At 41.7% G+C, this 63472-nt stretch overlaps 1 protein-coding gene across 3 annotated transcripts; it reads right to left on the minus strand.

The window, feature by feature from the left end:
* Nucleotides 1-7609: 7609 nt before the first annotated feature.
* PLEKHB2 (pleckstrin homology domain containing B2) lies at nt 7610-52587 on the minus strand. 3 transcript variants are annotated; one of them, XM_047084367.1, is made up of 8 exons: nt 52505-52587; nt 40744-40788; nt 35118-35270; nt 33737-33839; nt 27680-27719; nt 26105-26194; nt 15425-15530; nt 7610-9520 (listed from the first exon to the last, which is right to left on the minus strand). In XM_047084367.1, the coding sequence occupies exons 2-8, from the start codon at nt 40778-40780 to the stop codon at nt 9384-9386; spliced, it is 666 nt and encodes a 221-aa protein (XP_046940323.1). In that variant the 5' UTR covers nt 40781-40788; nt 52505-52587; the 3' UTR covers nt 7610-9383. The 3 variants fall into 3 exon arrangements, with proteins under 3 accessions (XP_046940323.1, XP_046940322.1, XP_046940324.1); XM_047084366.1 differs by having other exon boundaries at nt 15425-15533; XM_047084368.1 differs by lacking the exons at nt 40744-40788; nt 52505-52587 and adding an exon at nt 40173-40236 and having other exon boundaries at nt 15425-15533.
* Between the last annotated feature and the right edge of the window lie 10885 nt (nt 52588-63472).

Genomic DNA, 63472 nt, shown 5'->3' on the forward strand with positions numbered 1-63472 from the left:
ACCATGAGGAGACTGGGGTTGGGGGAGGTAAGTCCAGGGGAAGTTTCCAATGAGATTTTCATATGCTAAAGAAGACTCCCAGGATCCCGGAGGCCTGGCTATTGTCAAGCTAGGGTTGTTTTTCCTTCTAGCAGAGCATTATCATTAAGACATAGGGAATTACTCCTGCATGGGTGGCTCAGTAGGTTGAGCTTCCGACTTTGGTTCACGTCATGATCTCCCAGTTCCTGGGTTTGAGTCCCATGTCAGGCTCTGTGCTGACGGCTCGAGCCTGGAACCTGCTTCACATTCTGTGTCTCCCTCTCTCTCTGCTTCTCCCCTTTTCACACTCAGTCTCTCAAAAATAAATAAAGATTAAAACAAAACAAAACAAAACAAAAAGACATAGGGAGTTACTCTGCCTACCTCCAGTATTTGTCAATGGGCTGCAGTTTATAAGGAAATTTAATTCTATCTGCCTTTTCCTTCTGCCTTTGTTCACCACCTCACTATGGAGGGATGATGGAGACTTAGGTCCTGCAGGACTAAGATCTCTATCAGTTAATCCTTTGTTTTCCCCTTTCCTCTGTTCTTGGGCAGCCAGAGTGCCTGAGGAATATCCCCACATATCCCACCAGGGGGTGGGGGGCTGTTTGTGGCCTGTCAGCTTGCCTTATGCTCCCTCATCAAAGAGGACACATCAAGAGGTGTAGCAGACCAGGCACCTGGATGGCTCAGTCAGTTGAGCGTCCAACTCTGGATTTCAGTTCAGGTCATAATCTCACCAGTCTGTGGGTTCGAGCCCTGCATGGGGCTCTGAGCTGACAACAAGGAGCCTGCTTGGGTTTCTCCCTCCTTCTCTCTCTGACCCTCCCCTGCTGCTCTCTTGCGTACAGCACCCTCTCCAGCCCAGCCCCTCTCCACTCCAACCCCCATGCCCACCTGCCCTGTGGCTCCCTCACATCCTGGCAGGTCTGTCCTGAGAGTCCCTGTGCCCCAGATTACCAGCTGCAGGCCTTACAGGACCATCCCTCTGCCTAGACCTCTGTCCTGCCCTCCGGATGCTCCCATAGGACATTCAGGAGAAATCCCACACCTCACACAGCACACTCCCAACGTCTCTGCCCCCGTCCTACCCAGAGGCCCCAGGATGAGGCCCAGGATCCTGGTCAGGGATCACTCCTCCATCCTCCAGCCAACCCTCAGCAAGTCCTACAAGGGTCACTTGACAACAAATCTCCAATTATTCCAAGGTTTGGCCTCCACCACACAGCTGCCAGCTCCCCCAGCGCTTCTCCAAGTTCTCTGTCCCCAGAGCCACCCTGCTAAAGCCACTCATGGCTCCACCATAGTCTGGAAACCCAGTATAACCCCTGCCCTCCAATGCAGCCCCTCCCAGCACTGTGCAGCACCCACTAAGTTGGGGTGGTTGCTCCACAAGGCAACAACCTGGTCTCTCTAGTCTCATGCCCCAGTGCCTAGCACTGAGCAGAGCCCAGTGTGTGTTGAGTGCATGGGTGGTGTACTCTGGCCTAAAATAGAGGGGAAGACTTGAGTGGGTCTGTGGACATAGCAGGGACTGTGGGCATAGCCTCGGGGCGGGGTGGGGGGCATTCAGGAGGCACACTGCCCTTTCATGTGGAGGCAGCAGCAACCACAAGGCTGGACAGGACCTGAGACAGGGCCTACAGTGGCAGGACAGACAGGGCCTAACTGTGTAGACTAGACCTGTATGGAGGGTCCTCAGGGCCTGGGAGGCCCAGGCCAGGGCTCACAGATGGACTCAAAGCTTGGAGTTTGCAGAAGCTTTGTGGATGGAGGGCCAGCATGAGAGAGGCACCTTGGGAGGAGTGAGAGTTGGGCATGAACCTCACATCCTTCATGACAGCCTACATGGTGCTGGGGGCTGTCCTTGTCCCCATTACACAGACACTACCAGATTCCCCTCCTCAGGGCCTATGTGGCTCACCCTGGGGAGTTAGGAAAGGACAGGGAAACACTCTCCACCCGGACAGTCTTGGAGTGACTGACATTCAGCAAGCCCCTTCTCCTCTAGGGACGGCACCTAAGGCCTCCTCAGCCCCGAAACACTAGAGACAGAAGATGGGAACATGGACTCCTCAGTCCAGGGGAGTGAGCAGGGAGCGGGAATGTGGGTACAGGGGCTCTGTTTCTGCAGTCAGACCCACACCACGATCCAAGCATGTCTTCTTTGGGGCTAAGTGTGGGAGCCCTGGGAGACAGGGCAGGCCTGGGAGGGGTTGACAGCAGAGACATTTCTGAGGCTGCTCTGACACCCAGTGGTGATTCTCAGAACCAGCTGCTGCAAGGAGGAAGTGTAGCTGCTCCCCAGCAGAGAAGTGGGACAGGGGGCAGAGAAAGGCGGAGAAGGGGTGGGGTGGGAGAGATTGAGGGAAGGACGGAAAGAGAGGAGAGAGTGGGTGGGAGAGGGTGGGAGGAGGAAGTCTATTTTAGGCCAATGGTTCTCAAGACTTGAACTTGCAGTGGAATCAACTTGAGGGCTGAGTTGCTGATTCAGGTCTGGGCTGAGCCAGAGTTTGCATTTCTTTTTTTTCTTTTCTTTTCTTTTTTTTTAAAGTTTATTTATTTTGAGAGAGAGCATGAGTAAGGATGGGGCAGAGAGAGGGAGAGACCAAATCCCAAACAGGCCCCGTGTTGGCAGCTCAGAGCCCGACATGGGGCTCAAACTCCCAAACGGTAAGATCATGACCTGAGTCAAAATCCAGAGTCAGATGCTTAACTGACTGAGCCACTCAGGTGCCCGTAGAGTCTGCATTTCCAGTAGATTTCTGGGGGAGGGGGGCTGCTGGTGGTCTGAGACCACACTCACACTCCTTTCCTCGTTTAGGAAAGGAATGGAGGGGAAGAGAAGGAACATCTGGGCTCCTGCTATGTGTCTGGGGGCTGGTTCTGTCATTATTAGACTTGGGGAAGCCCCCAAAGTCCTTCCTGCGGTCCTTCCTTCACATCTGCCTTGTACCTGCCACCCCCATGGTGGCATGAGAGGCAGCTCCTGGGAACCGGGATGAACAGCCTGTGGGTATGGGGACCATACCCACACCTTCCCGCAAGGATCCAAGGCCTCAGCCTCCCACTGTGCTTGGCACACATTCTCTGTGCCCATGACATGCTCACCTGGCCTCCTGAAAATCACCAGAAGAACCAGGTAGGGCCCTGCCTGGTTGGCTGCTCAGGAGAGCCCAAGGCTCACTGCCCACTAGGGGAATGGCCCTGCTTAATTAAGGAATGTCATCTGGATGACTAGGGCTCAGGGCCGGGGGGCAGGGGATGCCTCTGACCTGACTTACCACTGGCCAGGCAGAGGAACAGCCAGAGAGCCATGCAAAGTGTACCAAACACCTGCCTCCCACTGTGTCACTCTCCTCCTTGCTGTTTTCACCTGGAAGGGGCAGAAAATCTCCCTAGGCACAGCAAGGACGGAAGGGAGGTGCCCCTGGCAGAGAAGAGAGGAAGGCATAAGTGTTCTGGGGAGGCAGGGCTTGGGGACCCTGGGACTGGGGCATTGAGGCTGGAAGGAGTACCCTGGGGTTTGGTGAAAATGAAGACTCCAGTCTACCCTGAACCCCTCTGGCCTTTCCGGACTTGAGCCCCAGGGATATGCACTTGTTATCAGTACCTGGGCTCTACAGTTTGGACGAGAACACACATGTTCCTGAGCCAATTCATGCCACACACCATACCCCAGGTGAGGCAGAGAGGTCTGTTCCTCCCAGTGATTGAGGAGACAAGGTAAGTCACACAGAAGCAAGCAAAAATGTAAAACTCTCTCAGCGAAGGGAGGAGGAACAATCAGGGGCAATGATGTAATCTGCCACAAAGCCCACTATTTGGTGTGATAAATGAGTTTAAGGTATTAAAGAACAAATGAGTGAAATGACCACATTCCTTGCTGCGAAGGGGGACTCTCCTCCCCTAGGCCCCAAGCTGCCTGTCAACTGGGGAGTAGGGAAAGAAATAATTGAACAAGAACAAAATCTGTGAGCAATGATGTTTGTTGTATGAACCAACAATTTACATGTAATTTGCAACCACCTACTGTACCAATCAGTAAATACTATGCAACTGAGGGTTAATATAAACTGATTTCCAGGGGCGCCTGGGTGGCGCAGTCGGTTAAGCGTCCGACTTCAGCCAGGTCACAATCTCGCGGTCCGTGAGTTCGAGCCCCGCGTCAGGCTCTGGGCTGATGGCTCAGAGCCTGGAGCCTGTTTCCGATTCTGTGTCTCCCTCTCTCTCTGCCCCTCCCCCATTCATGCTCTGTCTCTCTCTGTCCCAAAAATAAATAAAAAACGTTGAAAAAAATATATATTAAACTGATTTCCATTGAGTGTCAAGGATAGCTGGCCATTGTTATCTGCCATTCACTGGATGTTCATTGGCAACTGTCATCAGGACAGATTGCTCCTGAACTCAGACTACACTGTGTAGCCAGGGCCATGTGACTAGCTCTTACCACTGGAATGTCTAAAGTTTGAGCACCACTGCCAAGCTGAAAAATGGGTAGATCTTCACCACCTTTCTGTTCCAGCAGGATGCCAAAGCATCCACGAAGGACTCCAAGACAACCAGTGTGGTCCCTAAATGATAGCCTGGGGAAATCAACCACAGGACTAGGACTTGAACAGTAAAGCATTCAGCACTCAGCTCCTGAGATCTCAAGTGGCTTAGCACAGCAGTCAGCCTCTGCATACAGTGACACAGACTCCCACTTCCAGGTCTTATGCTCCAGAGAAGCTTATCATCCATGAGTTCCACAGAGCCAACAGGAACACAACCCCTTCAAGAGCCCCACACTGGGATGAGAAACTTTTGAACAATATCCTTCATTATAGCATTGTTAGCAATAGCAAAAGTCAAATGGGTACTGGATGGAATTATAGGATAAATCAAATGAATGAGGAAGTTCTTTAAGTACTACATGGAAACACCTCAGATATGTTAAGTCAGGGAAAAAAAAAAAAAAAGAGGTAAAGAATAGCATACATACATCAGCAGTTTTCAAGGTATGATCCAAGGACTCCTTAGGGTACCCAAGACCCTTTCAGGGGGTCTGCTCAGTCCTCCCTTTCCAACTACATGTCTATGTGCAGCCAAATTTCCTTCTATGCCTCAACTAACAAATCAAATCAGACCGAACACAGAAACATACAGGAGAATCCAGCTCGTTTCTATTAAACCAGATGCTAAAGAAATATCTTCAAATGTGAAAATGCTTTTCCTCAGATTTTGGTTTGGAAAATAATTTTTGTAAATTCTATGTTATAGGTTTTAAGTTTCTAATTGTCTCAATTTTATTTCATAATATGGAAAATATTGATAAATATAACTCATGTTTAAAAGCTCTTTGGAGGCCTTAAAAATTTAATAGTGTAAAAGGATCCTGCGACTGAAGTGTCTGGGTACCACTGGTGTATATATCAACCTCTGTGTAAAAAGGGGAGAAAAATAAGAATATTTTTTGTACTAGACTATATATGCATGAAGGATAACATGAAAGATAAACCTTCATGAGAAGAGAGAACCTCTCTTCTCAAGAGAGGGTAGGAAATGGGCAGATGGATAACCCATTACTAAATCTTTGTTTTTAAAAAAAATTCTGGTGCTGTGTATAACTTATTCAAAAAAAAATTTTTATGCAGCTGGAGGCAGCAGGGGTCAGCATGACAGATGACGATAAAGTCAAGCTGGAGAGGGAAAGGGCTGTGGTCTGTGTGTGGAGTGTCTACCCTTCTCCACACCCAGAAAGTGTCTCCTGGCAAAATACTGGAGGATTGCTCTCTAAAGAAATGAAACCAAGAGACTCAAAGTTTCTGGTATAAATAAAACTCACCTTAAACTGTAACACGCAACCACACATCACCATTTAATGAAAGTTTGCAATAGGTGAGATAAACAGAAAAACTAGCCCAGAGGAAACTGTGGTAATTCAGGATCTAGAGATTTAATTTGGGGATGGGGAAAGGGAAAAAAAGAATACAGTCATGCAACCAAAGACATGTAGTTGGAAGAAGTTACTGAATCTGCACTGCCAAGTGGATCTGGTTCAAGATGATCAGTTTTCTAATAGTCATCTTACAAGTATTACTACACATGCCATCCATATGTTCCTGTGGAAATTACACCTTTATAGGACATGGCATAAGGAAAAAGAATATGCTTTCATATCAGATATAAACCCATTTCACTTACTACCTGTGTGCTCCTGAGAAAAATATTTAACTTTTGAGCCTGTTTCATCCAGTGTAACCTGGACAATAGTGCCTTATAGAGTTACTTTAAGAATCTAATGAGTCATTCTTTTCTGATGTGATAATACATTCCCCAGCACTCAGGGATTTCTCAGTAAGTGCCATTCTTCTTTTTTTTTAATTTCTTTTTAATGTTTATTTATTTCTGAGAGACAGAAAGGCAGAGCACGTGTGGGGGAGGGGCAGAGAGCAAGGGAGACACAGAATCCAAAGTAGGTTCCAGGCTCCAAGCTGTCAGCACAGAGCCCTATGCGGGGCTCCAAATCATGAACCGTGAGATCATGACCTGAGCCAAAGTCAGACACTTAACCAACTGAGCCACCTGGGCACCCCACTCAGTAACTGCCATTCTTATTGCCCATGATGTAGCAGAAAAAACTGACAGTGTGTTACTATAATTTTTTTAAAAAATGGATTGGTGGTTGCCAGAAGTGGGGGTGGATAGTGGGAGAAATAGGTAAGCTGGGTTTTATTTAGTTTAACTAAATTTAATTTAAAAAAACAAGTCACAATGCAACCTGCTTTAAGGTTAACCATTTAATGTATTAACATTTTCACTTATAAACATACAATTTGCATATACAGGGAAAATAGGTTCTGTGGACACAAGAGAATATGAGAGGGAAGCAATCAGAAAACAGATCAATTCTAGGGGGGGAAGAAATGGAACTGCATTCCATGCCTGTGTCTACATAAACTTGGGAAGGAGAAAGAAAAATGAAACAGGATCATAATTGATGCAGAAAATAAACTTAGGCCATTCGTCTCAACCATGGTTGAGACCAGTGTCTTGGGTCCAGGTCTGGCCTGTTTCAGGATGATCATCTGAAACACAGCCACTGGTCTTTCTTTTCTCCTTACTATCTAAGACTCTGAAGTTCACTCCAGTAACCAAAAAACAATCAGCTTGGCATGTGTGCAATGTCAGTGGGCAACTTCTTCCACACATGAAAGTGAGAAAAGCTCACTCACACCTGAACAAGTTCCTTCCACCTCATCTAACTTTTTTTGATTTAGGATTACCTAAATTGAGGCAATCACAAAGCTGGCATCTACAGAAATTGGACCAAGGAAATGAAGTATCTCAGCCCATCTTTATACCTACTATGCATTTCCTAACAGCATCAAGTCACTGGCAACACTGAATTTCCAGGTTCAACTGTGGCTGCCCAATGGGGCTGGCCAACAGAGTGCACACACATGTGCCCAAGCTTCAGTTTACACCTGCCCCTTCCGTCAGAGGGGGGACTCTGCTTCCCAGGCATTTCAGCAACATAACTCAGTACCCTGTGGTTCCAGGAATTCCAAGTTCAAAATCAATACCCCAATACCACATTAAAAACTGTTTAATATTTTATTAGTAAAGCATACAGCTCTTAATAATGACTATCATCTAAACAAAGCCATTCTTACTACAAAGGATGTAAAATCATAAAAGCAACATTTTTAATCATCAAAACCAACCTTGTCACAAATCACAGTTGGCAATTTTCCACTGTCTCAAATATCCAAAGGGGTGACAGTCAAGTGCACCTCCTTTCAACTAGAAACAGACTCTACAGTGTAAGTTCAGCAGAACTGCCCAGGAAAACAGACCTGACATCAAGGTCGTTTGGCAGATGGCTTCATATGGAGATCTATTTAAGTCTGCTCAGAGATGGAGTCAGTTGACCTATGAAATAAGTTATGTATGTAACTGGCCACAGAAAATAAAAACAGAATTTGTGCTACTAGGGAGTGTATTTTGGAGTGCCAGCGTAGGGACTGTTACTGTGCTAAACTGCCTTGGTGGAAGTACATTTTTTAAAGCTTGCGGGACAGAAGACTGGACTAATTTTGGGCTTTACAAATTCATATAAAGAAATAACAGAAGTGCAGGATTATGGGTTTTCCAGAGCTTCACACATAGCTGGGGCTCAAAATTACATGGTTTAAGCTTCTGTGTCAGGAATAAAAATAAAGCCCATGTCCTGGTCAAGCTGAGTAATACCTTGACAGAAGGTCATTCATGTCCTTAGGCAATCATTTCCCATCTGTAACCTGAGTCTCCCCAACAGCCATGGTCCCAAGAGCCCCCACTATACATCACCAGGGCTCCATGAACCCCAGTGCTTGGGGGACAATCACAGTGCCCCAGTCCTGCACAAAGCAGGACACCTGCTCTTCAGAAGGACAGAAGAGAGGAAAAGAGCACCCTCTGCACAGTGTGATCCCCAGAGGCCTGACACAGTCACACTGTAAGTATGGCTCTCATTCCATTTCCTCACCACTCTTAATACCACTTTCTCAACAAGTAGCAAAATAAGCTATAAGTAGGCTGATGTGGCAATAAAAATATCCAAAGCAGACACTAAAAACATAGGGTCTTCTCTGAATAAAGCACATCTACCTCCACATACTTCAAACTGTTTTGGCTTCTTCAAGTTTTAAAGGATAAAACTTTGAGGCTCAAGCCAATTCCAAATATGGGATATTTTCCAAGGATAATACCAAAAAAAACAAAGAATAAAATGAAGAAGCATCATTTTAAGAGGAGGTGGGGAGGAAGGTGGGGAGGGGGGCTGACCCTACCCCATCATCCTGAGCAGTCAGCCTTGCTGGCCCCAGAGGTCCTGGGGATACCACCCCACTGCCTCAGGGAAGTTCCTGGTTGCTTACCAGTCCACAACTCCTGAAGTTACATGCAGCCAGCTCTGATCCAAGGCTTCAAAGTTCAATGTTAAACAGAAAGAAGATGCAGTTCTCCTTGCCACATTGCTCACTCATACATCACCATATATAAACAGAACACTAAATTATCCCTTAAGCACTATACCTAACTCTGAAAAGAAAATGCCATTCTAAATAGGTATGTCCAAAATAAGGTATTCCAAGAGTTCTAGAATGAAACTCCTGGAATGAGCCAGTGCCCCAGAGATTCCATGTTTTAGCTAAACACAAATCAGAAACCTTCTCTATAGTACATGTATGGATTAGTTAGAACTATGATGTCATCACTTTCAAAAGAACAATTAAACTATTATTAAAAACATTTATCACCAACAGAAATGCCCTGCAAATTATATTATTGCACACAGGGTATCAGAAGCTATGCACATCCAGATCTGAAGGACTCTAGAAGACCCAGAACAGAGACCCTAAGGCCATGCCGGTGGCTGCTCCGGCCAGCATGCCCAGTGCCAGATCACTGTCGCTGTCTCGATACCGCTCCCGAATGATGATCTGGTTGGCAGGCTGTTGTCCATAAAGTCCTAAAAAAGAAGTGAAAAAGCAGATGCTGTTAGGAGCAGTTTGTGAAGTCCAACATTCCCTCATAAAGACAGTGTGCCCTGAAGTGGCAGAGGTCACATCTCCCTGCATGTGCATCCCTCTCCAACAGTGCTGTCTTCCTCTCAACAGGTGTGTGGAGTTGCTGAGTGGGTGCTCCCCGGCTCTCCCCCAGAACAGGCCATGGTGACTGTTTCTAAGACTGCAGTAAGAGGAAACCAAGGTGCTCAACTTTCCAAGGTCCAAACCCCCAAACGCTGCAAATAGCAGGGTCCTAGTGCAGCTGTAAGCTCCAGTCCCCAATGTCCACTTCTCCCCCAAACACTGCAAACAGCAGGATCCTACTGCAGCTGTAAGCTCCTGTCTCCAGTGTCCACTTCTGCCCTCCCCCAAGCACTGCAAACAGCAGGGTCCTAGTGCAGCTGTAAGCTCCAGTCCCCATTGTCCACTTCTGCCTTCCCCCAAACGCTGCAAACAGCCAGGGTCCTAGTGCAGCTGTAAGCTCCAGTCCCCAATGTCTACTTCTGCCCTCCCCCAAACACTGCAAACAGCAGGATCCTAATGCAGCTGTAAGCTCTGGTCTCCAATGTCCACTTCTCCCCTCCAGTCACACTTATTAGGATGACAGGTAGATACAGGAGAGCATGGGAGATACACAGAGCCTGCATCGTGAGAGGCAAGAATCTGCACCTAAAGCTGAAAATGAAAAATCCATTTAAAAGCTAATTAGCTTCTTGATATTCATGTAAACCATTTTTAAATTAAACCTTAAATCTGCTAATAAAACTTGCTCATTTTTAATCATAGGTCTTTATGGGGGAAAATACGTTAAGGGGAAAACTTCTAAAAAGCAAACTTTAAACAACTTTAATATTTAATTTGCATGACTAAACTTTACAACTGGAAATGTACTATTTGTTCTGTTCTATACTTCACAGCTATACTATCTAACATGCTAATTATCTTTAAAATTACTCATATATAAATAATGTTAACTTCCCTCCCTGATCTGCTGTTCCCTTAACAGTTCAACCCTACGGGAGCAAGAAACTAATACAACAGTAATGTGTATATGTAGATGAAAACCAACAGCAAAATAAAGGCTAACATTTAGAAGTCCTTAGTACTCTAAGCAATTACAGTACTACAAGCATTTACATGTACTGACTCACTTAATACTAACAACCCTATGAGTTGAGTTTATTATTATACCCATTTTACAGATGGGCAAAAGTGAGGCACACAGGGGTTAATGGCAATAAGGGCATGCAAACCCAGGCACTCAGGCTACAAGTGTGCACTCATAAACCACTAATACCTCAAATATGATGGAGGAGAATAGAAGAGAAAAGAAAAAACACCAAAGCTGCACAGTAGAATGACACCATTATAAACAAAGGGCTGATCAAGTACAGGTAACAGCACTGGAAGCAAACAATGTTTTATGCAATGTTTACCTTTCAAAATTGGTGAACTAGTAGTATTTACTTTCACTGCCTTGAAATTTAAAAGTTTTCAATTAGGCAAATGGAACTATGAAATGTAGGATAGTAGGAACTTGCAAGCTGACTTAATTAGAAGATCCCTTGGACAATCTAAATCTACATTCCCTCAGTAGATCACATCAAGGGCCTCCTGCACTACATGACCAGGAGACACCTCTCCTGCAGCTCCTGCTTGCCTCTGCTCCTACCAGGAAGAGAAATCCTTACCCAAGTCAGCTGGGGACATTTCTAAGTTGTACGTACTGTAATTACCTAACTTAACTAAGCTTTACATAAATGGTCAAAATGTGAATGTGAAATAGGCAGCTATTGCTTCCAGGATAACTAAGTTCGATACTTTAGGGTGGACTGAATAAAGGCAGGTAACTCACAAATTACTATCAGAGCAAGGAAATGAGTAAACTAAAAAACTAAAAAAAGAATCTTAAAACCTAGACTTGTTTGTACTTACCAAGGGAAACCGCGATGCGGTGATAGGTCATGAGACAGTGTTTACAAGACAAGAAAACTCCAACCAAAGGAGCCAATGCAAAGCAAAATCCTAGAGCCCATGTCAAAAGACAGCTGAACACTGTCCACTAACACAGGTAAATTAAAACAGAACACTCATAGTGTGTACACAGCACCCTTTGTACTTTTTTAATTGGCTGACTGACCACTGGCTCCAATCATATTAAATAGAAGGCCTTGGGGCACCTAGGTGGCTCAGTCAGTTAAGCGTCCGACTTCAACTCATGTCATGATCTCACAGTTCGTGGGTTCGAGCCCCGCGTCCGGCTCTGTGCCAACAGCTCAGAACCTGTAGCCTGCTTCGGATTCTGTGTCTCCCTCTCTCTCTGCCCCTCCCCTGCTTGTGCTCTGTCTCTTTTCTCTCTCAAAAATAAATAAACATTAAAAAAAAATTTTTTTTTTAAAAAAGAGAGAAGGCCTTTAACCTGCTATATGCATGACTATGGTGTCTAAAGACCACATAATGTCATGAAGCTGGCCAAGCACTGGGGTATCCAGAAAGGGACTGAGAAGCTCCAATCTGGTCATCAGGACAAGGCTACTGGGGGATGACCACAAACTCAACTCACCCTCTCCACAGCAAGTATACCTGCTAGATGGGTCACAATGCTAATGCTGAATGCCCACCTACTTCTTGACTCTGCCCTCTGCAGCAAGTATCTTGAGGGTGCTCATGAGAGGGCTCTCTTTTTCTATGAAGAAAGGCAAGAGCAAGTAAAGAATCCAATTTACAGAAATTCCCTTTACTAGCACTTCTGCAAAACATCTGCTCTTCTATACAGTAAGAAACAGCTGAGATTACCCCAGTCAGAGGTCTGGGGGCTGAGTAAGAAAGAAGTTCGCTCTCATGGCATGGTAGGCTAGGGCTTAAAACCCACCAACTGCAAGACAAACAGGCAAAGAGATCAAGTTTGTAAACAATTACACCATGTTTATCTCTGCCAGTCAGCAGAAAAATGTAAACTAAAGCAACCTAAGGATCCACTTTAGACCCAAGGAGGGTATCAAAACTTTTAGAGCTAATAACAATAGGCAATCTTTCAGGACAACTGAGAAACCAGTGCTTCAGGAACTTCCTAGAAGTGGTAGAAACTGGCAAATTTTACCAACACTGAAGAATATCTTCATTTTTGCCAATGTGATCAGCAGAAATGGTATCTCATTTCAATTTGCATTTCTTTATTAGTGACGTTGAATTTTTTGTTATTAGTAATTTGCCTTTCTTCTCATGTAAATGGTCTCTGGCCTCAGTTGGACCAGTCTTAAATTATTCCCTTTTCAAACTCAGTCTATCATTGATTCCTCCCCACCAGGCTACATCTCCAATTCTATCATTGAAGTAGTAGAAAAAAATAAAAGTTCCTTTAAAGAAAAAAAAAAAAGAAAGAAGAAAGAAAAAAAACCATAATGCTAAGTGAAATAAACCAGTCACAAAAATACACATACTACAGGATTCCACTTATATGAGATGTCTAAAGTATCCAAATTCACAGAAAAATAAAGTATAATAGTGGTTATCAGGGGCTGGGAGGAAGGAAAAGCGAAGTTGTTGTTTAACGAGTACAGTTTCAATATGGGAAGATGAAAAATTCTGGAAATCTGATGCACAACAATGTGAATGTACTTAACACTACTGAACTGTACAATTAAAATGGTTTTTAAAAAAGTAAATTTTATGGTACTTGTTTTTTTTTTACCATAATTAAAAATAATAACAATAGATTTTCTTCAAAAAAAAAAGAAACTGGCAAACTGTTCTGAGAATCAACTGGGCAAATGGTATCAAGATTTGGGGCGCCTGGGTGGCTCAGTCAGTTAAGCGTCTGACTTCAGCTCAGGTCATGATCTCGCAGTTCGTGAGTTCGAGCCCCGCGTCGAGCTCTGTGCTGACAGCTCAGAGCCTGGAGACTGCTTCAGATTCTGTGACTCCCTCTCTCTGCCCTTCCCCTGCTCATGCTCTGTCTCTCTCTGTGTCTCAAAAATGAATAAACATTTAAAAAAAAATTAAATAAATGGTATTAAGATTTACTGTAATACTGTCAGATGAAAGGATACAGTGTGGATTTCCCTCAAAACAATCCAGAGATGACAGGAGATGGAGGTGAAACAAAATTAGGCATGATATGCTAGCTGAAGGTGGTAATGGACAAATGACAGTTCATTACACTATTGTCCATACTTCTGCATGTTTGAGAAGCTTTCTAAATTTCAATGGTATCAAAAGAAAAATAAATGTCTATGCCCTTTAACACATTAACTTAATACACAGAAATGAAAAATGTATTCTAAGATTTAACAGGAATGAAAAAGAAAATCATTAGACATGTTCAAAGCAACATTTATGACTGCAAACAGGAAAAAGTAAACAGTTAATACTAGAAGATCACCCAATATGATAATATGCAGTCATTAAAAATACTTATGGAAATTATGTAGCACTCAGAATACACAGAATTTTAAAATGAGAAAAGAAATGCAAAAGGTGATATAAGATTTCAATGACAAAAATTTATTTTGTATGGGGAAACTAATTCAAACAAAAATAGTTGTGCTAAGATCACAGGGCCAACAAATACTTCATTTTTTAGCATCATCATTTTATTAGTTTTCAATTTGACATGAAAAAAAGTCAAAAAGTCACAGTCCATGCTAGTTGAGTGAACTACATCAGATTGCAGGAACAGATAAACAGAGAACCTCTCATATTGAATGCTCACCTATGAGACACCAAAGTAACCACCACTAATTAGCAGGATACTTTGAGTCAGGGGGCGGCAGCCCTGGGCCTCTCTGTGAGATTAACATCCAGTGACCACTTACATCTCTGGCAACAGATTCTTCTTCCACTGCCGTGGTAAGACACTGCACTAGGTTTGTTCACAGCGCCCTCAGATTCAGATTCCCAACCGCTCTATGGGCTCAGGACTCTTGTAAGCTATTTGCCAGCTTCATTCACTTATACATTGATCCGATATGCCATGCCCACTGCAACCACCTCTGCCTGACTTCCCTTCTCTGGGCTTCTGGGTGTGGCCTTGTTCTTCAGTCCATCAACCACATGATGGGGGCTCTTGGGCCCCCTCATCCTGACTGTAGGCTCTGGCCTCACAGCCAGCACTCTCCTGCACCTCCACCTTAGACCTCCCACTGCCCAAACTGCACCCAGGACTTGATGCTACCTACACAGGCCAGTTACTCACAACTACAATTTTCCTCAGGTAAGGTAAAAAATGAAAGTGCATCAAAAGCCTGGAATAAATGTAAGAACCTTCCAGGCCTTTATTTCACTTGCAAAATGGAGTATCGCCTCAGTAGTGATAATATTTGAAGGATGTTACCAGAAGAGAAAAAACAGGAGAAAGTTATCGTTTAAAATGGGATATAAGTGAATACCAGTAGGTACAAATTCTCTCCTTGGGAATAAATCTGGATACAACAGTGAAGTTTTAACAAGCCTACTCTGGGGCACCTGGGTGGCTCAGTCGGTTAACTGTCCGACTTCGGCTCAGGTCATGATCTTGTGATTTGTGAGTTCGAGGCCTGCGTCAGGCTCTGTGCTGACAGCTTGGAGCCTGGAGCCTGCTTGGGATTCTGTGTCTCCTTCTCTCTCTGCCCCTCCCCCAAAAATAAATAAATGTAAAAAATTTTTTTTAAATAAAAAAAAAAACAAAACACAAGCCTACTCCAACTTTATAAGACAATGTAAAAATACATAACTTTTTTTTTTTTTTAAAGCATAGTAGAATCATTTGTGGTCTATAACCAGAAGCACTGCTCACTTATCCTTAAACTAAGAAATATAATTCCTTCAGGCCTCACAGATCCACCCAGTAAATGAAGAGAAATAAGGAATGGAAGGTGGGCGTGGGGTACCTGCATACGGGTACTGGTAGGGTACAGCATAAGCCTGTCCACTTGCAGCATAGACAACTTGAGTTCCTGGAGGGTACGCACCACTGTAGGGACCATAGCCATATGCCTGCTGAAAAGAAATAGGCCCATCAGAAATACAATTTTGAAGTTCAGCATCCACTCATAATAAAAATCACCAACAAAGCAGGTGGAGAGGGAATGTACCTCCACATAATAAAGGCCATATGCAACAAGCCCACAGGACATCATAAACAACAGTGTAAAGTTAAAAGCTTTCCTCTAAGATCAGAAACAAGACAATACGGTGCCTGCCCACTCTTACTACTTTTATTCAACATCATAATGAAATTTTATTGTGTTTCACTTCACTGCACTTTGCAGATACTGTGTTTTTACACATGGGAAGTTTGTGGCAACCCTACACGGACCACGTCTATTGGCACAATTTTTCCAACAGCATTTGTTCACTTCATGTCTGTGTCACATTTTGCTAATTCTCACAATATTTCAAACTTTTTCATTATTAATATCTTTCTTTTTTTGAGAGAGCGAGCAAGCAAGCGAGCACACAAGCAGGGGAGCAGGGCAGTGGGAGGGAGTGGGTGGGAGAGGGAGGGGGGAGAGAGGGAGAGGGGGAGAGAGGGAGAGAGGGAGAGAGGGGGAGAGGGGGAGAGGGGGAGAGGGGGAGAGGGGGAGAGGGGGAGGGGGGAGAGGGGGAGGGGGGAGGGGGAGGGACAGGGGAAGGTAGGAGAGGGGGAGAGGGGGAGGGGGGACAGGGGGAGGGAGGAGAGGGGGAGAGGGGGAGGGGGAAAAGAGGAGAGAGGGAGGGGGGGAGAGGGGGAGAGGGGGAAAAGAGGAGAGAGGGAGAGATGGGGACAGGGGGAAAAGAGGAGAGAGGGGGAGAGGGGGAGAGGAGGAGAGGAGGAAAGGGGGAGAGGGGGCAGACAATCTTAAGCAGGCTCCACACTCAGCAGAGCCCACCACAAGGCTCAATCCCATGACCCTGGGATCATGACCTGAACCGAAATCAAGAGTCAGACACTCAAATGACTAAGCCACCCAAGAGCCCCATTCATTATTATATTTGTTACAGCAATCTGTGATCAGTGATCTTTGATATTACTATTGTAATTGTTTTGGGGTGTCACAAACCACACCATATAAATGGGCAAACTTAATAGATAAATCGTGTGTTCTGCTTGCTCCACCAACCACTAGTTCCTATCTCTCTCCCTCTCAGGTCCCCTATTCCCTAAAACACAACAACATTAAAATGAGGCTAATTGAGAAGAACCCTACAACGGTCTCTAAGTGCTCAGGTGAGAGGAAGAGTCGCAAATCTCTCGCTTTAAATCAAAAGCTAGAAAGGATTCAGCTCAGTGAGGAAGGCATGTTGAACACTGAGACAGGCCAAAAGCTGGGCCTCTTGCACCAAACAGCGAGGTTGTGAGTGCAAAGGAAAAGTTCTTGAAGGAAATGAAAAGCACTACTCCAGTGAACATACAAATGGTGAGAAAACAGAACAGTCTTATAGTTGATACAGAGAACGTATGAGTGGTCTGGGTAGAAGATCAGCCAAACCCTAATCCAGAGGAAGGCCCTGACTCTCTTCAATTCTGTGAATGCTGAGAGAGGGAAAGAAGCTGCAGAAGAAAGTATGAAGCTAAGAGAGATTGGTTCATGAGGTTTAAGAAAAGAAACCAGCTTTATAACATAAAAGGGCAAGGTAAAGCAGCAAGAGCTGATATAGAAGCTGCAACAAGTTACCCAGAAGATGGCAGCTAAGATCATTTATGAAGGTGGCTACACCTAACAAGAGATTTTCAGTGCAGATGAAATAGCCTTCTATTGGAAGAAGATATTATCAAGGATTTTCATAGCTACAGATGAGAAGTCAATGCCTGGCTTCAAAGGACAAGTGGACTCCCTTGTTAGGGGTTAATGCAGCTGGCGACTTTAAGTTGAGGCCAATGCTCATTTACCAGAGTTTCTGCTCTGACCATACTTTTTTTTTTTTTTTACCTCCTGATGTTTAGGATTCTCAGTTGTCCAAAAACAGAATAGAAATGTCAGAGAAGGGGCGCCTGGGTGGCGCAGTCGGTTAAGCGTCCGACTTCAGCCAGGTCACGATCTCGCGGTCCGTGAGTTCGAGCCCCACGTCGGGCTCTGGGCTGATGGCTCGGAGCCTGGAGCCTGTTTCCGATTCTGTGTCTCCCTCTCTCTCTGCCCCTCCCCCGTTCATGCTCTGTCTTTCTCTGTCCCAAAAAAATAAATAAAAACCGTTGAAAAAAAAAATTAAAAAAAAAAAAAAAAAAAAAAAGAAATGTCAGAGAAAAAGAAATCAGTAAACGTACTATAAAGTGGAATAGAGAGGAAAATATATTGAAGAAAAGAAGGTGCGCGTGGGTGGCTCAGTCAGTTAAGTGTCCACCTTCAGCTCAGGTCATGATTTCATGGTCCATGGGTTCGAGCCCCGCGTCAGGCTCTGTGTTGACAGCTCAGGGCCTGCAGCCTGCTTCAGATTCTGTCTCCAGCCCTCTCTGCCCCTCCCCTGCTTATGCTCTGTCTCTAAAATAAATAAACATTAAAAATTTTTTTTTTTAGGGGCGCCTGGGTGGCACAGTCGGTTGAGCGTCCGACTTCAGCCAGGTCACGATCTCGCGGTCCGTGAGTTCGAGCCCCGCGTCGGGCTCTGGGCTGATGGCTCGGAGCCTGGAGCCTGTTTCCGATTCTGTGTCTCTCTCTCTCTCTCTCTGCCCCTCCCCCATTCATGCTCTGTCTCTCTCTGTCCCAAAAATAAATAAACGTTGAAAAAAAAAAATTTTTTTTAAAAAAAAGAAAAAAAAATTTTTTTTTTTAATAGAAAGAAAATGAACAGAATCTGAGACATGTGGGACATCTAACATCCATATCATTAGTTTCAAAAGGAAAAGGGGTGGGGCTGAAAAAAACATTCCAGAAATAATGGCCTAAATTTTCCCAAATTTAGCAAGAAACAAAAAGACAATGAACGCCAAATAGGATAACGCCCCCAAAATCCATACCAACATACTATAGTCAAACTTCTGAAAACTAAGGACAATGAAAATAGCAAGAAACAAACAATGCATTACCTACATGGGGGGAAATGTAAATGATAGCAGATTTCTCCTCAGAAACCATGTAGACCAAAGGAAATAGCACACACTTGACAAATGCTGGAAGAAATGTCAACTCAGAATTCTACACTAGTGAAAATATCCCTCAGAAATAAAGAAAAAAATCCAGACATTCTCAGATGAAGAACTGAGAATCTGTTGCCAACAGAGCTACTATCCTAAGAGAATGGCAAAAAAAGAATTTCACTGAACAAAATGTAAACAATAAAAGAAAGGACCCTAAAACATCAGGAGGTAAAAAAAAAAAAAAATAGGTACAGAGTAGAAATACATGTAAATAAACTTTCCTTCACAGCTTGACTTTTCTAACAAGTCTGACAGCTGAAGCAAAATTTCTAACACCATCTGATGTGGTTCTCATATATAAAAGAAACGTGAACACTTGACTTTGAAAAATACGTAAATATGAATAATGTAGAGCAACCACTAAAAAAGCAATACAAAGAGACACACTCAAGAAACATTATAGATAAATCAAAATGCAACTTAATTTTTTTTGATGTTTATTTATATTTGAGAGAAACAGAGAGACAGAGCACGAACAGGGGCAAAGAGAGGGAGACAGAATCTGAAGCAGGCTCCAGGCTCTCAGCACAGAGCCCGACGAGGAGCTTGAACTCACGAGCATGAGAGCATGACCTGAGCCGTAGTCAGATGCTTAACTAAGTGAGCCACCCAGGCGCCCCTCAAAAGGCAATTTTAAAACATGTTCAAATAATTCACAAAAAGCTTAAGTAAAAGAACACAGAGAAATTTAAAAAACACAGAACCAAAGGGAAACAAAAAACAAAATGGCATACTTAAACCTAATACATCAAAAATTACATTAAATGTAAATGGTCTAAATATACTAATTACAAAATAGATATTTGTCAGATGTCAGGGAAAACTCACATACATGTTATCTATGAGAAACTCACTTCAAATGAAATATGTAGGTTGAAAAAAAAAAAAAAAGATGGGAAGAGATACCACACAGTGAAAAGCAAGAAGAAGTGACTATATTAATATCAGATAGAGCAAACATCAGACTAAAGAAAACTGCCAGAAACAGAAAGGGACATTACATTATGATAATACAGTTAACCCACCAAGAAAATGTAAACGTCTATGGACCAATGACAGAGGTGCACACGTAAATTAAACAACTTATATGAAAAGGACCAATTACTCAAAAAGTACAAATTACTACAATCCACTCAATATGAAATAGAAAATGAACAGTACTATAACTCTCAAGAAAATACAATTTGGAGGCGGCTGTGTGGCTCTCAGTCGAACATTCGACTTCGACTCAGGTCATGATCTCAGGGTCCATGAGTTCGAGCCCCACATGGGGCTCTGTGCTGGCAGCTCAGAGCACGGAGCCTGCTTCCAATTCTGTGTCTCCCTCTCCCTCTGAACCTCCCCCACTTGCACGCTCTCAAAAATAAACATTTAAAAAAAATAAAATTTGTAATTAAAAATACCCCACCCTCAAAATCTTCAGGCCCAGACTGTTTCACTGGAGATTTCTACCAAATATTTAAAAAAAGAATTAACATGGGACGCCTGGGTAGCTCAGTCAGTTAAGCATCCAACTTCAACTCAGGTCACGATCTCAGGGTTGGTGAGTTTGAGCCCCGCATCAGGCTCTGTGCTAACAGCTCAGAGCCTGGAGCCTGCTTCAGATTGTGTGTTTCCCTCTCTCTCTGCCCCTCCCCTGCTGGCACTCTGTCTCTGTCTCTCTCAAAAATAAACAAACATTTAAAAAATTTTTTAAAAATAAATTAAAAAAGAATTAACACAAATTCTATATAATCTCTTCTAGAAAATAGAAGAGCAGGGAACACTTCCCAAAATTCATTCTGTAAAGCCAGTATGACCTAATACCAAGTAAGAGTACAAAAAAACTACAGACCAATATCCTTCATGAATACAGATGCAAAAATCTGTAAGAATATTAACAAACAGGGGCGCCTGGGTGGCGCAGTCGGTTAAGCGTCCGACTTCAGCCAGGTCACGATCTCGCGGTCCGGGAGTTCGAGCCCCGCGTCGGGCTCTGGGCTGATGGCTCGGAGCCTGGAGCCTGTTTCCGATTCTGTGTCTCCCTCTCTCTCTGCCCCTCCCCCGTTCATGCTCTGTCTCTCTCTCTGTCCCAAAAATAAATAAACGTTGAAAAAAAAAAAAATTAAAAAAAAAGAATATTAACAAACAGATTTCAGCAATAAAAGAAAAGAATTATACACCCAACTAAGAAGAGAGGTTTATTACAGGGATGCAACTCTGGTTCAACATTTGAAAATCAATCAGTATAATCCATCATATTGGCAGAGGTTTAAAAAAAAAATCACATGACCATGCCAATTGATGCAGAAAAGATATTTGACAAAATTCAACACCTATTCATGATAAAACTCAGAAAACTAGAAAAGGAACTTTCTCAACTTCTTATTGAACATCTTCAAAAACTACAGCTCACATCACATGTAATGTAGAAAAACCGAATGCATTCCCCTTAAAATCAGGAACAAGACAAGGATGACTGCTCTTACCACTGCTATTCAACATAACATTAGAAGTTCTAACCAGGGCAAGGAAATAGAAGGCACACAGACTGGAAAGAAAACTCTCCCTATTTACAGATGACATGATTGCGTCTATTGTAGAATATCCCAGAGAATGTACGAAAAACTACTTCTAGAACCAATAGGTGAGCTTAGTAAGTTCACAAGCTATAAGATCAATAAACAAAAATCAATGAACTTGGGGAAATTAAAATTTAAAACATAATACCATAGACAACGATCAAAAAAAAATACGTAAGTGTAAATCTAACAAAACATGCCCAAGATTTTTATACTGAAACTACAAAATGCTGATGAAAAAAATCAGAGGATCTAAATAGAGACAGTCCATGTTCACTGACTGAAAAACTCAACATAATATGTCAATTCTCCCCCCAAAAACCTGATACATAGGTTTAAAACAATTTCTTTCAAAATCTATCAAGAAGATTTTGTTGTAGACTTAGACACATCATATGGAAAGGAAATGGAACCAGAATAGTTCAGGGAATTCTGAAAAGGATATAGTGGGGGATCAGTCTACCCAATTTTAAGACTTATATAGCTACAGTAATCAAGTCAGTGTGGTGCAAGAGGAAGAAAAACACATAATCAATAGAACAATCAGAGAACCCAGAAATAGACACACACAAATACAGCCAAGTGAATTTTCACAGAGATGCAAAAGCAATTCCAGAAAGGACTTTTCATCAAATTGTAGTGGAATAAGTGAACATTCATATTAAAAAAAAACGAACCCCAACCCTAACGCCTTACATGTAAATCCTGGCACTATGAAACTTCCAAAAAATAGCACAGGAGAAAACCTTAGGAAACCTGGTCTTGGGGGAAGTATGAAACGACAACAAAAGCACAAACCATAAAAACTGATCAACTAGACTGCATGAAAACTAAAACCCCATGAAAGGCACTGTTAAGAGGATAATAACACAATGCTCCAGACCACATATCTGACAAAGTGTTCCTATCTCAAACTCAAAGAACTCTCAAAACTCAATGTTAAAAGAAATAATAATACAATTAGAAAACAAGCAAAAGACATGAAGTGACATTTTACTGAACAGGATATACAATGGCAAAAAAAAAGCACATAAAAAGATGTCCAACATCGCTAGCTATTAGGGAAATGCAAATTAAGATTAGAATGAAATATCACTACATACCTGTAAGAACAGCTAAAATTAAAAAATGGTGACAGCATTTAATGCTGGGAAAGATGCAGAGAAACTGGATTATTCACATAAGTGAAACAGTAGAGTCATTCTGGAAAGTAGTTTCTTAGCTTTTTAAAAAATTAACCATGTACTTACCATATAATAGACCCAGCAATTCCATTTTGGGGCATTTTCCCCAAAGAAATAAAACTTTATGCCTATATAAAAAGCTGTACATGAGGAGAATTCACAGTACATTTAGTGGTAATAGCCAAAACTTTGAAACAACCCCAAGTAAACATCCATCAATACTTAATGGGGTATACATGCCAAGAATTTGGCTGGGTCTCAAGGGAACTGTACTAAGTGAAAAACATCAAACTCAAAAAGATCAGGGGTGCCTGGACGGCTCAGTCAGTTAAGCATCCGACTTCGGCTCAGGTCATGATCTCACGGTCTGTGGGTTCAAGCCCCGTGTCGGGCTCTGTGCTGACAGATCGGAGCCTGGAGCCATCTTGGGATTCTGTGTCTCTCTGTCTCTCTGACCCATCCACCCCACCCCACCCCACCCCCCCCACCCCCGTTCATGCTCTATCTCTGTCTCAAAAATTAAATAAACATTAAAAAAAATTTTTAAAAAAGATCACATGCTGTATGATTCTATTTATATAACATTGTGGAAATAACAAAATTATACAGACAGAGAACAAATCAACAAATCAGTGGTTGATGGGAGTTAGGGGAATGAGGGTATAACTATGTAAGGGTGTAGCGGGAAGATTTTATCAACAGTTTTATATCTTGACTGAAGGGCTGGTTACACAAATCTACACATATGATAAAATGACACGAAACCAGACATAAACATTTTGCCAATTTCAAATTCCTGGTTTTGATTTCATGTAACATGTAACAACTGAGGAGCTGAATGAGGAGTACATGAGATCTTTCCATATTATTTTTGGAACTTCCTGTAAATCTATAATTATTAAAAGTTAAAAAAGCAAAACAAAACAGAAGTCCCTCCCACAACAGAGACTTCTATATGTAGCACTGAACACTTAACACATCTAACTAGGAGATACTCCTAAGGTATTTGATATGTGATTTTTTTTCTTAAGTTTTGTTTTTTCAAAGTAAAAAAAAGTAGGGCTCCTGGGTAGCTCAGTTAAGCATCTGACTCTTGATTTCGGCTCAGGTCACCATCTCACAGTTCATGAGATTGAGCCCCACGTTGGGCTCTGTAATGACAATGTGGAGTCTGCTTGGGATTCTCTCTCTCTCCCTCTCTCTGCCTCTCCCCTGCTCACTCTCTCTCTCAAAATAAACAGAATCTTTTAAGTAAAAATAAAAATAAAGCATCTTTTCTGGTTATAAAGAAAATTCAAGTAATTCATTAAGTATAAAAATCATCAATATCATATTATCAAAGCAACTATGATTAACATGAATCATTTTTAGGGGGCGTCTGGGTGGCTCAGTCAGTTCAGCATCTGACTTTGGCTCAGGTCATGATCTCACAGTTCATGAGTTCAAGCCCCATGTCGGGCTCTGTGCTGACAGCTCAGAGCCTGGAGCCTGCTTCAGATTCTGTGTCTCCCTCTCTCTCTGCCCCTCCCCTGCTCACACTCTGTCTCTCTCTCCCTCTCTCTCTCTCAAAAATAAACAAACATTAAAAAAAAAAATTAGGGGCGCCTGGGTGGCTCAGTCGGTTGAGCGTTTGACTTCGGCTCAGGTCATGATCTCACGGTTTGTGAGTTCGAGTCCCGCGTCGGGCTCTGTGCAGACAGCTCAGGGTCTGGAGCCTGCTTCAGATTCTGTGTCTCCTCCTCTCTCTGCCCCTCCCCTGCTCATGCTCTGTCTCTCAATAATAAATAAATGTTATGCAGAAGGTTGAAACTAGACCACTTTCTCACACCATTTACAAAAATAAACTCAAAATGGATAAAGGACCTAAATGTGAGACAGGAAACCATCAGAACCTTAGAGGAGAAAGCAGGAAAAGACCTCTCTGACCTCAGCCGTAGCAATCTCTTACTCGACACATCCCCAAAGGCAAGGGAATTAAAAGCAAAAGTGAATTACTGGGACCTTATGAAGATAAAAAGCTTCTGCACAGCAAAGGAAACAACCAACAAAACTAAAAGGCAACCAAAGGAATGGGAAAAGATATTTGCAAATGACATTTCGGACAAAGGGCTAGTATCTAAAATCTATAAAGAGCTCACCAAACTCCACACCCGAAAAACAAATAACCCAGTGAAGAAATGGGCAGAAAACATGAATAGACACTTCTCTAAAGAAGACATCCAGATGGCCAACAGGCACATGAAAAGATGTTCAGCGTCGCTCCTTATCAGGGAAATACAAATCAAAACCACACTCAGGTATCACCTCACACCAGTCAGAGTGGCCAAAATGAACAAATCAGGAGACTATAGATGCTGGAGAGGATGTGGAGAAACGGGAACCCTCTTGCACTGTTGGTGGGAATGCAAATTGGTGCAGCCGCTCTGGAAAGCAGTGTGGAGGTTCCTCAGAAAATTAAAAATAGACCTACCCTATGACCCAGCAATAGCACTGCTAGGAATTTACCCAAGGGATACAGGAGTACTGATGCATAGGGGCACTTGTACCCCAATGTTCATAGCAGCACTCTCAACAATAGCCAAATTATGGAAAGAGCCTAAATGTCCATCAACTGATGAATGGATAAAGAAATTGTGGTTTATATACACAATGGAATACTACATGGCAATGAGAAAAAATGAAATATGGCCTTTTGTAGCAACGTGGATGGAACTGGAGAGTGTGATGCTAAGTGAAATAAGCCATACAGAGAAAGACAGATACCATATGGTTTCACTCTTATGTGGATCCTGAGAAACTTAACAGGAACCCATGGGGGAGGGGAAGGAAAAAAAAAAAAAAAAAAAAGGACGTTAGAGTGGGAGAGAACCAAAGCATAAGAGACTGTTAAAAACTGAGAACAAACTGAGGGTTGATGGGGGGTGGGAGGGAGGGGCGGGTGGGTGATGGGTATTGAGGAGGGCACCTTTTGGGATGAGCACTGGGTGTTGTATGGAAACCAATTTGTCAATAAACTTCATATATAAAAAAATAAAAAAATAAAAAAATAAAAACAGAAAAGCCATCTAGATTAAGAAACCATAAAAAAAAATTTTTTTCTTGGCTTTTCTACACGTTAAAAAAAATAATAATAATAATAATAAATAAATGTTAACTTTTTTTTTTTTTTTTTAATTAAAGGGGCGCCTGGGTGGCTCAGCCGGTTAAGTGTCCAACTTTGGCTCAGGTCATGATCTCATGGTTTGTGGGTTCAAGCCCCACGTCAGGCTCTGCACTGACAGCTCAGAGTCTGGAGCCTGCATCAGATTCTGTGTCTCCCTCTCTCTCTGCTCCTCCCCCACTCACACTCTGTCTCTCTCCCTTTCTCAAAAACAAATAAACATTAAAAAAACCATTTTTTTTAATAAAAAATAAAAAAAAAAAACATGAATCATTATCAGGCCTATCTTAAAAACAAAATGTAAACATGGAGATTATAAAGCAATAGCTTTATTTTATGAAAGCAAACAATGACAATAATCTGTTTTTTAAAAAGTTCAAAGAAAACGGTTGAGTGCATTTTTAATTTCTCTGATACTGGTTCAAGGGTTTTTTTTGTTTTGTTTCTTAAAAAGGAGAGTAGCATAGTTGGGAGGGGTGGGGAGGAGAGTAGCACAGAGACCCCAACCTCCCTAAAACTTGGATTCCAAAACACCAATATTTGCTCCCTACCTCAGGGGTTGGTGCAGCATAGGCTGTGTAAGGAGGAGGGGAAGAAGCCACAGCTGTCTCATCATACAGGACTTCTGAGCCAACATAAGCCTATGAGAGGAGAGAGAATGAAAAACAGCTTTCTGTCACAAAGCAACCATATACAGGCTCTCATGATTCTGTACGTATACATATCCTTTCTATTCAGCAAAATTTTAAAAATTAGAACAGCAAATACAACAGGTCTCTGAAAAGCAGTGAACAAGAGTATCTCCCCACAACCCCCTCTAATCCTGCACTCTCCTGTCCTCTGAATTCGGGAGGAGGCTGTCCTCCTCAGCCATCTGCAGAAGGCAGAAATGGAGCTCTCACTGCCTAAGGAGGCCAGAGTCTACCATTATCCAGGCCTTTTCAAAGATGTGGCACCACTCTCAACAACCCTTCTGTTAAATATAAATCCTACAATCTGAAAACACAGCAGTCAGGGATTGTCCTACACACACAGCCTGCTTCTTGCACTAAAAAAAAATTCCTTCATTAAATTACTTCCCAGTGGAAAAAGAAAAATCTATGTACTCTTTTAAAAAAAATTCCAGGAGCACCTGGGTGGCTCAGTCAGTTAAGCATCTGACACTTGATTTCAGCTCAGGCCATGATCTCATGGTTCTCGTGGGTTTGAGCCCCATGTCTGGCTCCACGCTGATGGTGCACAGAGCCTGCCTGGGATTCTCTCTTCCTCTCTCTCTGCCCCTCCCTGTGAGCACGTGTGCGCGCGCGCGCTCTCTCTCTCTCTCTCAAAATAAAAAAATAAACTTAAAAAAATAATAATAAATCCATGCAAAGAATCATCTTGGGATCTTAGCCCCAACAGTATGGATCATTGACACTAATTTCAGCCAAGATTTTTGTGAAAGAAAAGCTAACTGGAGTTGCAGAGTAGGCTTACAGGAAGAACTGTCTTGGGCTAACAGAGTAGGAAACAATGACATTTGGATATTAAGTCTTTTTTACTTTTCCTACCTGTACAAATTATTTTATAAGCTTCATCTACTTTTTTCTTTTCCTACCTTTATAGGGAAAAATAAAATCCTATCTGAAGAATAAAAATGTTTCCTGCAGAGGAAGTTGCCTTGATTCTCGGACACAAAAATGGCATTAGACCCCTACAAATGGGGTTTACTGTCTCAGTGACTTCTTAAGGTCAGAAGCAGAACTAGAATCAAGCACAAGTCCCCAAAATGCTTGTTTCACAAGGCTGGGGTGCCATGAATGGACTCTGGTCCTTTTTGAGCCTTCTCTGTAAACTAAAGCAGAATTCAAAGTGCTGCAAAACTTTCTGAGATACAGACACTTCTGGAAGATAATATTAGGACCAGTGTGGCCTGTATTGGCAGGGATCCTCCTGCCTTAAAAGGTTTGGCAAAATCTAGCTTACTCTCATATCAGTAAAAGGTGCCCTGCCCAGCTATGAGTGCTCAGCCATGGCTGGACGGTCAAGGAACCCATCCCCATTTCCCTTTCTTAATCCCCTATCATCCCATTTGTTACAGCAAGACAAGGCAAAAACTTTACAGGTGATTGCCCTTAGCAACTTACTGTGTTTGTCCTGGAATCCTGCAGTGTAAATTTCCAGGCCCTGGAGAAAAGAAAAAGGGATGCTTATTTAAGGCAATCCAACATCTACCTCAAGGATTCTCAAACCTGTGTCGGCATCAAAATTTCTGGAAAAGTTTGTTTCAAGAACAGGCCTTCTGTCCTTACCCCAAGACCCACTCAATCAAATCATCTGAGATCTGCACAATACACAATATGTGAAACAATATGTATCTGTGGCGCATACACTATATAGTATTTAAAGCATACTCTATTACTATACAGTTTTTGCTTTACTCTTTAGTAAGTATAAAAAAATGCACCATGTTTAACTCTACTCCAACTTGCTTTGTCAGTTCATGTCACACACACAGATCTACTGCATTTTAATTTATTGACTTATTGATTCTGGGATTTTATTATTTAAATTAATTGATTTTCAAATTGGTTTCCATACAACACCCAGTGCTCATCCCAACAGATGCCCTCCTCAATGCCCATCACCCACTTTCCCCTCTCCCCCATCCCCCATCAACCCTCAGTTTGTTCTCAGTATTTAAGAATCTCTTATGGTTTGCCTCCCTCCCTCTGTTTTTTCCCCTTCCCCTCCCCCATGGTCTTCTGCTAAGTTTCTGAAGATCCACATGAGTGAAAACATATGGTATCTGTCTTTCTCTGCCTGACTTATTTCACTTAGCATAATACCAACTGCATTTTTTAATGGCTACATAATGTTCCATGATAAGAGATTCAGATTGTCAGCAATTTTTTTGTGATTGAAAACAGTCCTAGTACTTTTTTGCCAGCTTGAGAAATTGACATATTACATGTAAGTTTACAGTATGCAATGTAATGATTTGATGCAAAATGATGACAATATGATTCATACCTTCATCCCCTCACATAATTACTCATTATTTCTGATCATAACACTTAAAACCTAGTCCCTTAACTTGTTCAAGCATGTAACAAGTATTTGCTAATTATAATCACAATACTACATAACTAGATGCCCAGAACTTAGTCATCATATAGCTGGAAGTTTGTATACTTTGACCAACATCTCCCCATTTCCCCCAACCACCATTCATTCTACTATCTTTTTCTAGGAATTTGGCTTTTTTAGATTCCACAAGTGAGACATATAGTAATTGTCTTTCTCTGTTTTACTTATTTCATTTAGCACAATGCCCTCAAAGTCCATCCATATTGTTGCAAAACACAGGATTTCCTTCTTTTTTCCTTAATTGAATAATATTCAATGTATGTGGTGTGTGTGTGTGTGTGTGTGTGTGTGTGTGTGTGTGTGTATATCACATTTTCCTTATCTATCATCCATCAACAACTGCTTAGGCTGTTTCATGTCTTGGATACTATGAATAATGCTGCAGTGAACATGTGAATGCAGAAATCTCTTCAAGATAAGGATTTCATTTCCTTCAAGACATATATCCAGAAGGGAATTGCTACATCATATGATGGTTCTACTTTCAGTTTTTTTGAGGAACGTCCATAATGTACCCATAGTGCCTTATACCAATTTACATTCCTGCCAACAGTGCACAGGGCTCCCTTATCTCTACATCCTCACATTTACCTTTTTGTCTTTTTGACAACAGCCATTCTAAGAGATGTGAGGTAATCTCATTATGATTTTGTTTTGCCTTTCCTGGTGATTACTGAGGTTGAGCATCTTTCCCCATACCTATGGCCATTTGTACATCTTTAGAAAAGTATCTACTCAAGTCCTTTGCCCATTTTTAAAAATTGTAGTTTTTTGCTATGAAGTTATACAAATTCTTATATATTCTGAATACTAAACCCTTATCATGTGGATGGTTTACAAATAATTTCTCCCATTCCATACGATGCCTTTTAATTTTACCGATGTGTTTCTTTTGCTGTGCAGAAGCTTTACAGTTTGGGGTGCATGGGTGGCTCAGTCAGTTAAGTGTCTGACTCTTGAGTTCAGCTCAGGTCATGATCTCACGGTTCAAGGGATCAAGCCCCAAGTCACGCTCTGTGCTGACAGTGTGGAGCCTGCTTGGGATTCTCTCTCTCCCTCTCTCTCTCTCTCTCAAAATAAATAAACTTAAAAAAAAATTTTTTAACTAAATATTTTTTTAAAAGTTTTACTGTTTGATGTAATCCCATGTGTTTCCTTTTCCTTTGCTGCTTGCACTTTTGGTGTCATATTCAAAAATTCACTGCGAAAACCAATGTTAAAGAGCTTTTTCCTGGGGCGCCTGGGTGGCGCAGTCGGTTAAGCGTCCGACTTCAGCCAGGTCACGATCTCGCGGTCCGGGAGTTCGAGCCCCGCGTCAGGCTCTGGGCTGATGGCTCAGAGCCTGGAGCCTGTTTCCGATTCTGTGTCTCCCTCTCTCTCTGCCCCACCCCCGTTCATGCTCTGTCTCTCTCTGTCCCAAAAATAAATAAACGTTGAAAAAAAAATTTAAAAAAAAAAAAGAGCTTTTTCCTGATACTGGACCATTTTCTTACACCATACACAAAAATGAAATGGATTCAGGACCTAAATGTGAGACCTGAAACCATAAAAATTCTAGAGCAGAACACAGGCAGTAATTTCTCTGACACTGGCCATGGCAATTTCTTTCTTGATAGGACTCCTAAGGCAAGGGAAACAAAAAGCAAAAATTAACTATTAGGACTCCATCAAAACAAAAAGCTTCCCCACAGTAAAGGAAGCAACCAACAAAACTACCTACTGAATGGGAGAAGATATTTGCAAATGGTATATATCCAATGCAAGGTTAGTATACAAAATATATAAAAAACTTACCAAACTCAACACCCCCCAAAAATAATCCAATTAAAAAATGGGCAGAAGAGGGGCGCCTGGGTGGCTCAATCAGTTAAGCATCTGACTTCAGTTCAGGTCATGATCCCATGGTTCATGGATTTGAGCCCCGCATCGAACTCTGTGCTGAGAGAGTCTGGAGCCTGCTTCGGATTCTGTGTTTCGTTCTCTCTCTTGCCCCTCCCCTGCTCGCGCGCTGTCTCTGTCTCTCAAAAATGAATAAATGTTAAAAAAAAAAAAAGTTTTTTTAAATGGGCAGAAGATGTGAACAGACATTTCTCCAAAGACATCCAGATGGCCAACAGACACATGAAAAGATGCTCAACATCGCTCATCATCAGGGAAATGCAAATCAAAACTTTAACGAGATATCACATCACACCTGTCAGAATGGCTAAAAACAACACAAGAAACAGTAAGTGTTGGCAAAGATGTGAAGAAGGAACCCTTGTGCACTGTAGGTAGGAACGCAAACTAGTGTAGCCACTGTGGAAAACAATATGGAGATTCCTCAAAAATTCAAAATGGAAGAGTGCCTGGGTGGCTCAGTTGATTGAGTATTCAACTCTCAATTTTCAGCTGAGGTCATGATCTCACGGTTTGTTGAGTTTGAGCCTCACATTGGGCTCTCTGCTGTCAGCACAGAGCCTGCTTCTGATCCTCTGTCCCACTCTCTGCCCCTCCCCAACTCACACTCTCTCTCCTTCTCTCAAAAATAATTTTTTAAAATTCTTTTTAAAAAAAGAGGAAAAAATTCAAATGGAACCACTGTATAATTCCATAATCGCACTACTGAGTAATTTACCCAAAGAATATGAAAAGATACATGCACCCCTATGTTTATTGCAGCATTTAGTGACCAAACAACAGCCCAGGTGTCTAGCAATAGATGGATAAAAACATGTGGTGTATATATGTGTATGTGTATATATAAACATATATACATATATGGATCTAGAGAGTATAATGCTAAGTGAAATAAGCCAGTCAGAGAAAGACAAACATCATATTATTTCACTCATCTGTGGAATCTGAGAAACAAAAGGCAGAGATTGGACTGATTCAGTGGCAAGCTAAGGAATGCCAAGAATTACCAGCCACAACCCAAACTAGGAGGAGGCAGGAAGGGTTCTACTGAAAGGTCTCAGAGGGAACATGGCTCTGCTGACATATTGAGCTCAGACTCTTAGCTTCCAAAACTGAGGGAATACATTTGTTGTTTTAAGGCACCCAGTTTGTGGCCCACAGCAAACTAACATTCTCCTATTCTTTACTCTATTAGCATTCTCATTTTATTTCAAGTTTGTTTCTTGTTAATAGACAAGTTATACTCTGTATTTTTTACCCAATCTCAGATCTTACTTTTTTTAAGGGAAATTTAACCAATTCACATTTATTGAGGTCATAAACATCACTGGTTTAACTACTGCTAATTCCAGATATTTTTTTCCACTACTTAAAAGAACATTCCATTTGACACCTTAGTGTACAGTAGAGCACAGCTCCACAGCAGCTCTGGAGACAAAGGTTCAAATCCTCAGTCTATTCTACTAGCTCTAAACTCTTGGGAAGTGTGGTAAGCAGAATGATGTCCACCTCCTAATCCCCAAAACCTGTGAATGTTACTTCACAGGGGAAAGGGACTCTACAGATAGAATTCAAATTAAGGACCTTGAGATAGGGAGATTACCCTGGATTATCCATGTTGGCCCAAACTATTCATTAAGTCCTTAAAAGCATATAACCTTCCCCAGCTGCAAAGAACCAAAGAGATGACCACAAGAGAAGGGCTCAGCCCAGAAGCCAAGAAACCAGGAAGCCTCTAGAAGCTGGAAAAGGCAAGGAAACAGATTGTCCCCTAGAGCCTCTAGAAGGGATCATGGCCCAACCAACAATGGTTGGACTCTTGACCTCCAGAAATGTAATCATAAATTTGTACTGTTTGAAGCCACTAACCTCAGGATGATTTATTATAGGAGCATTAAAAAAGTGATATAGGAAATTAACCTAAGCCTGTTTCTGCTTTGTTTTTTTTTTTTTTAAGTTTATTTCCTTATTTTGAAAAGAGCACAGACATGTAAGTGGAGGAGGGGCAAAGAGAAAGGAAGAGGGAGAATCCCAGGCAGGTTCCACACCATCAGTGCAGAGCCCAATGTGGGCTTGAACTTATGAACCATGAGACCATGGCCTGAGCCAAAGTCAAATGCTTAACTGACTGAGCCACATAGGCACCCCAAACCTAAATTTCTTGTAACAAGAACAGCATCTACCTTGTAAGATATGGTGAGCATTAAATACCATATATAAAGCAGTTAGCACAGTGCGTAGGGCCAAGTGAGTGTTCAAAATGCATGTTTAAATTGTTAGATACCAATAATATATAGACCCGATTTATAAAAAAAGTAGCAAACTGGCTGGACATGCAGTCATTTCTCCACCAGTCTATTGGAAAGCAGTATCTCTTCCAGAAAGTATCACTGAAGATTCACTGATAAAAGAAGAGTGTAAAAAAGTAGCTACGGATGGGATTTAAAATAAACTCTAGAGTTTAGCATGGAATAAATGTTTATATTGAAGAGGAACATGTATGTGAAATGCAGAGCAGGCACTCTGACAAACTTCTCTGGATTATATGAAAATGTCACTTACATATGAATGTTTTAATATAAATGAAAATCACAATAATCTGTTAGTGAACTCTCACAATATCCAGAATTTACTCATGGGAGTGATACAGAGTGGCCATAAAGAAAAAAAACTCTTCCACCCCACCCCCCAAATTTCATTTAATCAGTGTTGGCTCCATATCCCTTCTTCAGAGAAGGCAGATGGAATAAGAACCATCAAAGGAAGGGAAAGACTTCATAATACAGATGTCCGTGCTTTTTAAAAAGACATTTACATAAAAAGAACAAGCTCTAAGAACCCATTCAACTACGCCCATTACCCAATGTGCATCTAGAGAAGAAAAAAGAGCACGTGCAGAATGACTACATGCTAATACCTCCTGTCATTCCCACTATAACGGGGATCTCGCCCGGACAGCTTGCCCAGACACAGAAACTAGGACCAGAGTTATTAGAGATGGAACAAGGCCCTGTTACATTTCTTTCACACATCCTCTCAGTCACTTATTCTGATGCCTGAAAGAAAACTCCATTCTCATGCTTCTCCCTTCCTGATAACTGGAAATAAAACAGGACACTTTTTAAATTATACACATAAAAAAAACCCAAACTTACAAACAATCATCTGTGCTTTCTGCACAAAGACTGATAGTTTTCCCATCTCGGCAAACAATCTGCAGCATGCAGTCTTTTGACTTCCCATCTGGAGGCTGAATATCTATGAAACATAAGTAGAATAAAGAAATATTTACATAGTTTTTTTTCAAGATTTATTCTTACCTAACAGCTCCGATAAGCAAAAGACCAGTACTTCAGAACATTCCAATTACAAAACATCTTTGTCCTGCTCCACAGAACCAAGCACATAAATCACAACTCTGTTCCAATTAAACTTAGGTTCCTTCTAAAAGGCAATTCACATATGGAGATGTACAGAAGAGCCCAGATATTACAAGAATAAACCCCACACAATGAAAAGTGTTACAAAGCATCAGGTAACAGAATACTTACTGCTTTTATTCACAGGAAACACTAAACTGGATCACTGCTCTAAAAGTGAAAATCATATTTTTAAAGTATCTGTGTACCAAGAAATAAGGTCTATGATATTTGAGCTTGGTTAAGGTAGATTTCAACAGCTGGCCCATGGACACTGGTGTTTCAAGACCTAACATGTAGGAGTAAGATGTTACAATACCAATACTTACTACAGGCACATATGCCACTTGTGACTCTTTAATTCAAAACCTATTATGTAAGAGCAGGATGTTTCAAACATCAATGTTTACTAAAACAGATTCTTTATTCCAAACAGAAACAGAGCTAATAAACAGGGAAGTCTATAAATGCCATTAATTAGAAATAGAGGGGTGCCTGGGTGGCTCAGTCAGTTAAGTGTCCAACTCTTGATTTCAGCTCTGGTCATAATCTCATGGTTCGTGAGTTCAAGCCCCACATCAGGCTTTGTGCTGATAGTGTGGAGCCTGCTTGGGATTCTCTCTCTCCCTCTCTCTCTCTGTCCCTTCTCCACTCATGTTGTCGCTCTAAAAATTAAAAATCTAAGTCTATACTTATTAAAAATCTGTTCCTTTAAAATGAATATAAGGGATAACTCCAAAAACCAAAGTATCATGGATTTTTAAGTAACTAACTGATGTTGTCATCAGTAAGATGCCGTTCCGAGTCACAAAACCTATACTGCCTATGTTGGTTCCATTCTTCCTGGGGATCCCAGAACTCTGTTTCCCCACCTTCTCCATGGGACAACAAGGAATGTGAACTGCTGGGTTTAATTCAGATGAGAAAATTCAATCTGCCCCAATCATATGATTCATGATTCAAGTATCTAGGTGTCCACCGTGGTTACCTCCCAAATGAAACCCTTCTTTGGTCTGCTAATGAAAGCAAAATGAGTAAGAAAGAGGATTCAGTTCCCACCAAGAATGGGGAAAGGTAGAGAACAGAAGCCGACCACGACAGACTCACTTTCACTTACCCCGACACTCGTGCCCCATGCGGATGTTGATGCAGTCCACCGGCATGTGGACCTTATCCTCAACACTCTGCCGAGTTTGGTCATCATAATAGATCAGGTGACCATCTGACCACAGGTCAAACCAATTCTTCTTCCAACGCTTCAAAATAGTACCTGAAAAAAATGAGAGAGATACGCTTTACGCTAAAACAGTAAGGACTTTATCCTCTAACCCACAGGTAACAGAAACAGGAAACTTTCCTCTGGCCCCATAAGTATACCTGCATACAAATGCCCAGAGCACTACATCAAAATAGAGATGAAAGCAGATTGCTTGGACTTCAAGCTGTATTACAAAGCTGTAGTCCTCAAGACAGCATGATACCAGCACAAGAACAGACACTCAGATCAATGGAAAAGAACGGAGAACCCAGAAACGGACCCACAAGCACATGGCCAACTAATCTTTGACAAAGCAGGAAAGAATATCCAATGGAATAAAGACAGTCTCTTCAGCAAGTGGTGCTGGGAAAACTGGACAGTGACATGCAGAAGAATAAGCCTGGACAACTTTCTTACACCATACACAAAAATAAACTCAAAATGGATGAAAGACCTAAACATAAGACAGGAAGCCATCAAAATCCTCGAGGAGAAAGCAGGCAAAAACCTCTTTGATCTTGGCCACAGCAACTTCTTACTCAACACATCTCCAGAGGCAAGGGAAACAAAAGCAAAAATGAACTATCGGGACCTAATCAAAATAAAAAGCTTCTGCACAGCTAAGGAAACAATAGCAAAACTAAAAGGCAACGGACGGAATGGAAGAAGATGTTTGCAAATGACATATCAGATAAAGGGTTAGTATCCAAAATCTATAAAGAACTTATCAAAACTCAACACCCAAAAATCAATCCAATGAAGAAATGGGCAAAAGACATGAATAGACACCTCTCCAAAGAAGACATCCAGATGGCCAACCGACACATGAAAAAATGTTCAACATCACTCATCATCAGGGAAATACAAATCAAACCACGAGATACTACTTCACACCAGTCAGAATAGCTAACATTAACAACTCAGGCAACAACAGATGTTGGCAAGGATGCAGAGAAAGACTATCTCTTTTGCAATGCTGGTGGGAATGCAAACTGATGCAGCCACTCTGAAAAACAGTACAGAGGTTCCTCAAAAAAGTTAAAAATAGAACTACCCTACAACCCAGCAATTGCACTACTAGGTATTTATCCAAGGGATACAGGTGTGCTGTTTCGAAGGGGCACATGCACCCCAATAGATGAAACATGGAAAGAGCCCAGATGTCCATCGACGGATGAAGGGATAAAGATGTGGCGTATATATATATATATACAATGGAGTATTCCTCGGCAATCAAAAAGAATGAAATCTTGCCATTTGCAACTACGTGGATGGAACTATAGGGTATTATGCTAAGCGAAATTAGTCAGAGAAAGACAAATATATATGACTTCACTCATATGAGGACTTTAAGATACAAAACAGATAAATATAAGGAAAGAGAAGCAAAAATAATATAAAATAGGGAGGGGGACAAAACATAAGAGACTCTTAAATATGAAGAACAAACAGAGGGTTACTGGAGGGGTTGTGGGAGGGGGGATGAGCTAAATGGGTAAGGGGCATTAAGGAATCTACTTCTGAAACCACTGCTGCACTATATGCTAACTTGGATGTAAATTAAAAAAAGAGAAGAGAAGAGAAGAGAAGAGAAGAGAAGAGAAGAGAAGAGAAGAGAAGAGAAGAGAAAAGAGAAGAGAAGAGAAAGAAAAGAAAAAGAAAGCAGACTCCAATGGCACAAACACCCGTGCTGTACCAAGGCTACATGCAGCTCACGCTAAAGATACTAAGAATGCTGCTAAATTAATAGGCCCAAATTTTCAAAAAAAAGTTCAATAAAACCTTGATTTTGTTAACAAGCACTGGTGAGGATGCAGAGAAAAAAGAACCCTTGTACACGGTGGGAATGTATATTGGTACAGTCACTACAGAAAATGGTATTGAAGTTCCCCAAAAAATTAAAAATAAAAAGACAATATAGTCCAATAATTCTACTGGGTATTTACACAAACAAAACAAAAACACTCACTCAAAAAGATACATGCACCTCTATGTTTACTACAGCATTACTTACAATAGCCAAGACAGGGAAGCAACGTTAAGTTGCGAAGTGTCCATGGACAAACATGAAAAGGAAGATGTAATGTTTATATACAAAGAAATATTACAGTTATAAAAAAAGGAGACTGTGCCACTTGCAATGACATGAATGGACCTAGAAGGTATTATGTTAAATGAAATAAATCAGATTAAGACAAATACCATATGATTCCACTCACATGTGGAATCTAAAAAAAATATATGAAATGAGTCAGTCACTGGAATAAAAGGCACAGCATAAGGAGTAAAGTCAATGACACTGTAATAGTAATGTATGGGGACAGATGGTAGCTACACTTGTGGGGAGCACAGCATATATATATATATATAATAGAGTTATATACCTGAAACTAATTGTGTCAACTGTTTTTAAAAACACTTTTTTTTTTAATTTTTTTTTCAAGGTTTTTTATTTATTTCTGGGACAGAGAGAGACAGAGCATGAACGGGGGAGAGGCAGAGAGAGAGGGAGACACAGAATCGGAAACAGGCTCCAGGCTCTGAGCCATCAGCCCAGAGCCTGACGCGGGGCTCGAACTCCCGGACCGCGAGATCGTGACCTGGCTGAAGTCGGACGCTTAACCGACTGCGCCACCCAGGCGCCCCTAAAAACATTTTTTAAATAGAAAATGAACATCTAATATTTTACCTTCTCAAAACTTTCCCAGTACTATTTAACTTTGCTAGACTGTTCAGAAAACATGGCACTGTGAAGTCTCTGTATACAGATAACATAGTACCTTCCACTTTAGGGAAAATATGTTTTTCTTTTTCTTTAAGGGCTTTCACATCTATTCTTCTCTAACATTCACCTTCCCTTAAAACCCATGGGTGTGGGAGGGTGGCTCAGACACTGGAGGCACCCACAACCAGGACGCTGACCCCCATCCTGTGTGCATCCTTACTACTACCTCACATGTCCCTTTCAGTTTAAGGAATTCATTCTGTCATTTGTAGGGCTAGGCACTCAACTTCATAAAACTCAAATATCTCTGTCAGCGAGAAGGGAAAACTAAAAGGCCAAGTCACTCCTACCCTTTCCTCACACCCAGACACTAAGTACTATATCCTTTGTTCCCATAGATCCCACTCTGTTGTTGGCGGCCATCATGCACAAATCCCATTCTGTGTACCTCTCCTTATGCTGCTGTGGCTGCTACCAGTGTTAACCAAATAGGCAACACATCATCCTTCCAAACTTTTTACCACTATCAGGTACCCTCCTTGCTGAGAGGGGCATCCACAGCATTGGCCCAAACTGATAAATAAGTGACATTAGCATCCATGTGATTGGCAGCCCCTGAGCTATACAGAAACTACCCAAGAGAGCCACCAAAACAGAGACAGGTGGAATCACTGGATCAGAGAGTTCTACCCAAATATTTCACCTGCCACCGAAGCCCTGACTGCAGATTCCCAAATTAAGCGTCCTCCAGAGCCCAGAGGTCCTAAGGGTCTATGTGGCAATGGCAAGAAAAGGAGCCTGGGAGACCTCTTTGCAAACATGTAATTATCTGTGTACCTCTGCTACCCAGTGAATATAATGCATTTCACCTCATTTTATTTTATTGTGATTGATAGTTCTGCTTTTTCAAAGAAGGAAAATCAACCCACACATTGGCAGATGGGGAAATGGAGTAAATCTTCTGAATATACGGATTTGAGATTGTCATGGACCAGGACACTGGAAAAGTCTATACAACTTATTTAAAAGACATCTATTTTGTGTACGTCATCATGCTAGGCACTGATGGGTGGGGAGAGGGAGCAAAAAACAATTGTCAAAATGGTCACTGTTCACTTACGCTGACAGGGAGACTGCCCTCAGTCAAGGGCGCAGTAAAGCCTAAGGAGAAAACCAGAGGACATCCAAAGGGCCAGGAAAGGAAGGCACATATATCCTCAAGGTCTGAGCAAGGCTCTCTTCATACCCTGACAATTTAGGGAAGGATAGGATCACAAAATCCAAGACAAGAAAACTTACACAAAGCCTGGGGCTAGGCTCCAATACGCCAGGACTTTCTTTTTAAAGCCAACATTGTAATGGCTCTCTCTATTCTTAGAATACAGAACTGTCACAGACCTTGAAGGACACTTGGTTCAGCTCCAGGTCTGGGAATGTAGAACTAGTGACAGGACAAATAAGCTGAAAGCTTCTCTCCTGGTAGAAAGTGTGTCAATGTTGAAATGACACAGTCCTGCGTCTGAATACAGGTTTGCTACCCTGTGTTACCAAGTTACCAATTATCACTGAAATTCAATTTCTTCTACTAGAAGAGCTGTTGTGATTACATAATATATGTAAAATCTTTATAACAGGGTCACAAACAAGCTTCACAAATAATAGCTTTTATAAACCATCTAAGGTATGCAGTCCATTCTTCACAGTTAGTCTCCATTTTAGCTAAGTTCTAAAAGTATCCCCCATACAGAAATTTGTATCTCAACAATAAAGAGTGTAAACTACAGCTCAGGTTTTTTCTTGAGTCATAAATGATGTCACTTTTCCCTTAACTCTGCTGTTTCTAGAAGAACAGCAGAATAATGTGTTTACTCCTTCTTCAATGAGCAGTCAGTTCTCCCTGCTCCAGAACACACCATGAATTCTACTTCTAGTGGCAGTCTCAGAGATGAACAGACAGTATATGAAAGATCATCACACACACAGATGAGTCTAAGAATGTGAATTCAACTCCATAAAGAATTGAGTCTATTCTGCAGAGTCCTTTTGGAGATCCAAAAGACCTTCTTTAAATAAACTCATTCCCTCAGGTCTAATCTTCATCCCTATAATTAAAGTCTCCAGTACTTCAGAATCTTAGTCACTGTTCAATCCCCAGACAAGACAGGTATTTCCCGCAAAAAGAGCAGTACCTCCATGCTAATATATCAGAGCTCAGCTTGGTTACATTCAAGCAGGGCCTCAGGTCAGCCATGAATAATACAGCATGCTAGTGAGAAAAAGAGAAAAACCAGCAGGGATTACCACCATTCTCTGGTTTCTGTCAAGGCAGCAACCAAGAAAGAACTCTGTGTGAACAGAAACACAGCTCATAGAGCTGTAAAATTTCCAAGAGAAAATCCAGAGCAACAATATTAATAAGACTTAGCTATTTGTTTTTTTTGTTTGTTTGTTTGTTTTTGGGGGAGAGAGAGAGAGAGAGAGAGAGAGAGAGAGAGAGAGAGAGAATGCAAGCGGTCAGAGAGAGAGGGGGAGAACAGAATCTGAAGCAGGCTCCAGGCTGAACTGTCAGCACAGAGACCGACACAGAGCTTGAACTCACAAACCACAAGATCATGATCTGAGCTGAAGTCAGATGCTTAACAACTGAGCCACCCAGTCCCCCTATTTGTTTTTAAGTGTGATCTGTTTCAGCAACAGAAATAAATATGTACCCTAAGGCAACATTAAACCCAGACCAAGGTGCTCATGTCCTGTACTTACTCTGTCGCAGCAACCAGCCACTCTTCACAAACGCCATCTTTCCACCTATAAAAAAAGCCAGGTTCAAAGTTACACCCAGAAAAGAGAATGGCCCACATGAGCTGTTTTTCACTTACACTTCTGACACCAAACGTGTGGGGTCTTTCCAACATTAATAACCAATTCTCCCTATCTCAGGACACCAACTTGATGTCTACTGATTCAACCCAATTCTGACCTGGAGTCAGCATCCGACCCCACAGGTTCCGGGCTCAGTTCCACAAGAGTGGTCCCACTTTAGACACAAGTCCTGAGTCTCCAGTATTTCTGACCTACTAACTGGGAGTTCCCACAACCTCTCCTCAAATTTGATAATCTGCCAGAATTGCTCACAGAACTCAGGAAAAAGCATTTTATTTACCATTGCCTGTTTATCCTAAAGGATATAACTCAAGAAGAACAAGATGGAAGAGTGAGGGCAAAGTGCCTTCTCTAGGCACACCACCCCCTCAGCACCTCTATGCGATCATCAACCCAGCTCTTGGAACCCCGGCATTTAGGGGTTTTAAGGGAGGTTCCATTAGGTAGGCATGATTGATTACATCACTGGCCACTGGTGACTGAACTTAATACCCAGGCTCTCCCCAACCCTGCAGGTCCAGGGATGGGGCTGAAAGTTCTAAGCTTTTTTTTTAATTTTTTTAAAGTTTATTTATTTATTTTGAGAGAGAAAGAGAGCGTGTAAGCAGGGGAAGGGCAGAGAGAGAGACAGAGAATCCCCAGTGGGCTCTGTGCTGACAGTGCAGGGGCTTGAACTCATGAACCGTGAGATCACAGCCTCAGCAGAAATCAAGAGTTGGATGCTTAACTGAGTCCCCCAGGCGCCCCTGAATGTTCTAAGCTTGTCATCACAAGAGTGACCCTCAGCAACCAGCCCCATTTTGAAGTTATCTGGGGACCCACCAAGAGTCACCTCATTAGCATAAACTTATGTATGGCTGAAAGGGACTTATTATGAATCACAAGACACTCCTAGCACCTCTATCTCAGGAAATTTCAAGGTTTTATTTTTTTTTTTTAAGTTTATTTTTGGAAGAGAGAGAGCATGCACAAGTGGGGAAGGGGCAGAGAAAAAGAGAGAGGGAAACACAGAATCCAAAACAGGCTCCAGGATCTGAGCTGTCAGTGCAGAGCCTGATGCAGAGCTCAAACCCATGACCTGAGCCGAAGTCAAACACTTAACCAACTGAGCCACCCAGGATCCCGGAGAAATTACAAGGTTTTAGAAGTTCACATATTTCTTATTACATCACAAAATCACAGCCATCTCTCCATTCTCATCCCTTTCTGTGTCAGCTGAGGAAGGGACCAAAGCCATTTTACCTAACTGGCCACTTGGCATTTACCTAATACCTCCTCAGTGGGGTCAATATAAACCCTCCCCCCACCTTCCACTCTAGGGTTTGGCCTCAACACTCTTACCCACCTTACGAAATCTAATGCCACTCAAGAAACATAAAGCAGCCCCAGGAACACTAAGACTCTGTCAAGGACCTGTAGCTTCTCCTAACATGCCCAGTGTCCTGGGGCTCTGGGGTCTGCTGCCTTAGCTTTATATTTGGTGTGCCCAGTTGACTTCACACAGCCCAGTCAGATGTGAACTGGTGTCAACAGGCAGAGAGGCCCAGTCAAAGCAGAACACCAGAAGTCAAGAAAAGGTGCGATAAATTTAACTCCATAAAAATAAAAATCTGAGTGACAAAATAAAAAGTCAAAAAGATAAAAGATTAAGAGAAAACACTTACAGGGTGCCTGGGTGGCTCAGTCGGTTAAGTGTCTGACTTTGGCTCAGGTCATGATCTCAAGGTTCATGAGTTCAAGCCCCAAACTGGACTCTCTGCTGTCAGCTCTCTGCCCCTCCCAGCCCCCCATCTCTGTCTCCTTCCCTCCCTCCCTCTCTCTCAAAAATAAATAAACTTTAAAAAAGGAAAAAAAAAAACATTTACAATTATATGGCAGCAACAAGCTAATTTCCTGCATGTACAAAACTCACATATAACAAATGATTATCATCAGGCAGTTCACAAAAAAAAAACATAAATGAGCAATAAATTTGTAAGACATTCAATTTATCTCTCAATTCAAGAGACAAAATTCAAAACACAAGTTAACAATATTACCTATCAGATGGGCACAAATGAAAAACACTATTATATCCAGAAAGGAGTATGTATGATGGCAGGAACAAAAAATGTTGCAAACTTTTGGGAGGAAACTTTGACAACATCTATCAAAATTTTAAATGTTCATAAACTCTGACCCAGCGATTTCATCATTACTAGGATTATACCTCATTGATACATGTGCAGAGGTTCACCAACATATCTGTGTATTTGTGGTAATATCGCTTATACTGGAAAGAACTAGCTCCAATCAAAGTGCCCCACATCAGAAGACCACTCAAAGGATACCCACCCTCCACACGTGACAGATCATTTCGCAGATGTTTAAAAGGGGGTAGAACAGTATGTGCTGATACCTGCGTAATTGTTTTGTGGAAGGAATCAAAGAAACTGCTAAGGATGTGCATCTGAAGAGAGGAGAGAGGCAATGCTGGGTATGTATCAGAAAAGTGACTATTCAGTCCTATTACACCTTTTTTGTGATATTTCAAGCCCCCAATGCAGGGCTTGAACTAACTAATGAGATCAAGAGTGGGACGTTCAATCAACTGAATCACCCAGCAACTTCTATCCTTTTTTTTTTAATCAACAGATTTTAGAGGCACCTGGCTGGCTCAGTTGGTAGAGCGTGCAACTCTTGATCTCACGTCATGAGTTTGAGCCTCATGTTGGGCATGAAGATTACTTAAAAATTTTTTTTAATTAAAAAAATAGATTTTTTTTGGAGGCTGAAATTATGGGCCACTTTGGTTCTCTACTTTAGCATTTTTAGGTATTCTCTTTAAGGGTTAGTTAGCAAAACAGAGCAAAAGCCCAAGTAGGCACCTGAAAAGAACAAATTAGTCTCCCCACCTTTAATTTTTCCCACATCTAAGTACGGCTAAATTCTCCCCTCTCCAAACCTTTGCAAAAAGAGCTCCACAAGCTTGGTTCATCCTATACTCCAGCATCTCCAAAATCTCATACTCTAAAGGTTCTTAATGTCCTTGCAATTTCTGCCAACTCATGCTATCTGCCCTCACCAAGAAAGGAAGTTTTCCATCTTTCCCCATTTTTCTCCCACATATTTAGATGCTCAAACAGTCCCAGGTGAATGAGAATCAGAAAGGCAATGTCTCCCCCTTTCCCCCAGTGGATATGCAGGTGCACTGGCAGGGAAACCCACCCTAATCCAAGGCTCTCTGTTAGGCAAAATGAACGTTTCTTTATTATTTAAACTGGGTTGAACTGGTTTCCTAAAACTTGGAGCCTAAAACATCCTAAAACAATCATTTAGTTCCAAATGGATACCACCATATTTTCATCCAACACATATCCTTTGAGTGCTAATATGTTCCCAGCCTGTGGTAGGCACTAAGAACACAGCAGGGACCAAGCCAAAGTCCCTGTTTTTACGTACTTATACTTTAGTAAAAGCAACAGGTCAAACTTACAAATTAAACAGATGGGTGATGCAATGTTATAGACAGCATTACATCTCGAACAGCTGTGTTATTACCCCAGAACATCAAACCACATTCATTCATGCCAAATCCTAGGTAATTATAGTAAAGTGTCTACCATCGTAACATGAATTCTCGGTCTGTATTTCATGTGAAAAAGAAAATATCTGGGAATAGGCCAAAAATTACTAGCAGGTATTGGGAGCTACCAAGTCACAATACGATTATTATAAAACTTGGCTGCAGGGGCGCCTGGGTGGCTCAGTTGGTTAAGCGTCCGACTTCGGCTCAGGTCATGATCTCACAGTCTGTGAGTTCGAGCCCCGCGTCGGGCTCTGTGCTGACAACTCAGAGCCTGGAGCCCATTTCAGGTTCTGTGTCTCCCTCTCTCTCTGCCCCTCCCCTGTTCATACTCTGTCTCTCTCTGTCTCAAAAATAAATAAACATTAAAAAAAAAATTAAAAAAAAAACTTGGCTGCAAAGTTGTCCTACAACTTTGCTGGTACTTCAACAGCTGGTGGTTGTGTAAAAATGTGGAGCAATAGAAAGATGTTTCCTGAACTTTTCTGGTAACTTTTTTGTATTCTCAAATGATTCTTGGTATCATTTTGGCTCTATTTGCTGTCATTCATAATAGTCAAAATGTCAGACCGGTGTTAACACTGGTAAGAACACCTTCATTGGGGCACCTGATTGGCTCAGTCAGTCAGGCACCTGACGCAGATTTCAGCTCAGGTCGTGATCATAAGGTTCATGGGATCAAGCCCCGAATCGGGCTCTGCGATGACATTGCGGAGCCTGCTTGGGATTCTCTCCCTCTCTGAAATCCCCTACTTGCGTGCCTGCTCTCTCTCCCTTTCTCTCTCTCAAAATAAATAAACATTAAAACAAAAAAACAAAAAAAACCTTCATTTACTCAAAGGTCTTTTAAGAAACTGAGTCCAACAATTTTACATACCTGTAAAACCAACCATTAACAACGCTAGCACCCCTGAAAATAGAGTGTCAAAAAGGAAGTTCCAAATAAAACCTTAAAAACCTTGAGATTTCCTATTATCTACCAACTGCATGGGTCAACATCTGAGTTACTCATGTTCTCTTTGGTACTGCCTTGGCGTAAGCCTGGGTTTTACTTTTCAGGTATCTGGCACTCAAGATATGTCAACAATAGGAATCTGATCAGCTGACTTGGGAATCAATTTCAGACCATCTGAATAAAAATTCAAAAAGGAAAAAAAAACAACTTCTACATCAAGGGGACATCGTAAACATACCTTTGGTGTGCTTATGTAAAATAATTCAAAACCATTAGAGAAAGAGAAAACTATTATAACAAGGTCTAAAGAAACTTAAACTGGAATTATCAACAGAAACTCGTGACTTTTTGAAAGGGTAATTCTGTGGACTCAAGTAGCTTCTTATCTGGTATCATCCTGTCTATCTTTAGTCATTATGTGGGACAATCTCACATGCACCCCATGTCCAGATTTTTATCTCTGATACTGGTCTTCTCAAAAAGGAGTCAGTGCTCCTTGAAAATCAGCTGGTTACAATTTAGGGACAGGAAACCGCAAGTTGTGCCTACTGTCAAAAAGCAAAGACACGTGGCACCTGGGTGGCTCAGTCAGTCATGATTTCAGCTCAGGCCATGATCCCAGAATTGTGGGATCAAGCCCGGCATCAGGCTCTGCGCTGAGCATGGAGCCTGCTTAAGATTCATATCCTCCCTCCCTCTCTCTCTCTCTCTCCCTCCCTCCCTCCCTCTCTCTCTCTCCCTCCCTCTCTCTCTCCCCCGCCCCTGACCCTCTCGCCTGCTCATGCACACTGTCTCTACAAATAAAAATGTAAATTAAACTTTAAAAAATTAAAGATGCTTTCAGGAAGGAATGTCTTTAGAAAGGATTAAAAAAAAACCAACCAGCTGAAGGAAGAGCATCTAATAATGCCAAATCGAAAACAATAATTATAGTTCATTAGAACCAACTGAGGATGAAAGGCATCCTAAGAATAAAATGATGACTAAAACCAAATACACTGCTATAGAATGTGTTAGAGAAAGCACACAACTTCCGATGTGAGTTTGGATTTCACCCAACTGGGGGCCCAGGGGAGGGGGGTGTTAAAAGAAAGTTTAAACGCTCTGACTTGTATAATACCTTCTCCTCACTTGATAATTCAAATGGTTATTATGGTAATAATAAGGGGTATTTGTTGTGTTTACCAAGATGCCACAATTTCTTTTTTAAGACAAAAAGTCTAGACTTCTGAGTTAAGGGCTCAAGTGTATAAAACTTAGCAGTAGAGAAGACTGTAGGAATAGACTTCAAACCAGCCTAAAACTTAAACCACTGGAGAGCAGGACTTTTAGGAAACAAACCTGGAATTCACACCCGCAGGAATACAGAGTCCGGTTACTTGTACTTGCTGGGCAGGCACTCACAAGCCAGTCTCCAGAAAAGTCAAAAAGAAGAAAATATTAAAGCCCCATGATAATGAAAGCCTCCTCAAGCACCCTGTGGGATCTTCACTCTAGTCAGGCAATATCATCCACACAGCACATCTTAGGGGGACTGAGGCAAGGGCATTTTGCCATCTAGCAGACACAGCAAGGTGGGCACTCAACTGAAGGCAGGAAAACAAGTTCTTTACCTTCACTGAAGAGATGTGTGTCCTTTGTGACTACTAGCCTCTTCTGTCAGGCACCAGTTTGTTATCACCAGCACCATATGCAGCATATTGCCTCATCAGCCTTAGTCTCAGCCTCCAGCAGCAAGAGCAACCTTGCCTCTGGCTCCCAACCCACAAGCAACATGTATGTAACACAATACAGAACCTCCACACTATGCCCTATAAAGAAGATAAACCAAGGGCAACAAGTTCTTAAATAAGCCGTTGCCAGTACCTGGCTCCTTAAATGACCCACCTCACCTAAGCTGGACCGCAGCTGTATCTGTCTAGAATCCATACCCTGCCAAGCTCCTGAACCCTGACCAGAACAGAGACATTGTCACTCAGTCCTGCCTTCAGCCTTACAGAGCACTCACATGTCACTGCCTAAAAGAGGTATCCTACTATTCATTGGCCTAGGCCAATTCCTGATCCTACTAGCCTGCCCTGCTTTGAGGTTACCTAGAAACAGTGCTGGGGCGGGGGAGGCAGACTTCAAACATCGATTTTTTAAATTTTTCTTTCTGTGTTAAACAAAAATATTACGGTTATGTAAAATCCGTGTTTTTATCACTAAACACTGTAATTCACAGGAGAGTTATTTTCAAAGAGAGAAGACACACAGTGATATTAAAATGAGAATCCAAAACAAAAGATATACCAATAATGTCAAGATTACCCATGCTAATGACTGCTTTGCTATTTTCAACATTAAAGATGGATTATTAGGAGCATAAACAGCTAACTCTGCTCCCACCTGAAATGCAACTAAAATGAGTTAAGGGGAAAACAAAGCATAAATCACAGAGAGACCAGCAGCAGAGACAAAAACAGATGACCCATGTTCAAATCCTGACTCACTCACTTATAGATAACTTTGGGCAAGTTATTTAACTTTTCCAAGGCTTAGTTTCTTAGCCCATATAATGAGAATACCAACACCTACTTGATAGATATTTGGAAAATTGGGTGAAAAAACATGTAAATATTTGGCATAGTGCCTGACATTTACTAAAATTCAAGAATTGGTAGCTGCTCACGCAGCAATTACTATTATCACTATTACTTCCTCACTAGCACATGAATAAAATTTGCCCAAAACATTCCAGAAGACAGAAACACATTAGGTGGCTTCTCAAATGGCTTAGAAGACTTAATAAATTAAGATGCTCTTGAAGGTCAAAATTTGAACATATATACACTAGAAGTAAAAACAAAAATCTTGTAGACAAACAAAAAACTTCCCTGAATACAGAACCAAATCCATCTTTAAAGGAACAGGAATATTTTTTTGCCTTACTTTGCTGAAGTCCACATCACTTCATAACTTATTTCAACGCTTCACTATTTATATCCTGGAGCAAGATCTACTGCATAAACTAAAACTCATCAGATAAAAGTCCTGCTGTTGGGTCTCAACAGAATAAAACACCAGCAAACTAGCTGCAAAATACCCACATTACACACATGCCAGAAAACCTATAGGAAGTTTTAAACATAAACCATATTCAACAATTCATATTTTTTTTAAGTTTATTTATTTTTGAGAGAGAAAAAGCAAGCATGAGCAGGGGAAAGGTGGGGGGCAGGGGGGAATTCCCACACAGGCTCTATGCTGTCAGCCATCAGCCTGAGGCAGGGCTTGAGCTCATAAACCATGAGATCATGACCTCAGCCAAAATCAAGAGTTGGACACCTAACCAACGGAGCCACGCAGGTGCCCTTCAACAATTCAAATTATTTTAAATGTGAACTGAAATCATTTTAAAAGCACTGAATCCAAAAGAGATTAATTTAAGAGGTAGAAAGAACATTGCCTTTGGAATCTGTCAGTTCTGAGATCTGCCTTTTACTAACTGGTATGACTTTGAGCACAATACTAAACCTCCCAAGCTTCACTTTTCTTCTTACCTGTACAACAGGACACTACTAGTTATCTCATAGGGGGTTAGTGTGAGAATTAAATGAGATAATATGCCCAAAGAGCCCTGTAGGTGCTCCAAAACTGAGAACTGCTATAATTACGTTACTATTTTAAGAAATGCAATTTAGAGTTGCGTGTCTACAACTGACTCATTCACAATATCCTGGTTCCTCTAGTTAGCCCTCTCTGTACCTTAACTGTAAAAGTTCCTACCTTTTCAAAGGGAGGAAAACTCTGTTCTTCAAAAATAATAGTGTAGGGGAAGGGCCTGGGTGGCTCAGTCAGTAGAGTGTCCAACTTCAGCTCAGGTCATGATCTTGCGGTTCATGGGTCCGAGCCTGCTTAGGATTCCCTATCTCCCTCTCTCTACCCTCCCCAGCTAGAACTCTTGTCTTTCTCTTTCTCTCTCTCTCTCTCTCTCTCTCTCTCTCAAAAAAAAAAATAAACCTTAAAAAAAAATGATAATGTTAGGGGCACCTGGATGGATAAGGTGGAGCGTGCCACTCTTGATCTCAGGGTGGTAAATTCGAGCCCCATGCTGGGTGTAGAGACAACTTAAAATCTTAAAAAAAAAAAAAAAAGTTTTTTTTAATGTATATTTACTTATTTTGAGAAAAACAGAGCATGAGCAGGGTAGCGGCAGAGAGACATAATCCCAAGCAGGCTCCATGCTGTTAGCGCAGAGCCCGATTTAGGGCTCAATCTCATGAACCATAAGGTCATAACCTCAGACAAAATGAAGAGTTGGATGACTGACTGAGACACCCAGGTGCCCCGAAAAAAATTATTTTTCTTTTAAATTATAACCATTTTTTCTTAGGTTTATTTTACTTATTTTAAGAGAATGAGAGAGAGAGAGAACATAGGAGGGGCAAAGAAAGTAGGGGGGAGAGAGAGAGAATCCCAAGCAGGCTCCCACTGTCAATGTGGAGCCCAGGCTCGAACTCACAAACCACGAGATCATGACCTGAATGGAAATCAAGAGTCGGATGTTTAAACAACTGAGCCATCCAGCTGCCCCCCCAAAAAAGTTTTTAAATAACAATAATGTAAAGGCAACAAGAAGTCCCAAGTGTACCCTAAATACAGGGGACAAGAATTGGGTGAGCCATCATCACTCAGAGGTCAGTGTAGCGTTGGCACTACAACCATTGGCAGTAGCAACCACTTAACAAGCCTAATACAAGTACTCACCAAAGGACAAACTAGACAGATAAGAAAGTTCAACTGTCTGTGCCCATGATCAAATTCAGAAGCAAATATACAACCAATAAAACATGACAGCCCACTTTTTGTAACATGTTTAATAGTTTATTTTACTATCTGCAGTTTTTTGTAGTTAGAGACACTAACCATTTTTAATTTCTTTACACATCTAGAAAAAAGAAAAAAGGCAGAGGTAAGGAGAAAGAAACCAAATATTCCTGTAGGGTGGCAAACTGGGAAGCATAGCATAGCTTCTAGGGAGAGTCAGGAAAAACTAGTATCTTCCAGAAGAATAATAGGACTATCACAACAAGAGTGGTATCTGTTCTTTCTATACCACTGATGCACACATTTCATAAATTCAATCCTTGAGATTAGGAATTTTACTTATAAAATGTACTGACATCATTAAAAATATGCTAGTGAAGAACCTTTGTCAGATTCTGAGTTATTTTCTGCAGCCTCCCTTAGAAAGCATTTACTGAACACTACCTCATCTGCCAGGATGATCCTCCAACATATGTTGCATTTCTGCCCTCAGAGATCAGATCAGTATGCTGCTGGGGGGGGGGGGGGGGGGCGGGGTGAAGAGGAGGAGTCAAGTAAAAAAATCACTACCAGGAAGAGGAAACCCTAGACATTCTCGTTCCCATGTACAGGCTGGCCCTTAGATAACCTGGCTGCACAAGCACATATAGGCAAATATTTTGGTCATTGATTTGTTCAACAAATAAAGAGAGCCAAAGTAAACAGGCAGCTAAACAGTCCCAGCTCGGCCCTAATTCCCCTCGTGACTTCAGACAACTCACTTCCTGCACTGGCACTGGTTTCCTCAAAGACCAGGAGACCCTTTCCTCCCTTTAAATACAAGGGAACTGGGGCGCCTGGGTGGCGCAGTCGGTTAAGCGTCCGACTTCAGCCAGGTCACGATCTCGCGGTCCGTGAGTTCGAGCCCCGCGTCAGGCTCTGGGCTGATGGCTCGGAGCCTGAAGTCTGTTTCCGATTCTGTGTCTCCCTCTCTCTCTGCCTCTCCCCTGTTCATGCTCTGTCTCTGTCCCAAAAATAAATAAACGTTGAAAAAAAATTAAAAAAAAAATAAATACAAGGGAACTGCCTCTGGCAGTGGCTCCACCCCGTCCTAATCAGAGGAGGTACTTAAAAAAAAAAAAATTCTCAGGGACTTGGAGTCAATGGTGTTGGGAATTAATCACGGTGCTCTAGATTTTTTGGTAGTGTGACAGTCGTACCTCATTCCCTCCACTGCCCTGAAAAAACGGGAACTTACTATTCGTTCATTTACAAAGCCTCTTCTATGTAATTTACTCTACATTTGAGATAAAAACAAAAAACTCTATGTCAACACTAAATAAACCCCCGCTGAGGTTCAGAGTTCCTGATCTGGATGAATGAAAGGATCACATGTGGAAAAAGTACAACCAAGGCCCTAAGACTGCACAGCTAAGAGTAGGTGAAACGAAGCGGGGGCCGAGCGCACCCGCGAGTGCAGAGTTTCAATGCCGTTCTGGATTCCTTAAAGAGGGTGCGATCTCCGTGCCGGAGGGGAACGAAAAGAGCCCAAGTCTCCTCGACCAGACAGCGGGCACTAGGACACCCGAGCTGGAGGAAAGACAGCGGGACGGGTGGGAGCACCTGCGGGGAGCGGAAAGGCAGCGAGCCGGCCGGGAGAAACTGCGGGAAGCGGAACGGCTGCGGGAGAGCTCGGGCGGGGCTGGGAGACTCTAGGGGAGGCTCTGGAGAGGCCAGCACCAGGGAGGGGAAAGGGCGCGGGCCGAGGGCAGTCCCTGCAGAGCGGCGCGGAGTTGGGCGGCTCCAGCCTGGTAGAAGCCGACGGTGTCCGCTCAGAGGGTCGCGGGGTGGGCGGCTCTAGGGAAGGCTCTGGAGGGGCCGACACGGTGGAAGAGGAGGGCGCGCGCAAATGGACGGCTCTAGCAGAAGCTCTGGTGGGGCCGACACGAGCAACGGGAGAAAAGAATGTGGGCCGGGGGTCAACTCTGAGGGGCGCCGAGTGGGCGGCGCTAGAGGAGGCTCTGCTGGGACCTACGCCCGGGAGGGCGTCCTCTCGGAAGAGTGCGGTGCTGGGCGGCTCAAGGGGAAGCTCAGCAGAGACCGACGCTAGGGAAGGGGAGGGCGCGCAGAGCGGGGCAACTCTAGCAGAGGCTCTGCAAGGACCGACACTGGAGAGGGGCGGGACGCTAGCCGAGAGGGGGTCTTCTCGGAGGAGTACAGGGCTGAGCCCCAAGAGAGGCTCCAAAGGGACCAACTCCAGGGGATGGGGAGAAGAAGGGGCGCAGGCGGGTGGGTCCGGCTCGGGGTCGCCGGAACCAGACAGGGACATTTACCTGCGAACTATCGGGCCGCCGCCGCGGAGCACAGAAGCAGGGCGACAGAGCGCAAGGACGCCGCTGAAGCTCTCTGGCTGCAAATGCCCCACGCCTGCGTCCTGGCCGCCGTCCAACGTCACACCGCCGTGGCGCATGCGCCTGGCCGCGCGGGGCATGCCTGGAATGGTCTTGGGGGCCACGGCGGAGCCTCGGTATTCGCGGGGAGGGGAGAGGAGGAGAGGGGAGGGGAGCCGAGGGGAGGGCAGGGGAAAGGAGAGCTGGAGAGGGAGGGGAGGGAGCTGGGACATCCTCAGTTCTGCTGGAGTGGAGGGAGGCTTACTTTTCAACTGAAAAGGAACTGTTTGCACCCTGATCTTGCATCTAAATATAACCCTCCAATAAAAAGAGCCATGGCTCCTTAGAGAAATGAGTGGCTCTAGAGGTGGGGCAGGAAAAGTACAACCTAGAGTGTGGAGCTTGATGTAGCGCCAGAAGTAAGGAATGCTCAAAAAATAAACCGTGGAGGCGTGTCATAAGATACAGAAGTCAACCTGAAAGAGCTCTCCATGGCCAAATCTGGAACAATTTGAGCAGCAAAATAAGTTATACATAATTGGATTATAACTTACAGTGTAAAACAAGCCCTTCTTTTGTAAATAAATGATTAAATAAATTAATGGGAAGAAAAGTTTTTTTTTTTTTGTAGAGGAATTCTAATTAATCATCCTCCATTATGAGGGGCTATTAATCTCCACCCACCCACCCCTCAATCTGCATAATGACTTCCTCCCAAAGAGTAAAGTGTGAGAAGGGGGAAAAATAACTTTACAGTGGAAAAACCTGACAGTGGAATGAGAAAAACATCAGGCAAATCCCTATTGAGGGATGTTCCACAAAATACTTCACCAGTATGCCTCAAAACTATGAAGGTCATTGAAAACAGGGAATGACTGAGAAACTGTCAGGTGCAGTGAGGGATCCTAGATGGAATTCTGGAACAGCAAAATTGACAGTGAAAAAATTGGTAAATTCCAAATAAAGTCTTGACTTTAATAATAATTACTAGTGATTTTTAGTTTTGAGAATTGTGCCATGGTTATGTGAGATGTAAGCATCATGGGAAACTGAATATACTAATTTTTCTCTGCAAATTTAAAATTATTTCAAAATAAAAATTTTATTTAAAAACAAAGAAGGCAATGGAGGGGAAAAAGAAATGTTAGTTATCTTTACTGAGAAACTTTTCTGGTGCTTTTAAGCCCCTGTGGGGCCTCTAGGGTCAGGGTTGGGACACTTCCTGGAAAGTGGCCTGAGGGAATCCTGGGCAACTCTACTCCTGAAAGGTAAGTACTGTGTAAACATTTATCAAGCTGTGCGCTTAAGATTTGTTTTCTTTTCTGTGATAAATAGCAAACATGTAACTGAGTTAATTTTTTTTTTAAAAGATCAAATTGATTTTATTCGAGGATTCATGAATAGGGCAGCATCCTACCTAGCAAATAGAAAGGAACTCCAATGAGCTGTAGAAAAGGAAAGGTTTTTAAAGGTGGAAAGAGGACAGAACAGGAAAATTGTTAGCAAAGAATGCATTGTTTCAGGCAAGGATGCCTTCCTAAGGGGATCTATCAAGCAGATTAACTCACTATGCTGACCAGGTAATTCCATATTGTATGGCTAAAGGTTACATTCCTGGGAGGTTGAAACTACACTTAGGTATTAAGTCTTGGTTTGGTAGTGTGGAATTTGGCACAAGTGACTCCCTTTGGGGACTGCTCTCTCATTTTTAACATCTGCATGTAAACTCTTTCTCTCACGCACACGCGCGCATGCACACACACACGTTTTAAATCTTAAAAATTGGAGGAAAGGCCTGTAGTTAATGGGCTTCAAAACTCCAAACTGAGATGGCAAGAGCTCCTGACTTAACCTCGCTTCTCTCTGGGAAAAGAAATTCAGGGTGGGGAGTCCTGTGATACTTTCCAATCTAATGTTTTGTAAAATAGTGTGACTTAGTCAACAAAGAGTTCAGAGATTGGAGTCTTCTAGAATTCTTCCTGGTCCCCACTACCCAAGAATAAGTCTGAGCAAATTACCTGACATCACTGAAGTTCCTGACCATCTCTCAGTATAAGGCTAGCCCTATCTTCTGTGTTAATCTTAGGTATCTTTCAAGGCTTGGAGTTGAAATGTCCCAAAATACACAAGCATTTTGTCTTTGAGCAATGGGGCTGTGGATGACTTATTTCTTCATACTTTTCTGTATTTTCCAAATTTTCTTCAATTAATCACTTGACTTTAAATCACTGAGACAACAGGAAAAAGGTAATAATTGAATCCAATTTGGTTTAAGTGGATGTTCCAGGAGCTGGAGCAGGAAGTGTCTCCTAGTAAGTTTTCTGGTTTAGTAAAATTGGCTTCCTTCCTTCCTTCCTTCCTTCCTTCCTTCCTTCCTTCCTTCCTTCCTTTCTTCCTTTCTTTCTTTTCCAATCTCTTTAATCTGAATTCAGGTCAAAACAGTTCTCTTATGCTATTAATACACTATTCCACCATACATAGCAGAGCTCACAAGTACTCACCACACCATGTTTTGTGCATGGTTACAAACACTTTATTCAATAAAGGTGAATTGAAAAATCACAGTGTGCCAGTCACTGGTGATACGAACAGCAACTTGCAGATCCTAATCAGCCTGGACCACTGGGACTCCATAAGTGGAAGCAGGAAGTAAATGAAAGTCTCCTCTGGAGTGTCCTGACATGCTCTCAAATCACCTAAGTCATTTTGACACCAGCATGCCCAACTTGCTGCCACTAGGCCTGGTGCTGCATTTGATCTGAGGATGGTTGCAGGGCACTCTCACGAGGAACAGTGCTCAGTAAAATTGGTTTTCTGTCCAAGTTTACTGACAAGAAAGTATAGGAGGAAAAAGGCCAACTGTGGAGGTAAGAATACCTGCTTTCCAGCCCCATATCTGCCAATACTGAATATGTGTCCTCCGGTCCAGAACTGAAAGAGGGCTTCAAGGAACCACGCTAGGACTCCATATTCATTGGTCGCCTTGCTCCATGGCTCCATAGAATTTGTGGTCCTCAACTTGGTCAAACCAAATTATGTGCTCCCTTTTTTGCCCTGTTTACTAGTACTAAAATTGAAAAAAGAAAATGTTAAGTCTTTTGTGGTTAGAAAAGAAAATCTAAACAGGAAATGCGGGTGCCTGGCTGGTTCAGTTGAAAGAGCATGGGACTATTAGTCTCAGGGTCATGAGTTCAAGCCTCAGAGATTGGGTGTAGAGATTACTAAAATACATACATACATAAGTACATAAACTTCAATAAAATAAATAAGACATGAAGTAATATGTCATGTCTCTCCATGCCACATCCCACTTTATTTGGAATGGAAATCTTCTAGTGAAAACAGACTTGACTTTTGGGTCAAGCTAAAGTGAAGTCCAGCCCAGGACTAGGAAGCTCTTTCACTCAGCTTGCTATACCTTTGCTCTACCTAGACAGAAATTCTGAAACGGTCTCTATTGAGTAGGAAACAAAGAGTTTTTGCATACTTAAATTTGACTTTATTTTGCCCTCAACATCTACTGAAAAGCCTTAGTTTTCTTCAGACAGTTGAGCCGCTTCTTTTGGGTTTTTGCCCACTATAAACATGAAACTGTCCATGCACACGAGAATGGGAAAGAGAGCTGTTACTGTCCCTGTTCATAGGCTATTTCTCACCACCTTTCCCTCTCCCTTCTCACACCTGCTCTGCCTATTTAAACCCTTTACATTAAAGTGAGTCCCTCTCCTCCCTCATTCACCGCGGCCTCTATTACTACTTCAGTTTGCTGTGTTGCTTGTTAAACACCTAATATCTATTTCATAGAAGTCTAAAGAGGGAATAGAAGACCAAAGTGTGTTTTTGGTCTGCCATCTTGAGTGAGAAGCTTCGGACCCTAATTGCTTTCTACATGCTCAACTGTCTGTAAATATCTGGTCAACCAATAGTATCCTTAAGTTGTTTTCCAGGACTATTCAGGATTCCTTCTTTTAAAAATACCTTTTCTTGGGGCACCTGGGTGGCCCAGTAGGTTGGGTGTCCGACTTCAGCTAGGTTATGACCTCATGTTTCTGAGTTCAACCCGCATCAGGCTCTGTGCTGACAGCTCTGAGCCCTGAGCCTGCTTTAGATTCTGTGTCTCCCTCTCTCTTTGCCCTCCCCCACTCACATTTTTTCTCTCTCTCAAAAATAAACATTAAAAAAATAATAAAAATAAAAAATAAAATAAAATAAAAATAACTTTTCTAGCCTGGCTGGCTCAGTTGGTAAAGCATACAACTCTTGATTTCAGGGTCCTGAGTTCAAAGCCCATGGTAGGCATGGAGACTACTTAAAGTAATAATAAAATTATTAATAAAAAACAAAATAAATAATAATAATAATACATTAAAAACACATTTTCTTTTACCTTAACAGGGTTTGGAAGGGAAGAGTAGATCCCTATGTTTAATCCAATATGCTGAACCAAAACAGTTTTGCACTCTTAAAAAGTTTGCCTCCAGCTAGATAGTAAAGGGAAAAAAGTGCTGTTCTCCTATTAACTCCTCAAGTTTTATGCAGAAGGAACTCAAACGGATTGACATGAAAAACCCTAAGACTCCAGTATAAAAACAGGCAAAAAATTATGGTAAATCATTCACACAAGAGAAAACACAAATACAACAAATGAATCTTGTAAATGAAGCTTGCCTGTGATCTAACAAATGCAAATTAAAACAAGTGGTTTTTCAGTGATCAAATTTTAAAAGGTTTTTAATGTTAAATACAAGGATTTGATGAGACAGTGAGTGGCATACAGTGCTTGTGCAACTATAGATTGGTGCAACCCTTCCAGAGTTAAATTTGATATAAGATTTAACATAGAAGTGTAGCATAGTTCGTACTCTTTAAGCCAGTAATTGTTTAGGGCAATGATCCCATAATAAACAGACTCTGGTCAAAAATTATTTACAAGGATTATATCAGGTGCATAAGAAATAGAAGTTAAAACAATTGTGAGATGACATTACACATTCAGCTTATTGGCAAACATTTTAAAGTTTTATACTAAATGTGACAAATACGTGAAGCTATCAGAGCTTGTATCTTACTACGGATGGTGTAGCTTATTACAAGCCTTTAGAGAGCAATTTGGCACTATCTAGTCAGTTTTAAGATGCTGGTACCCTGTGAACAAATAATTGTGCTTCTCGGTAAATACCGTAGAGTAGTATTTTCCAACTTTTTGACTATCGCCTACATAATGAATTTACTTCATAACCTAGTACATAATATATGTAAAAACATATATATGAAAAATGAGTGATGGGCATTGAGGAGGGCACTTTTGGGGATGAGCACTGGGTGTTGTATGTAAGCAATGAACCACGGGAATCTACTCTTGAAGCCAAGAGCACACTGTTTACACTGTATGTTGGCCAACTTGACAATAAATTATACTAAAAAAACATATATATGAAGAGTTACAAAGTAATACTTAACCATACTCTTGTGCTAGGCACTCTTTTATTTTGTTGTTTTCCAGTCTAGTTCACTCTAAAATGCAGGCAATAAATGACTAGATTGATTTCACAATGTGGGGCTGATATTGGGTTGCTGTTCAAGAGAGAGCTGCTCTGATTATGTACTGCTGTGTACCAATTCACCCCAAAATTTAATGCTTTAAAACAGCAATTTATTGTTACGGTGTCTCATAACCTAGACTGATATTTCCCTTTATATTAAACAGTAAGATTTGAGTGAAAAAACCTTATTGGAACTTCGGTTGCTTGTCAATGACATGAGTGATTTCTTTCCCAAGTAGGATAGTAGTTTTTGGATATTAGAAAAGTATTTCCTAAATTTTTTGTGCTATTCATAAAGGGAAAGCTATAGACATTATCCCCTTTGAAGTTTAATCTACATTAATATTTTCTCCATCTTATTCTTTTTTTTTTATTTTTTTAATGTTTATTTATTTTTGAGAGAGACAGTGACAGAGTGTGAGTCGGGGAGGGGCAGAGAGAAAGGGAGACAGAATCTGGAGCAGCCACCAGGCTCTGAGCAAGCTGTCAGCACAGAGCCTGACACAGGGCTTGAACTCACAAACTGCGAGATCATGACCTGTGCCAAAGTAGGACACTTAACCAACTGAGCCACCCAGGCACCCCTCCATCATATTCTTAAGTTTACAAAATTGGCGAGCAATAAATTAAGCCTTGTTTAGTATTATTGGACAAGTTGCATGACGTAGATAGTCCTACCATGGTTAGAGTTCAGGCTACAATGTGACCTCATGGATGGGAGGCAGGAAAGGAAGCTCTTGCAGCTTAGTGTTATAGAGCATTTCTGCCAGGCAGGTCCAATAGCCCCAAAGAGCCTCAAAGAGCCTTAGGGCACAGGCAACAGTAAAACACAATAACTAGGAAGGGATAAGTTTTTGCGTCTTCTGTTTTTAACAAATTTCTATAACCTAATCTTAATAATTGTGCTTGCCAAGTGTCTTGCCAAATTCCTGAAAATGTATCCTTTGGCTTTCAGGAGCTAGTTCAAACCATTGTAAGCAGGCCCCAGGCACCCTACTGAATTGGTTCAGCTGTTCTCCTGATGATAGATGTGTGGACTTCTTTCAATTTTTGGCTATTATCAATAAAACTGCTATGAACATTTTTGTACAATTCTTTTGAACGGATGTATGTTTTCATTTCTTTTTGGCAGATACCTACAATTTATTAGGCGATAGGACAGGTGTATGATTAGTTTTTTAAGAAACAAGACTTTTTCCTAAAATGATTATACCATTTTACACTCCTGCAAATTTATGAGATTTTATTTATTTATGATTTAATTTTAGAGTATGTAATACATTCATATATTTCAAAGGAAAAACAAACCTTGAAAATTATTCATCTCTTCCCTGTCCTCCATTTGCTCAGGGTCCACTCTGTCCGTAGCCTCATTACAGTAAATCACTGCTGTTTGTTAGTTTCTTGGATTTTAGAAATTATGTCTGTCTTCATACACAAGTAAATACATAGTTTCATTTCCCCTTTTTACATGATGTTCTTTAACAGTTAAAGAACATCATGATGTTCTTTAACACAGTTGAATAGGGCTACTGTAACAAATACCACACAAAAAAAACAGCTTAAATGACAAAAATTTATGTTCTCCCAGGTCTGGAGGCTGGAAGTCCAAGATCATGGTGCTAGTAGGGTTAGATTCTCCTGAGGCCTCTCTCCTTGGCCTGTAGATGACCCCTTCACACTGTGTCCTCACATGGCTGTCCATACATCTGTGTTGTCTGTATCCTAATCTCCTCTTCTTATAAAGACATCAGTCAGATTGGATTAGGGCCCACCCCACTGACCTCATTTTAACCTGACTATTTCTTTAAAGGCCCTATCTGCAAATACAGATTCTGAGGTACTGGGGGTTAGGACTTCTGCATATGAATTAGGGGTGGGGGAACACAACTCAGCCTGTGAAACAGTTCCATCCTTTGCCTTGTTTATTTAACAATCTACCTTGATGGTATCTCCATTTCAGTTTATAGAAAGGTTGCTCATTTCTTTTTTGAGTTATAGAGTAATTTATTGTATAGATGAACCAGCCAATCAGTCCCCTATTGATGGACACTAGGGTTGTTTCCAATATTTTGCTACTCTAAAAAATACTGCAATGTATGAACTTGCGCCTATTTCATTTTACACCAGCAAGCATCTCTATAGACAGATTCCCAGAAGTAGAATTGTTGAGTCAAATATTTTGTGTATACTTGTCATAATACATCAAGTGGTCCCTTCTACACTCTAGCAATGTGCCTGCTTCCCCACAGCCACATTCATAAGGTGTACTGTCAATTTTTTGGATGCTTGCCAATCAAATGGGGGAAAATGCTATCTCAAAGAAATTTAACTTGCATTCTTCTCTTGAGTGAGGTTGGATTTTTTTCATGTGATTAAGAGCCATTTACTTTCTTTTCTGTGAACTCCACTCATTGTTTTTTTATTGAGTTGTAGGATTTTTTTTCTTATTAACTTCTGAAAGTTCTCTATGCTAGGGAGATTACCCTTTGTCTATCATATGTGTTGGAACTATTTATTCCTTGTTAATCATCTGTCTTTTGACTATGTTCATGGCACTTTTTGCCAAACCAAAGTTTTTCATAATGTGGCTTTTGGATTTTGAACAGGAGTTAGAATGGCTTTATTTACTCTAAGATTAAAAAGGATTTTTTCCCATGTTTTCTTCTTGTTCTTCTTATACATTCATATCTTTCTTCATTTGGATTTAATTCTAGTATAGTGTAAGGTATGGACCCAATTTTATGTTTTTTCAGATGGCTATATTTTTGTCCCAATGCCATTTATTGAATAATTGATCTTTATCCCTGGTGACTTCCCAAAATTATTTGGGTGTATTTCTGGGTTTAACGTTATATATATCATTAGTCTGTGTATTAGTATTTCAGTGACACACTGCTTTATTGAGGCTTTTATTTAAAAAAATTTTTTTAAAACTCATGACCCCAAAAGTCAGATGCACTACTGACTGAGACAGGCAGGTGCCCCTTTAATGAGGCTTTTAAATATGTTTTCTTATTTGGTACGTCTAGTTGCCAGCTCCCTCCCTATTACTCTTTATTTTCAAAGTTTTCCTGGAAGATTCTTTCTTTTAATTCTTCTTGATTATTTCCTAGAGGTAAATTAGAATCACTTCATCTAGTTAAAAATAATTATTGGCGTTTTATAGGAATTGCATTTAAATTTGTAAATTAACTTAGGGAGCATTGACATCTCTTTGATGTTAAATCCACTTTTCCAAGAATATGTTTTTCTCCACATGTTTAAGTGTTCTTTTGTGCCATTCAGGGATTATTCAAAGTTTTATTCACGTCAATCTTGTGCAATTCTTTTTTTTTTAACGTTTATTTATTTTTGAGACAGAGAGAGACAGAGCATGAACGGGGGAGGGGCAGAGAGAGAGGGAGACACAGAATCGGAAACAGGCTCCAGGCTCTGAGCCATCAGCCCAGAGCCCGATGCGGGGCTCGAACTCTCGGACCGCGAGATCGTGACCTGAGCTGAAGTCGGACGCTTAACCGACTGCGCCACCCAGGCGCCCCAATCTTGTGCAATTCTTATGAAAGTTTATTGCTAGGTATTATGTCATTTTATTTATTTATTTATTTATTTATTTATTTATCCTGTAAGTATCCTTGTATACTATTGATCTTTTATACCATTTCATTATATCTTCTAATTGGTTGTTATTTAGATACATGATAGCTATATATTTTTTTCATTTTGATTATTGGTTTTTGCTGAATGCTCTTATTGTTTGTATAGTTTTTCAGACAATCCCACCTGCTTTTGACGTCATGTGTAAGTGAGAAGTAAAATTCTGTTGTGTGAAGACACTTAGGTTTTGGTCTTGGAGCATTTCCTAGTTATCCTGACAGAAACCGGTAATTTAAAAAGAAAGAAAGAAAGAAAAGGGGGCACTTGGGTGGCTCAGTCGGTTAAGCATCTGACTTTAGCTCAGGTCAGGATCTCATGGGTTTGTGAGTTTGAACTTCGGGCCCTCTGCTGTTAGCAGGGAGACCGCTTTGGATCCTCTGTCCCATTCTCTCTCTCACAAAACAAGGAAATAAAACTTAAAAAAAAAAAAAAAGAACAATGAAAAAACAAAGAAAAGATGCTCAACACACAAATATATTAGGGTAAAATTCTGTGGGGGCAGTGGAAGGAGAAAAAGGAGCAATTAAACTTTTAGTTATAGAATTTACTCATGTCTTTTTTAAATGGAAAAAAATGCGAATTGAATCACCATAGTGTTTATATTCTCATGGATTGTTTTAAAAAGTAACATTGTTTTTTTACAACTGTCAACATTTACAGCTTGCCAGGAATCATCTCTTTTGAGACTACTTTAATCTGTACCCAGAACTCTTAACAGATATGCTAGGTAGAGTCTTTAGGAACTGTATATAGTGAGTGTCCCTCCAGATCCGGTTGTTACCTGCACAGTCAGCAAGATAAACTGCTGGTTTCTTTCTGTTGAGTACAGGCCCACAGGATTGTCCAACTCTCTTCAGACCCTTACAAGAGACCCATCTCAGCCTGCATCTCAGGATTCCTCCACCTTTCTCCACAGCCGACTCACGGACTCTCAGTTCAGGCTAGGACCTTGTAGGTTCTGTTAATGTGCAAGTAGCTAGAGGTGTTCTGGGAAAACTAAAACTCAGAACTCCCCCTTTAAAAGTAAGCGCTTTGATGCCAGATGTTGGGGTTTGAATCCTTAGTGGGCTTTCTAATAGCGTGTTCTTGAAAGCTTGTCAGCCTCTTTGTGTCTTAATTCCCTCAATTGTAAAATGATTTATCACAAATATTAAATGACTTAAGGAATGCAGAGCACTGGAAACAATGATTAGCAGCGTGAATGCAGTCAGTGCCTATGCCCGCAGCCTCTACGTGGTGCCCCAGCGTCGCTGGGACGTGCTTTGTTGCGACGGTCCTTAGGGTGTTCAAGGCCGGGCTCCCATGCCGCTCTGTGGGATAGCACTTCACCTGCACGCCACCACACCAGCCCTGGCTGGGGGTGCTGAGTGAGCCTTCTACTCAATTGCCACCATTGGGCATCACAGCCAGGACCGGGTCACACACCACCACTGCACCTTTGCCGTCTGCATTTACACACAGGTTCCTGCAGTACAGTGGCAGGATCGTACGTATTTTAAAAATACGAAATGAAATGCATTTTTTCTAAGAAATCAGTACAATTCTGTAATTATGTTCCAATACGTTCTTTCCATATTGCATTAGAAAGGCAAAAATGGCGCGAGGAAAAAGTCCATAGTAAGCACCTATTCCTTAAGGTCAACACAGACGTCCCCACGGGCGCCGCTAGCTGCTCGGGCTTCTCGCCCTACAAGCTCCGCACGACGGACCC

The sequence above is a fragment of the Lynx rufus genome, unplaced genomic scaffold (assembly GCF_022079265.1).
Source record: "Lynx rufus isolate CCGP_SWC_20201006 ecotype Redwood Valley unplaced genomic scaffold, mLynRuf1.p SCAF_2, whole genome shotgun sequence".
Lineage (NCBI taxonomy): Eukaryota > Metazoa > Chordata > Mammalia > Carnivora > Felidae > Lynx > Lynx rufus.

Coding starts and splice junctions, on each gene's coding strand:
- PLEKHB2 (XM_047084366.1), bottom strand. CDS start 40,780: ATGGCGTTTGTGAAGAGTGGCTGGTTGCTGCGACAGA. Junction 33,840..35,117: donor CATGGGGCACGAGTGTCGGG/GTAAGTGAAAGT, acceptor TATGTTTCATAG/ATATTCAGCCTCCAGATGGG. Junction 9,521..15,424: donor CTACCAGTACCCGTATGCAG/GTACCCCACGCC, acceptor CTTCTTTTTTAG/GACTTTATGGACAACAGCCT.